Raw genomic sequence first — 70,102 nt, 5'->3', positions numbered from 1 at the left:
GTATAACCTAATTGTTTTAAACCCTATATTGTATAACTTATTGAAATGTTGTTAGCCGCCCTGAGCCTGCCTAGGCGGGGAGGGCGGGATATAAATAAAATTTATTATTATTATTATTATTATTATTATTATTATTATTATTATTATTATTATTATTATTATTATTATTATTATTATTATTATATTTGCTCTCCAGCTTCCTTAGATCTTTATGCTTTTTGTGGCAAAATGCCCAATTATCTATCAGACCTAACCACTCCAAGTCATCGCAGGGCATTTATGTTGGCTAGACTAAACGCGTTTCCCTCCAAAGTTTTACAAGGGAGATATCAGCGAGTCCCTTTAGCCGACAGACTTTGCTCCTGTGGAGCAAATACCCCTGACTCAATCCAGCATATATTGCTTGATTGTTCTTTATACCATAACCTCCGTAAAGATTTATTTGGCAAGCTTTCTTTTTCTCCAGATTTGTCTATTCTGCCACCGTTATTATTTATTGAGTGATACTGAGGGGGTAGTTAGTGAGGCTGTGGCAAAATTTCTGGCTGACATCCTTAAATTTAATTCTGACCATGTTTGAATGCATCTGTAAGCTCGGTTTTATCTTGATTTTATCTCCAATGTTTAAATTTTTATATTCTGTGTATTTTTATCTGAATCTATCATGCCATTAAAGGTTTGGTATGGTAAAGATTATGCATGGGATAGAGAAGTTAGAGAAAGAAGTACTTTTCTCCCTTTCTCACAATACGAGAACTTGTGGACATTCAATGAAATTGTGGAGGAGTCAGTTTAGAACTGATAAAAGGAAGTACTTCTTCACCCAAAGGGTGTCTGTCTGGGGCAAATGATGCTCTGTATTCTTGTTGCTTGAGGGGGGCACAGTGGGAGGGCTTCTAGTGTCCTGGCCCCACTGATGGACCACCTGATGGCACCTGGTTTTTTGACCACAGAGTGTTGGACTGGATGAGCCTTTGGCCTGATCCAACATGACTTCTCTTACGTTCATTTGTTCTTACAGTATGGAAAACCAACAATGTGGTGGAGAGGAAGATGAAAATGAGATCGAGGAAGAGAAGGTGAAAGAGAAAGTTCACTTTTAGGACTTAGCAGTGCTGGAGCAAGTGCTTAATAGTAGTGGACTCTAATCCACTTCTCCTGCTGCCAAGTGAGCTTGGACAGGTTCTTGTTCTCTCAGAGCTCCCTCAGCCCCATCTATCTCACAAGGTGCCTGATGTGAGGAAGAAAAGGGAGGTGATTGTAAGCTACCTTGAAGCTTTTTAAGGGAGAGAAAAGCGGGGTATAAAAACCAACTCTTCTTCTTCTGTACCGCTAGAAAAGAACAAGAGTCTAATAGCACCATGAAGACTAACAGAAATTGTGGTAGGGTAGGAACTTTTGGGACACTGACTGTGTGGGCCTGGCATGGGATGCAAAGGAGAACATGGCTATTTGGCTGCTGTACTGACCAGATAACACACCGGCAGATACCCTTTCGGGCCCGTTGGAGGCTGCCACCAGCTGGCCACTGGAATACTGTAAATTGCTAATCTTGGGGGACTTCGATATCCAGGCTGATGAGACTACCTCTTCTCAGGTGGGAGACTGGCATAGCCAACTTTCCAAAGCCATTGACAATATCTGCCCCACCCCCCACCCCAGCACCCTCTCTGCCCCCACGTCAAACTGGCTCCATGGTACACCCCGGAGCTACAGTGCATGAAACTGGAGCTGAGATTGCTTGAGCAAGAGTGGCAGCATCCTCTCGACAAAACTGCAAGTGCATCTTATAGAGACTTTGTGGAAATTTATAAGTGAAAGCCACTAAGAAGGGATTCTATGAGATCCTACAGCAAAGCTTTGGGCCATGGGCTGGGGAGAGGTGGAAATATCACCTACTATATGATATTTATGGTACACACACATTTTTTATATTCATTCATATGACTATTCATATTCATATGAAGCTGCCTTATACCGAATTAGACCTTTGGTCCATCAAAGTCAGTATTGTCTTCTCAGACGGGCAGCGGCTCTCCAGGGTCTCAAGCTGAGGTTTTTCACACCTATTTGCCTGGACCCTTTTTTGGAGATGCCGGGGATTGAACCTGGGACCTTCTGCTTCCCAAGCAGATGCTCTACCACTGAGCCATTGTCCCTCCCCCTTTCCCACACACCCTTGTAAGCATTCTCTGTCTTAAAATATAGCTCAGAAAATTGGCATAGTTAAAGTTGCTGGAAATATAAAATAACTTAGAGCAGTTACAGTTAGCTGTTTTCTGGCTCCTACAAACATACAAGCATTTATAATACATCTCACAATACAGAATCTATTAAGTTTAAGATTATTAAATTTATACCCCGCCCTCCGCGCCGAGGCAGGCTCATGGCGGCTTACAACATTATTCCTAATAGCAATAAAAGACTAACGCATTGGCGCCTAAAACCGTTACGGTGACGTCAGTATTTCCTGGATTCCTCCTGCTGTTAGAGGACTCAGAGGTCAGCTGAAAGCAAGCCAAGAGAATGGGCTGACAGGCCTTGCGGACGTGGGCGCGGTCCAGCCACCAGTGTTCAATAAGAGATCTATATCCCATATCTGACTGGAGTAGAACTGCTGTTGAAGACTGGGGACTTCTCACATACCTTCCCACCAGCACCCCTAGGGCATTTTGTACCCCTAAGCTCTTGAAAGCTAAGGGAGAAAGAGAAGCAGAGTTAATTATGTAGGGAAACAGGTGCTGGAGCTCATTAGGATAACTCATTTGCGTATGTCATACACCCCCTGATATCACCAGAAGTGCATCAGAAGGCAATCTCTACCCCCAAAATCTCCAGGCATTCCCCAGCTTGCTACTGCTTGCCTCTGCCAAGCAACCATATCCTTCTTTTCATTTATTTATACACACACACACACACACAAAATGAGTGGTGGTGGTGGAAACTGGTGCCATGAAACCTGGTTGGTTACCTGTGGCCAGTCTTACAACTCACCTGCCTCACAGGGTTTGTGGAAGGATAAAATGGAGGCGATAACATTGTGAGCCACTTGGGATCCCCGCTGGGGAGAAAAGTGGGACACACATGAAGTGAATAAATGATACAGAACGCAAAGCTCCAAGTGCCCCGGGCTGGATAGTCCAGGCTAGCCTGGTCTTTAGATCTTGGAAACTGAACAAAGTCAGCAGGAGCTCACAGGAGAGCAGCTCCTGAACCTTTCTGAGGGTTCCCCCTCTTCCTCCCCACCTACCTTTGTGAGTTTCCTGCATTGTGCAGGGGGTTGGCCTAGATATTTGTATGTAGACCTCCAGGACGAGGCGGCAGTCTTGGCATCTGCCCGGAAGCCTCCCGTCAGGAAGAGATGGGAAGCGGACGCCCTAGGCGGCCACCTACCTGGCCTACTCCTACCCACCGGCCATGCCATGGTTGGGTCGTTTTGTAGAAAAATAGGTGGCGGAGCTCATTAGCATAACTCATTAGCATATGCTGCCCCCCCCCAGCCAAAAGGAACCTGATGCAAGAAAGGAGAGCCCTAGAGATCCAGCCAGCCCAAGCAGGCCTCGCTCATCTGGGGCTCCCCTGGACTGTCCACCCCTCCCCCCCTGTCAAAAGGCCTGCAAATCACCCACCACGCAAAATATCATAAGAATTGGAGAAAGGGTGGTGCGGGTTTCCCCAGGGGTTAATGAGGGCTGCTGGGGGTGTGGCAAAGCCGGCTGGCTGGCTGGCTGCCCGCTCTCCTCATCCAGGGATTAGGAGGGGCCTACTATTTAATGGGCTGCTTCCTCCTCCCCTCTCTTGCGTCCTGCATCACAGCTTGCTTTGCCAGGCTTGCTCAACGGCACATTTGCTTGGGAGTTACCCTTCAATTACTTGGCAGTTCTTTGGTAATGTGTCGTTTCCTGCCAGAAGTGAAGGCCAAAGAAAAGCAAGGCCTGCTGCAGTTGGCTGTTGTGGCTGATGGGCAGACTCACCCGGGTGCTTCCAGGCTTGCCACTTTTGGAGGAAAGAGCAGGGAAAGTGGAGGAGCTCTGCCATTTCCCCACATCTGTTGAGATTGGAATGAAAATGGCTTCCAGCCCTGGGTTTTGTTCTACATCCTCTGCCCGCCCCCCGCCTAGGGTTGCCAAGTCAAATTCAAAAAATATCCGGGGACTTTGGGGGTGGAGCCAGGAGACTTTGGGGCTGGAGCCAGGAGACATGGGGTGGAGCCAGGAGAAAGGTTGTGACAAGCATAATTGAACTCCAAAGGGAGTTCTGGCCAAAGGGAACACACACCAAATGCCTTCCTTCCTTCCTTTGGAAATAATGAAGGATAGGGGCACCTTTTTGGGGGCTCATAGAATTGGATCCCTGGGTCCAACCTTTTTGAATCATGGGGTGTGTTTTGAGGATAGACATGGGATGCTATGCTGCAAATATGGTGCCTCTACCTCAAAAACCAGCCCCCCCAGAGCCCCAGATACCCGCAGACCAATTCTCCATTATTCCCTATGGGAATCAGTCTCCTGTGACTGATAGACAATTTAAAACTGATAAGTCACCAGGCCCAGATGGCAGACATCCAAGAGTTCTGAAAGAACACAAAGGTGAACTTGCGGGGAAAGGAAAGGTTCCCTGTGCAAGCACCAGTCGTTTCCGACTCTGGGGTGACGTCGCATCACAACGTTTTCACGGCAGACTTTTTACGGGGTGGTTTGCCATTGCTTTCCCTAGTCATCTAGACTCCGCCCCCCCTCCCCCAGCAAGCTGGGTACTCATTTTACCAACATCGGAAGGCTGGAAGGCTGATCCTGACAAAAATATGTAATCTTTCATTGAAATCTGTTACTTTTCTCAGCTGTCTCTGAGATCCTAAAATATTGTGGTCTTAGGTGGGTTTGTTCCTCACATTCCTCCCTTTCCTTGTGATCTAGTTTCCAGGGAAAGCATAAACTTTGCTCAGTGGTAGAGACCTCATGGGGATTGTTATCGAACGGGGTGTCGCACTCATTTGTTATGGGGGCCGGATCTGACACGAAAGAGAGCTTGTTGGGCCAGGCCATGTCTGGTTGGGCCAAGCTATGTCAGGCCGGGCCACGTGTGGACCTATTTAAGATTAGGTAGCAGAGATATAGATTTTATAAAGAACACAGACAAACACAAATAGATTTTTAAAAAAACTTAAAACACGCTTAAAACATTAGCACTCATTGGTCTTAAAGGTGCTTTCTTTGTATTTCTCCCATGGGATCCAGGGAACTGGGCAAAGGAAGCTCTGGGTATTTCCTTCCTTCCCCAGGGGACTGGGTGGGGAAGTCAATAGGAAGAGACGTTTGGCTCAGTAGCTCTGCTGTGCAGTTGAGAGAGCCTGGCAAAACAAGCCATTCCTCCACAAGGGAGGAGCCTCAGCCAATGGAGAAAATAGAGGCTTCGCGCTGTAGCTCCTGTGCAATTGAGGGAGCCTGGCAAAGCAAGCTGTAATGCAGAAGGAAGCAAGAGAGAGGGAGAAGGAAGTAGATGACAGCCAGTTGCTCGGGGGCCTGATAGGATTTGGCCCTCAAACTGCATGTTTGACACCCCTGTTTTAGAACAACCAGAAGGCTATATTGCTGCTGCTGCTGTACTTTTTTCAGGACTCCTAGCCAATAAGTAGATGGAAACAAAACCTCTCCCACCCCCATCTCCCTGACATTTCAGATAGTGTCACACAGTTTATATTCATAGTATATTATTATTTGCAGGTGCAGAAGAAGCCATGGCATGTCCGGCTGTGGAACACAGTCAAAAAGATCTGCGGCAGAAGAAGATCTAAAGTGGCGCCGCTGCCGTGAAGCGAGGGGGATTTTCCCTACCCATGAAATCCCTATATCCTCCCTCCCTCCCACTCTCCCACCACTTCTTCCATCCCACCCCTTCTTCCATCCCACCCTCCTCCCCAGGCTCCCACTCCCCACTCACTTCCTACCGATGAGGGTGAAAAGGAAGATGGAGGTAGGATAGGATGGAGATTGGGAGGGAGAGAGGCAAATAAGGTAGGAGGAGTGAGTTTGCGTGGATAGGACGGGTTGGAGATGAGGAGGGAGGTGGGAAGGAAGAAGGGAGTACAAGGGGAGGTTGGTTGGGAGGGAAGGTTGGGAGGAGACACAGCGCTGGAGCCTCGGTGAACCCCCCGCTGGCAACGGCATGCCACCCCCTGTCCGCCAAGCCCCACACCGCTGGAGGAGGACCGGCGCAGCGGCGTGAAGGGACAGCTGGGGGGCCTCTGGACCAGGCGGGCCTCTGCAGGTGGAGGCCTCCGCTGAGCCATGCTGATGCCCCTGCTGGCTGCTCTCCCCTTGAAGGAGAGAGCAGTTGACGGGGGGCCCTTCTTGTCCTTGGGTCGGAAGCCGGGATCAGAGAAGCCTCCCCCCAACCCCACACCCAATTGTCCTCGCTTCGAAGGGGAGAGCACCAGAGTGGGGCCTCCTCTTCTTGTCGCGAGGGACGCCCAGCTCGGACTAGGCACCCCAGAGACCCGTGTGGTTGCTCTCGCATGGCGAAAGCTGCTGGGCAGGCTGCCAGGGCACCTCATCCAAGCTCGGCTTTCCTCACGACAAGAAGCGGGGGCCCCGCTCGGGCCTCTCCCCTTTGAAGAGAGAGCAGCCGGGTGGGGCATCGGGGCAGCTTCTCCTAGTTCGGCTTCCCTTGTGTGGAAACCGGGCTCGGAGAAGAGGGCACCCCACCCATCTGCTCGCTCGTCCGAGGCGAGAGCAGCTGGGTGGGGCATCAGGCTGGCTTCTCCAAGCCAAGCTTCCCATATGGGAAGGTGGGCTAGGAGAAGCGACACTGATGCCCCGCCTGGCGCCTCTAGCCTCAAAAAGGAGAGAAGATGGGCAGGGCACTCTCTCCTCCCGCTGGCCCCGTTTGCACGGAGAGCTCCTCTTGAAGAACCCTCTGTGCAAACTCCACTCCCTCATGGAAGTCTCCTTTTGAGGAAACCTCCGTGCAATCTCCACTCAAGCATGGAGGGCTCCTTTTGAGGAAACCTCCGTGCAATCTCCACTCAAGCATGGAGCGCTCCTCTTGAGGAAACCTCTGTGCAAACTCCACTCCCTCATGGAAGTCTCCTTTTGAGGAAACCTCCGTGCAATCTCCACTCCCTCATGGAGGTCTCCTTTTGAGGAAACCTCCGTGCAATCTCCACTCAAGCATGGAGGGCTCCTGTTGAGGAAACCTTCTTGCAATCTCCACTCCCTCATGGAGGTCTCCTTTTGAGGAAACCTTCTTGCAATCTCCACTCCCTCATGGAGGTCTCCTTTTGAGGAAACCTTCTTGCAATCTCCACTCCCTCATGGAGGTCTCCTTTTGAGGAAACCTTCTTGCAATCTCCACTCCCTCATGGAGGTCTCCTTTTGAGGAAACCTTCTTGCAAACTCCACTCCCTCATGGAAGTCTCCTTTTGAGGAAACCTCCATGCAAATTCCACTCAAGGATGGAGGGCTCCTTTTGAGGAAACCTTCTTGCAATCTCCACTCTCTCATGGAGGTCTCCTTTTGAGGAAACCTCCGTGCAATTTCCACTCAAGCATGGAGGGCTCCTTTTGAGGAAACCTCCGTGCAAACTCCACTCAAGGATGGAGGGCTCCTTTTGAGGAAACCTTCTTGCTAACTCCACTCCCTCATGGAGGTCTCCTTTTGAGGAAACCTCCGTGCAATTTCCACTCAAGCATGGAGGGCTCCTTTTGAGGAAACCTCCATGCAAACTCCACTCAAGGATGGAGGGCTCCTTTTGAGGAAACCTTCTTGCAAACTCCACTCCCTCATGGAGTTCTCCTTTTGAGGAAACCTCCGTGCAATCTCCACTCCCTCATGGAGGTCTTCTTTTGAGGAAACCTCCGTGCAATCTCCACTCAAGCTTGGAGGGCTCCTTTTGAGGAAACCTCCGTGCAAACTCCACTCACGCATGGAGGGCTTCTCTTGAGGAAACCTCCATGCAAAGCCACCTCCGCTGAGCAGGAGCAGCTCTGGTCGCCCTCCAATGGCTGGGCCCTACAGAGGGAAGGGGGGGGTTGATAGATTGGCCGTGCCCTCCCCCAGGGCCCCCCCCCCCCGTAGCTACAGGCCTGGATGCCCTGGCTGGCTTCTCTCACCAGAGTGGTGTCCCTTCTTCACCACATGAGGAAGCCCCGCTCGGACAAGGCCCCTGGTCTTGAAGGACCTCGCTCGGGTACTCTGATATTTGAAGCAAGAGTAGGCCTGGCATGTGGGGTTCTGCTGCGCGAGGCAGAATCCCAATGTGCACCCCCCCCCCAGAAGAAAAGATTTTGTGTGCACCCGTCGTGATGCTGTCACTCAGAGGTGACGTCATTGCGCTGGCACTTGGAGCTTCGCTTCCCCAGCGTCCTCAGAGGATGCTGGGGAAGGGAAGCTCCGCTGTTTCTGGGCTCTGAGGGATTGGGGGAGTTCCTGTGAGCCCTCCGAGCCAAGAAAAAATTAACCTGAGGGACAATGCGAGTGGAGAGGGGGCGTTCGAAGCGAGAGCAATCAGGCAGGGCGTTGGGAGGAGGCTTCTCTGATGCAGGCTTCCCACACAAGGAAAAGAAGGCACCCCGTTCGAGTGCTCTCACCTTAACGGCAAGGGCAGCCGAGCAGGGCCTCAGCACTGCTCAGGGAGAACGCCTCTACACTGTGTTGGTGCCGCTCGGCCAGAGCCTGCTCAGCACTCTCTTCCGTCGGCTGCGCGGTTCCTCCTTTCAGCGGTGATGGGGCTGGCAGGACAGGGAATGTGTGGCATGCCGCTGCCAGCGGGGGGCGCCGAGGCCCCAGTGCTGGGTTTTCTCCCAACCTTCCACCGCTTGTACCCCCTTCTTTCTTCCTACCCTCCCTCCTCAGCTCTAACCTTGTTCCATCTGCCCAAGCTCACCCCTCCTGCCTTATTCGTCACCCTCCCTTCCAATCTCCCTCCGTCCTGCCTCCATCTTCCCCTCCCTGCGGTAGGAAATGAATCGGGGGTGGGAACTACCCACCCAATCTCACCTCAATTGCTCACCTCCCTCCCAGTCTCCATCCCCTGCTTCCTCCATTTCCCCCCCGCCCCTGCCCCTCCCCCCCCCTCGCTCACGGAATTTTTAACAACAATGCAACACAACAACTTTGCGCCCAGCTAGGCCCAAAATTATGCGGGGACCAGGCTGACTTTATCAACAGCTGGTGGAAATAAGACACTTCGGAGTGGAGGGCGGGATATAAATCCAATATCATCATCTTCTTCTTCAAATACATTGCAAACTTCTGGCAACAGATAAAGCTCCAGATCAAAAAAATTACATCGTAGAGTTACCGGTAGAACCAGACGTCCGCCTCTGTAGCCGCTGCTCCTTCTGAGTTCTCGGCCTCACCATGTTGTCGTCGTTCCCTGAGCTCTATTTCAACGTCGACAGTGGCTACCTGGAGGGCCTGGTGCGGGGTTTCAAGGCAGGGGTGCTGAGCCAGTCCGATTACGTCAACCTGGTGCAGTGCGAGAGCCTGGAAGATTTGAAGCTCCATCTCCAGAGCACAGACTATGGGAACTTCCTGCCAAACGAAGCCTCCCCTCTCACCGTTTCCGTCGTTGATGACAAGCTGAAGGAGAAGATGGTGGTGGACTTCCGCCATATGAGAAATCATGCCTATGAACCCCTGGCCAGCTTTTTGGACTTCATCACGTACAGCTACATGATTGACAACGTGATCCTGCTCATCACCGGGACTCTGCACCAGCGCTCCATTGCCCAGTTGGTGCCCAAGTGCCACCCAAGACGCTAAGGCTCCCGCCGTTACTAATATCTATCTAACAGCAACAGTATTAACAGCAACAACAGCTATACTACAGCGACTGCACTGATACAACTAAGCGAAATTGCAGCAACGAATAAACAACAACTAAGATTAAACAGCCGAACGGACGCCAAACCCTACCTGTGAACAACGGAGGCGGAGGCTGGGCCTGGTGCTGTGGCAGAGGAGAGATGTGACCACGAGCTGCCGTACGGGGAGACCTGGTGAGACTGCGGGAAGTGTGGAGCCGCAGAGGCAGGAGACGGATGACCCGACCCGACGAAACGCCACAGCCGAGTGGTGGGCGTCGGCCGGGGGGCTGGCCTTCTCGCCCCCCTCCTCCTTGCTCCCTCCATTTTCACTCCCACCCCTTCCATCTACAGACACCACCCAGTGCGGCAGACCCAACGGCCTGGATACTTCCCGACAGAGAAGCCCTGTACGGGGCTCAGGGGAGCCCAGGAGTAGGGCGAGCTGCAAGGGATTGGAGACGATGCCAACAGGGGTTGCGCTCCTTGGTTGGAGCTGAGGGGGTGACTGAACAGCTGGGAGGACGCAGGGGAGAGTCTGCCCTCTCTGGGTTGCCAGCCTGCGGATATCGTCGAGCCGCTGAGTCATCGAACTGTGGCCCGCCTGTCTAATCATCAACTGAATTGGCACCTGCACTTTATCAGCACTCAGAACCAGCTTATAAGTATGATTTTAAGATCTGTAACCTACAGACAATATCTACCGCCACCCCCTCTACGGAATATTTGGACTTAATTGATTGACTGCAGACCTATTATTAATTGACTGCAGACTTGCAACCTATTGATTAATTGACTGCAGACCACTAATGGAACGTTAAAATTGTTATTAATTAATTTATTTGATTTTTAACCAATTAATTAGTGATTGATTGATTTATAATATATTTATATATATCAGACTATATATATCTATATTTATAACTTTTTAGCACATTAATTAGGAAGGGGTGGGAGGGATTATTTATTAATAGTGCTGGAACGGATTAAATTTATAATATTTTTACTAATTGATTGGAAGGGAGGTTGGGATGGGCTATTGAATTAATTAAGTTGAGATATAAGTAGTGTGTTTAGCAGTCAAGAGTAGGAGGGGTTGGTGGGGGGGGGATAAACTGAACGGCAGGCGGAGATAAATTGGGAGGGGGTCACACTGTGAGCTCATTCCAAGCAGGTACAGATGCTTGTCCAGGGGATTCCAGTGCTCCTGGGCAGGGGAAGATATGACGGTGGGAAGAGACAGACACGTAAGGGAAGGAGACAGAGGCAAAATGGAGCTCGGCCACCTTCTAGTCTACTTCCCATCCCAACGGTGGTAGGTAGTGTGGCCAAGAGGAAGTGCTCGTCTCCGTCACTGGTGTTATGCAACGCCCGGTCCATTAACAATAAGACCTCGTCCCTTAGGGAGTTTCTACTCCAACAGGATGTGGACCTGGCTTGCGTGACCGAGACCTGGGTGCGAGATGGAGAGACAGTAGCTCTCTCCCAGATGACCCCCCCAGGTTACTCGGTCTTTCACCAGACACGGAATAACGGGTGGGGGGGAGGGGTGGCGTTGTTCATACGGGAGGGTTACTCCTTTCGGGCTCTCCCGGCCCCAAAGATCGACGGCATCGAATGTGCCGGTCTGACGTGGGATATTGGAGAGGGGTTGGCGATCTGGCTGGTGTACCGTCCGCCTAACGCACCAGCTAGCGCCTTACCATCACTATTGGAGGCAGTGGCGGGCTGGGCGTTGGATACCCGGGGCTTATGGTCCTGGGCGACTTCAATGTCCATGCCGATGACACGGCCTCCACTCAGGCGATGGACCTGGTGTCTCTCCCAGCCTTCAGCGGCACAACAGGTAAAGAGCTTGGGTGTTTTACTAGAGCCTTCACTATCAACGGAGGCCCAGATAACAGCCACTGCCAAGTCAGCATTTTTTCATCTGAGGCGGGCGAGGCAGTTGGCCCCTTTCCTAGAGCGCCGGGACCTAGCAACAGTGATGCATGCGATGGTCACCTCAAGATTGGACTACTGAGACGCCCTCTACATGGGGCTGCCTCTGTGCCAGACCCGGAGATTGCAGCTAGTGCAGAATGCGGCTGCCAGGCTGTTGTTAGGTCTCCCAAGGTGGGAGCATATGTGGGGTGCTGCAGGGAGCTATTCTCTCGGTTACATTATTTAACATTATATGTGCCCCCTTGCCCAGATTGTCCGAGGTTTTGAACTGGTTGTCACCAGTATGCTGATGACACCCAGCTCTATCTGCTAATGGACGGCCGGCCCGCCTCCGTCCCAGGGAATCTGGACCGGGCTTTACAGGCTGTTGCTACGTGGGTTAAGCTGAGTGGGCTGAAGTTGAACCCGGCGAAGACAGAGGTTCTCTGTGTGGGTCGTGGCGCTCTGGGGAAGGAAATATCTCTCCCAGCCTTTGATGGTGCGCCGCTGAAGGCGGCGCAACAGGTAAAGAGCTTGGGTGTTTTACTGGAGCCTTCACTATCAATGGAGGCCCAGATAACAGCCACTGCGAAGTCAGCATTTTTTCATCTGAGGCGGGCGAGGCAGTTGGCCCCTTTCCTAGAGCGCCGGGACCTAGCAACAGTGATGCATGCGATGGTCACCTCAAGATTGGACTACTGTAACGCCCTCTACATGGGGCTGCCTCTGTGCCGGACCCGGAGATTGCAGCTAGTGCAGAATGCGGCGGCCAGGCTGTTGTTAGGTCTCCCAAGGTGGGAGCATATGTGGGGTGCTGCAGGGAGCTATTCTCTCGGTTACATTATTTAACATTAGATGTGCCCCCTTGCCCAGATTGTCCGAGGTTTTGAACTGGTTGTCACCAGTATGCTGATGACACCCAGCTCTATCTGTTGATGGACGGCAGACCGTCTTCCCCCCTGAACAGCTGTCGGAGGCGTTAGACGCTGTGGCTGGGTGGCTACAGCAGAGTCAACTGAAGTTAAATCCAACTAAGATGAAGGTCCTGTACCTGAATCGAGGGGGGGGGGGGGGTTCGTGCATCCAACTCTCAGCACTGGGCGATGCTGCTTTGGTACCAGCCCAGCAGATGGAGAGTCTGGGAGTGATTCCGGATGCCTCCCTCTCCAACAGCTTTAAATTATATCATTCAGTTGCATTGCATAAAATAGTCAAGAGAAATACTGCATAAAATACCATAAACAAAAGAAGTTATATCTAAATACGAGTCATCAATATATTTCACTCAGAAATGAGCCTTTCAGGGCACAGATAATTAAAAATGAAGCCAAGCGTGATAAGCGCAATTCGAAAGAAGAAAGCAACGTTCTGACATAAAATTTAATGCCGTCGGCCAGATGGATCTAAATTTGTTCCAAACTCTTTGAGTCTGTAAAGTTGTGATGCACAAAGTTGAGAATTTATGCATAATCCATTGATCCCATACTTTATCGTGCCAGACTCTTCAGGAGGGAGGCAAGGGAGATTTCCATACTGAAGCAATGGTGATTCTTGCGGCTGCTATAAGTTTGGTGGTCAACTTTGTGCAAAACTGTTTGAGGAGCGTCATGCCACAGATACACAAAGCTTTGAACAGACCTGGACAGAGAAGATGAGGAAAGGGGCAGGACTGCTGTGGCTAGGGGCTTGAGTGAGACATCCTGGGGCTGAAGTGGACTAAAGGGGGGACCATTTCTGAGCAGGAAACAGTATGGCGGGTAAAACCACTTATTCCTCAGAGTCAGGGCCCCAATCATTACCCCCGGGAGCTAATTTAATTTTTTTCTCTAGGTGCAATGAAAGCTTTTTTGGGGCAGGCTTCGTGGCTGCCTCCATCAAGGAATTTGGTACCACAGCTTAAGAACATAAGAGAAGCCATGTTCGATTGGACCAGTGGCCCATCCAGTCCAGCACTCTATCACACAGTGGGCAAAACCCAGGGGCCATCAGGAGGTCCACCAGTGGGGCCAGAACTCCAGGAGTTCTCCCACTATTGCCCTCTCCAGCACCAAGAATACAGAGCACCACTGTCCCAGACATAAGAGAAGCCACGTTGGATCAGGCCAATGGCCCATCCAGTCTAACACTACGTTATACAGTAGCCACAATGCAGGTGCCACCAGGAGGTCCACCAGCAGGGCCAGAACTCCAGGAGTCCTCCCACTGTTGCCCCCCAAACACCAAGAAAACAGAGCATAAGAACAAAGTAGGAGTCGAGTAGCACCTTTAAGAGCAACAAAGTTTTATGAAGAATGTAAGCTTTCGTATGCATGCAGACTTTATCAGACGATGGAATGGGGTACAGTGAGAAGAAGACTGCAGATAGATACCCCGCCCTTCTCTCTGAATTAGAGACTCCCAGTGGCTTACAATCTCCTATCTCTTCCTCCCCCACAACAGACGCCCTGTGAGGTGGGTGGGGCTGCGAGAGCTCTCACAGAAGCTGCCCTTTCAAGGACAACTCTTGCGAAAGCCGTGGCTAACCCAAGGCTAGGGCCGGCCCTTTAACTAGGCCGGTGCGGGGCCCAGGAGGGCGCTGGAATGACCCTCCCACCCTTGCCTCCGTGGCGAGGGAAATACCGGCAAAAGCGGCTCAAGGGAGCGGCGCTCCTGCACTGCAGAGCGCGCACAGGGCTGCCTGTCGCTCTGCTGGCTGCGTCAGATGCAGGGCCGGAGCGGGGGCAACACCACAGAGTGCCCTGCGGTGAAAGCGCGCAGCTGCTCCCCGCTGCTTTTGAAGGGGGCGAAGCACCCTGCCTAAAGCGCTGTTCTGCCTCAAGCCATGGCTGCCAAAGGCCATTCCAGCAGCTGCATGTGGAGGAGTGGGGAATCAAACCTGGTTCTCCCAGATAAGAGAGCTATGGCTGACCCAAGGCCATTCCAGCAGGTGCAAGTGGAGGAGTGGGGAATCAAACCCGGTTCTCCCAGATAAGAGAGCTATGGCTGACCCAAGGCCATTCCAGCAGCTGCAAGTGGAGGAGTGGGGAATCAAACCCAGTTCTCCCAGATAAGAGAGCTCTGGCTGACCCAAGGCCATTCCAGCAGCTGCATGTGGAGGAGTGGGGAATCCAACCCGGTTCTCCCAGATAAGAGAGCTCTGGCTGACCCAAGGCCATTCCAGCAGCTGCATGTGGAGGAGTGGGGAATCCAACCCGGTTCTCCCAGATAAGAGAGCTCTGGCTGACCCAAGGCCATTCCAGCAGCTGCAAGTGGAGGAGTGGGGAATCAAACCTGGGTCTCCCAGATAAGAGAGCTCTGGCTGACCCAAGGCCATTCCAGCAGCTGCAAGTGGAGGAGTGGGGAATCAAACCCGGTTCTCCCAGATAAGAGAGCTCTGGCTGACCCAAGGCCATTCCAGCAGGTGCAAGTGGAGGAGTAGGGAATCAAACCTGGGTCTCCCAGATAAGAGAGCTCTGGCTGACCCAAGGCCATTCCAGCAGGTGCAAGTGGAGGAGTAGGGAATCAAACCCGGTTCTCCCAGATAAGAGAGCTCTGGCTGACCCAAGGCCATTCCAGCAGCTGCAAGTGGAGGAGTGGGGAATCAAACCTGGGTCTCCCAGATAAGAGAGCTCTGGCTGACCCAAGGCCATTCCAGCAGCTGCAAGTGGAGGAGTGGGGAATCAAACCCGGTTCTCCCAGATAAGAGAGCTCTGGCTGACCCAAGGCCATTCCAGCAGCTGCAAGTGGAGGAGTAGGGAATCAAACCTGGGTCTCCCAGATAAGAGAGCTCTGGCTGACCCAAGGCCATTCCAGCAGGTGCAAGTGGAGGAGTAGGGAATCAAACCCGGTTCTCCCAGATAAGAGAGCTATGGCTGACCCAAGGCCATTCCAGCAGCTGCATGTGGAGGAGTGGGGAATCAAACCCGGTTCTCCCAGATAAGAGAGCTCTGGCTGACCCAAGGCCATTCCAGCAGCTGCAAGTGGTGGAGTGGGGAATCAAACCCGGTTCTCCCAGATAAGAGAGCTATGGCTGACCCAAGGCCATTCCAGCAGCTGCATGTGGAGGAGTGGGGAATCAAACCCGGTTCTCCCAGATAAGAGAGCTCTGGCTGACCCAAGGCCATTCCAGCAGCTGCAAGTGGAGGAGTGGGGAATCAAACCCGGTTCTCCCAGATAAGAGAGCTCTGGCTGACCCAAGGCCATTCCAGCAGCTGCAAGTGGAGGAGTAGGGAATCAAACCTGGGTCTCCCAGATAAGAGAGCTCTGGCTGACCCAAGGCCATTCCAGCAGCTGCAAGTGGAGGAGTAGGGAATCAAACCCGGTTCTCCCAGATAAGAGAGCTCTGGCTGACCCAAGGCCATTCCAGCAGGTGCAAGTGGAGGAGTGGGGAATCAAACCCGGTTCTCCCAGATAAGAGAGCTATGGCTGACCCAAGGCCATTCCAGCAGGTGCAAGTGGAGGAGTGGGGAATCAAACCCGGTTCTCCCAGATAAGAGAGCTCTGGCTGACCCAAGGCCATTCCGGCAGCTGCAAGTGGAGGAGTGGGGAATCAAACCCGGGTCTCCCAGATAAGAGAGCTATGGCTGACCCAAGGCCATTCCGGCAGCTGCAAGTGGAGGAGTGGGGAATCAAACCCGGTTCTCCCTGATAAGAGAGCTCTGGCTGACCCAAGGCCATTCCAGCAGCTGCATGTGGAGGAGTGGGGAATCAAACCCGGTTCTCCCAGATAAGAGAGCTGTGGCTGACCCAAGGCCAATCCAGCAGCTGCAAGTGGAGGAGTGGGGAATCCAACCCGGTTCTCCCAGATAAGAGAGCTCTGGCTGACCCAAGGCCATTCCAGCAGCTGCATGTGGAGGAGGGGGGAACCAAACCCGGTTCTCCCAGATAAGAGAGCTCTGGCTGACCCAAGGCCATTCCAGCAGATGCAAGTGGAGGAGTGGGGAATCAAACCCGGTTCTCCCAGATAAGAGAGCTCTGGCTGACCCAAGGCCATTCCAGCAGCTGCATGTGGAGGAGTGGGGAATCAAACCGGGTTCTCCCAGATAAGAGAGCTCTGGTTGACCCAAGGCCATTCCAGCAGCTGCAAGTGGAGGAGTGGGGAATCAAACCGGGTTCTCCCAGATAAGAGAGCTCTGGCTGACCCAAGCCCATCCCAGCAGCTGCAAGTGGAGGAGTGGGGAATCACACCCGGTTCTCCCAGATAAGAGAGCTCTGGCTGACCCAAGGCCATTCCAGCAGGTGCAAGTGGAGGAGTGGGGAATCAAACCCGGTTCTCCCAGATAAGAGAGCTCTGGCTGACCCAAGGCCATTCCAGCAGGTGCAAGTGGAGGAGTGGGGAATCAAACCCGGCTCTCCCAGATAAGAGAGCTCTGGCTGACCCAAGGCCATGCCAGCAGCTGCATGTGGAGGAGTGGGGAATCAAACCCGGTTCTCCCAGATAAGAGTCCGCACGCTTCACCACTACACCAAACTGGCTCTGTGAGCAGAGCTACTTATAGCTGGTAGGCAGTGGTTTAGAATGCAAAGGGGTACAAAGTTAATATCCAAATGGCAAAATAGTGAAACAAATTGAAAGAACATTTGGTCTGGATAGCATTTGCATGGGAAACCAATAAAACAGTAACATGTCAGAATTGGAGAATGAGGTAAAAAATGTCTCTTAATTACGGTATTGCTAGCAAGTCTGGATTAAAATGGACGGAAACCGTGTTGGATCAGGCCAATGGCCCATCCAATCCGACACTCTGTGTCACACAGTGGCCAAAAGCCAGGGGCCATCAGGAGGTCCACCAGTGAGAAGCCCTCCCTATGCTGCCCCCCAAGCACCGAGAATACAGAGCATCACTTGTCCCAGACAGGGAGTTCCATCTATCCCTTGTGGCTAATAACCACTGATGAACTTCTGCTCCAGATGTTGATCCGAAGCCCAAGACTTCTTGTCTTGCGAGAAAAATACCTTCTGAAAGGCATTCCCTTTTCCCTGGATCCAGCCGCTTTCCTGGCTTATTGTAATCATCTAGGAAGGGTTCGGATCAGCACTGAGAGAAGTGGTTCATTCATCCCGAAGCCCTTCTCCTCATCCTTGTGCAAAATCCACAAAACTGCAAGGAGACTATCTTACACTGAAGACCTTTGAAGACCAAACTGCTGGACTGGTAGAATGCCAGTTGGTGCCTGCCAGATGTGATTTCGTCTACCAAAAATGCTCACTACCATCTCACAGCACATTTGAGGTTGCACAGCCCCCCAGGAGGAGGAGGAGTCCCTTCCCTGTCCTCTGCCGGCCCCCCCCCGCCCTCCCCCTCGACGAAGGGGCAGCCCTTCCACCCCAGCCCCTCTCGCCCTCTTGCAGCCGGGGGGGGGGGGAGGGAATGCATGGGGGGCATGTCGGGGTCAGCCTCTCTGGACCACGGAAGAGCCGCCACCCTCCCCCCCCCCCCCCGCCTGCCACCTTCTCTCTCTGGGGGGGGGGGCTGCTGCAAGAGGGAGGGGAGAGCCTCTGGCAGGGAGGGGGCAAGAAGCCTTGGAAGGCGGGGGGGGGGGGGGGCGCAGAGAAAGGGATGCATCTGACCCTCCTCCGTTTCCAAAGGAGGCCCCTTTTTAAGCCAGCCCCCCGGCAGCAGAGTTACTCCCGAGGAGCCCCACTGCGTTGCACAGGGCCCGGTAGCCCGGCTGGAGCTCTTCCTGGAGGGGGGGGGGTCGCCTTTCCCCTTCCTCTGCAGCACTTTTGTTCTTCAGCAGCACAGTCGAGTTCGACTCTCTGCGACCCCCTGAACCGCCGGGCCCTCCTGTCTCCCACCCTCCCCCGAAGTCTGCTCGAATTTGTGTTTGTTGCATCGGTAACGCTGCCCAGCCAGCTCCTCTTGTGCCGCCCCCTTCTTCTTTGGCCCTCCGTCTTTCCCAGCATCAGAATCCTCTCCAGGGAGGGCTCCCTTCTCCTTGGGTGGCCAAAGGATTTGAGCTGCAGCTTCAGCATCTGACCTTCCAGGGAACAGTCTGGGTGGATTTCCCTGAGGACTGACTGACTGGATCTCCTTGCAGTCCAAGGGACTCTCCAGAGTCTTCTCCAGGGAGGGCTCCCTTCTCATTGGGTGGCCAAAGGATTTGAGCTTCAGCTTCAGCCTCTGACCTTCCAGGGAACAGTCTGGGTTGATCTCCCTGAGGACTGACTGACTGGATCTCCTTGCAGTCCAAGGGACTCTCAAGAGTCTTCTCCAGGGAGGGCTCCCTTCTCATTGGGTGGCCAAAGGATTGGAGCTTCAGCTTCAGCATCTGACCTTCCAGGGAACAGTCTGGGTTGATCTCCCTGAGGACTGACTGACTGGATCTCCTTGCAGCCCAAGGGACTCTCAGGAGTCTTCTCCAGCACCACAGCTCAAGAGCATCTCTTCTTCTGCGCTCGGCCTTCCTTCTGGTCCAGCTCTCACAGCCATGCATGACTCCTGGGAAGACCATCGCTTGGACTACGCGGACTTTGGTTGGCAGCCTGATGTCTCTGCTTTTATTCGACTGCCCAGGTTCGCCACAGCTTTCTGCAGCACAGGAAGGGTTAAAGGAGCCGAGCTGCTGGCTAGAGAGGCCGTGCAATGGGGGGGGGGTCGTGGGAGGGGTTTGCATTTGCAGGGCTGCGGAGGGGGCTGCAAAGAAGCAGCTGCAAGAGCTTCCCGGGAGGTCTACTCAGAAGTAAGGCACGGGGGGGGCAGCCTCGAGATCTTGCAAGGGGGGGAGGGAGGGGGGTTATCTTTTTCAGCCGCGGGGGGGGGGAACTCTGGGGAAGTTGCTGGAAATTGGGCGCGGAGGGAGATTCCGGAAAAGGAGATCTGAAGGGGGAAGAAGGCCACAGAGCCCCCCCCCCCCATCCCAAGACAGCCATTCTCTCGGTGCAGCTGGACTCCTCCTTTGAGCGCCACAGCTGTGAGCCTGACTACGCACCTAGCAGTGCTTTGCAAACTCTGTGCAGGGGGAGAGGAGACATACAGCTGTTGCAGCCACGTTGCCCCCCTCCCCTCCTCCCTCCACAGCTCACTTGACAGACTCCATCTCAAATTATAACTCCAGAGATCAGTGTGAGGGCAGGAAGCAGCTGCTTTGGAGGGTGGACTCGATGCCCCCATCCCCTCGCCTCCCCAGGCACCAGCCCCCCCCCAATTGCCAGGAATCTCCTAACCTGGAGTTGGCAACCTTGTGCATTCCGCAGAGTCTCCCACCTCCCCCGGCCCCCCTTCCTCCCAGCAGCCCTGGTGCCCTCACTGGGAGAGGCCTCAGGAAGGGGACTGAGCCCCATTCCCCAAGCAAGCCCCACCCCGGGCACAATCCCAGTCCAGGCCAGCGCCAGAGTAACATTCGCCCTACACCAGCAGGGCACCGGGGTGGCTTTGGGTGGGCAGATCTCCTGGCACACTTGGTAGCCCTCAAGAGCTGGGATTGGCTTGTTCCCAAACAGGCTGGACTCTGGGAAAGGGCCCTTCTGTCAGGGGGAGTTGCCCCCCACCCCCACGGAGTTCTTGCCTGACTCTTCAGGGCTGCTATGGAAGAGATGTGCACCAAGGGAAAGGGGTCACCAGTCTCTCGTGTCCTTTGGGGGCTCTGCTTTCCCTTAGGAATTAGGCCCCAGGACAGACGGAGCCAAAGGGATGAGAAGCTCAGCTTGTAAATTCTCTGAAGAGCCCAACCAAGACACTTCACTTCCCCCCAAAACCAAGCTGGCAATATATATAGCAAAATGATATTAAACCTGTTCTACACACCTCCCAAGATGGTGGCGCAGAGCGGTCAGCTGCAGTATTGCAGTCCAAGCTCTTTGCTCACGACCTGAGTTCGATCCTGCTGGAAGCTGGGTTCAGGTAGCCGGCTCCAGGTTGACTCAACCTTCCATCCTTCTGAGGTTGGTAAAATGAGTCCCCAGCTTGCTGGGGGGGGGAAGTGTAGATGACTGGGGAAGGCAAGGGCAAACCACCTCGTAAAAAGTCTGCCGTGAAAACGACGTGATGTGACGTCACCCCAGAGTCTGAAACGACTGGTGCTTGCACAGGGGACGACCTTTACCTTACAGACCACAAGAAGCCCTTTTTTTATTTCCAAAAAGTTTTATTAGTTTCAGAAAAAGATAGGGAAAATAAAAAGCACAATACATTCCGGTATTATTTTGCATAGGAATGCTTTCAAAAAGCTTAATTCTACAATAATTTCTTTAAATAAATTATTCCCTGTTATTTTGGCTCAACTATACAGAACCCCTTTTTTTCTTATCCACCCGAGTAATTCTAATTTGTCCCCCAAGCATATGAAGGTTTGTGGGTTTTGGTGGTGTATTTCTGTTCTCATTTTTCTTTGTGACACGTTACTGCCTGCCTCTCTCCTTCCCCCAGAGAGAAGCCTCTCCAGAGGCGAGGGAATAGACGGCCATCTAACAGCAGTGCTGATCCTGTGAAGGTAAAGGGAGTCCACTGTGGCGCAGAGTGGTAAAGCTGCAATACTGCAGTCGGAGCCCTCTGCTCACGACCTGAGTTCGATCCCCGGCAGAAGCTGGGTTCAGGTAGCCGACTCCAGGTCGACTCAGCCTTCCATCCTTCCAAGGTCGGTACTCAGCTTGCTGGGGGGAATGTGTAGATCAGGGGTGGGCAGTGGTAGCTCTCCAGATGTTTTTTGCCTACAGCTCCCATCAGCCCCAGCCATCATGGCCAATGGCTGGGGCTGATGGAAACTGTAGGCAAAAAACATCTGGAGAGCTACCGTTGGCCACCCCTGGTGTAGATGACTGAGGAGGGCAATGGCAAACCACCTCATTAAAAGTCTGCCGTGAAAACCTTGTGAAAGCAACGTCACCCCAGAGTCGGAAATGACTGGTGCTTACACAGGAGACTACTTTTACCTTTTCTTAGTCCACTCTGCAAGCACCAGTTGTTTCGACTCTGGGGTGACTTCGCATCATGCTGTTCCCACAGCGGACTTTTTTATGGGGTGGTTTGCCATTGCCTTAGGGGAGGTATTTGTGAATTTCCTGCATTTAGGTGGTTGGACTAGATGACCCTGACGTCTCTTACAACTCTATGATTCTATGGATGAAGGCACCTTTCCACAGACGGAGGTGACTCAGTGGAAGGGGCAGGAGATGGAAGAGCAGGACCCAGAAGGAGCTGGGACTGGCAAGAGAGCAAGCAAAGGGCCCCTTCCCCTCCAAGCTGAGAGTGGTGCTGAATTCTGGGAAACAGAGATTATAGCTAAGGACACCGTGACCTCAGATGTGCATTGCCAGCGCTTCCGGCAATTTGGCTACCATGAGGCCGATGGGCCCCGAGAGGTTTGCAGCCAGCTCCATGGACTTTGCAGCCAGTGGCTGGAGCCGGAGAGGCACACCAAGAAGCAGATCGTGGACCTGGTGATCCTGGAGCAGTTCCTGACTCTCCTGCCCCAGGAAATGCAGGGCTGGGTCAGAGGATGTGGGCCGGAGACCAGTTCCCAGGCGGTGGCCCTGGCCGAAGGTTTCCTCCTGAGCCAGGCAGAGGAGAAGAGGCAGGCAGGACAGGTGAGGGAATTCCCTCCAGGTGTCTCCAATTCAGGCAACGATCTGGCCTTCTCCTACACTGTCCCTGAGAGATATTTCTCCAAGCATTAATCATCCAAATGGGAGATTTAACAGCCTCCTAACTTACCTTTCAGGGTGTCTGTTGTGGGGAGAGAAAGGGAAGGAGATTGTAAACTGGTCTGAGACTGCAAGTGAAGGAATCCTTCCTTCCTCCCTCCCTTCCTCAGCCTCTTCTACTAGAGAATTTCTTCTCCCTCTCCCACCAGGTCAGCTGCTGGAAGGGTGCAGAGTCTGGGAGTGGGGCAGGATCCATTCCTTGGTCTTTTTCCATTCCATCTCTTACCCCCCTCCCTCCCTGCTGTTACAGATGTGGGCCACATCTGTGAAGATAGAAGCTGCGTTCCCTGAGGCTGAAGGAGCTTCCTTGGAGCAAGGGCAGAAGAGGGCGCAGGCCGTGGAGCGTGCCCAAGGTGCCCTCTCCTGTGGTAAGGGCCTTTTGTGCCTGGGTGTGTTTGGGGCAGCCTGTAAATGGATAGACAGTTCAGATCAGGGGAAATAATTAAATTATTTGATGTCATGTTTCATCTGGCAGAAAACCTGATTCTGAAGTTCGCCATGCCAACAGACACTCTGAAACTCATCCGTATTACCCTCGAGGCTCCAGACATGCTCACGTCACATGTGGGCCAAATGGGACAGTGACGTGTCACGTGACATCATTCTCCACCCCCCTCCTTTCCCCCTCAGCCTGACTCAGGTTTCCCAGAAGTCTGATATATCCTGGTAGCTTTTATAATCCCCGAGGCTCAGAATTCAGTGAGAAATATTTTAAAATGGGTTGAGTGTACACAGGGTGAGGGGGCGGGTGAAGCAGGGTCCAAACCAGCAACTGGAAAGTCCTGGAAAACACCCTTCTTTCCTCCTTTGTCTCAGGAACAGGCAGTGGAGAGATGCTGTTGAGCCGTCATCTTTTCAGAGGTGTGGAAACGGCTGCTGCACCTGCAGCCCAGGTAGGGGATCTGAGCAGGGCACAGCCTGGGACCCCCTTCCTTCTTAGAGGGGCTTTTGCTCCTGCAGTTTCTAGCAGGTGAGAGAGGCTGTGAAGGCCACACCCTCTACCCACCCCCAGCCACACATCCTGCACCTTCCCAGACAATCCCTCCCTTGTGCAGTCTCTGCCTGGCGTGCCCTCTGAAGAGGAGGGATCTGCTTTTTCTTCCAGGGCCCCTTTTCCTTGGAGGAGGTGTCCGTGTCTCTCTCTGAGGCTGAGTGGGCCCTGCTGGATCCGGGACAGAGAGCTCTCTACCGGGAAGTCATGCTGGAGAACTATGGGATCGTGGCCTCTCTGGGTAAGGATCTTTCTTGTGTGCCAGAGGTGTGAGTAGCTGTCGTTGTGATGAGGCTTGTGTCAAAACACTGAACAACAAATACACCGTTTTGAGTTCTGTCCTGCTACTTGCCAGTGTTGTGGCCATCACCCGAGCCAGAGAAAGCGTCCTGACTTGAGGCAAAGGTGGGATGAAGGGGCCAGATCCTCATTTCTCTGTGGTCTGCCTTTTCAACACTCCTTTCCCCTGGATGATCTGACAGTTTTTGCACAAAGCTCTTGTGTCAGGAGTTGAGCCCCCAGCCCCATTCAGAGACTCAACAGCCAGAGTTCTAAGAGGGGTGATTCGTAGATCTTTTACTGTGTCTCGATAAGCAGGAGGAAAACACTTGTCTCTCTGTACCAACAAACATCCGTATTCTCTGAATTTTCCTTCACAAAACATAATATTTTATACCTTTCTAATAACAAAGCTGGCACGCTTAACATAAGGTAGAAGGATGATGTTTGGTTCCAAAGTTCTCTCTTCTGAGTATTTTGGGGAGAGGTGGGAGGTTAGTTAAGGTCAGCCTAGCTGGACAAAGCCAAAGGGCCTGCAAAACTGCGCTCTTCCGCCAGGCATTTTTGAATTAAAATCGACAGCAACAGGAAGGTAGAAACTAATCCATCTGGCCCACCTCGAACATCACACAGTGACTGGGGATCTTTTTCTTATAGGACATCCAGCAGAAATACTTGAGCAATAAAATCTAAACACCGATGGAGTTGGAAGTATCCGCCATATTTAATACATTTTAATACATCAATTGGCCTTCACCGATTAAGGGATACTGCTAGTGAAATCTATATTATAGCACCAGTATATTAATTTTTAATGATTTTAGTGATTTTAGAGTTTTAGTAGAATTTTAATTAATGTGTTAATTAGTTATGTTTAAATACCTTGTAAACTAATGTATTGACGATGTTGTTAGCCACCCTGAGCCTGCTTCGGCGGGGAGGGCAGGATACAAATAAAATTGATTGATTGATTGATACATCAATATATCTGATCTATAAGCACTTACTAATTTATCTAATTGTTTTATTTATGATGTACTTGTATTTCTATTTTTAATCTAATAATATTGGTCTTTTGACCTCTTAATGTGAGCCTCCCTGTGCCTGCTTCAGCGGGGAGGGTGGGTCACAAATTGAATGAATGAATGAATGAATGAATGAATGAATGAATGAATGAATGAATGAATGAAGAGCTGTCAGTCCTTTCCTTCTGCAGTCAAATAGATGAATTTGGATGTTACCTTCCCGCCCAGGTGCTAACACTCTCTCTCTCCCATTATTCCAGCAGAGGATGGTCAGAGGAATGAGGAGGGTGAGGAACTTCACCAGCAATTGCCAGACAGAGTTAATAATGAAGACATAAGAGGAAACAACAGGGATAAAAGCACACCTAATAGAAAGAAAGACAGCTGTTTGGTTAAGGAAAGTTATGGAAGAAAACGTAAGATACATTTTCCAAAGCACAATGTAATGAAGACAAGTAAAACCATTCAGTTTGGAAAGTACTTCAAATATAGATCACAGTTTCCTGTAAAGCAAAGAATACACAGAGGAGAGAAACCTTCAGAGTGTGGAAAGAAATTCAATCAGAGTAGAAATCTCCAGCAGCATAGAATATGCAAAGATGATAACCGTTTTGAATGCTCAGAGTGTGGAAAAAGATTCAGTAGCAATGGCCACCTTCAAGAACATCAGAGAACTCACACAGGTGAGAAACCATTTGAATGCTCAGATTGTGGAAAAAGGTTCAGTCGGAGTGGTGGACTTCAACGGCATCAAAGATCTCACACAGGGGAGAAACCTTTTGAGTGCTCAGAGTGTGGAAAGAGATTCAGTCAGAGTGGTGGACTTCAACGGCATCAAAGATCTCACACAGGAGAGAAACCTTTTGAATGCTCAGAATGTGGAAAGAGATTCAGTGAGAGTGGCAGTCTTCACCAACATCAGAGAACCCACAGAGGCGAGAAACTTTTTGAATGTTCAGAGTGTAGGAAGAGATTTGGTACAAGTAGTCATCTTCAAGTGCATCAGAGAATCCACACAGGGGAAAAACCTTTTGAATGCTCAGAGTGTGGGAAGAGATTTAGTCTGAGTGGCACTCTTCAGTATCATCTAAGAACCCACACAGGGGAGAAACCTTTTGAGTGCTCAGAGTGTGGAAAGAGATTCAGTCAGAGTGGCCATCTTCAAAAACATCAGAGAACCCACACAGGAGAGAAACCATTTGACTGCTCAGAGTGTGGAAAGAGATTCAGTCAGAGTTCCAGTCTTCAGCGGCATCAGAGAATCCACACAGGAGAGAAACCTTTTGAATGCTCAGAGTGTGGTAAGAGATTCAGTATGAGTGGCAGTCTTCAAAAGCATCAGAGAATCCACACAGGGGAGAAACCTTTTGAATGCTCAGTGTGTGGAATGAGATTCAAGCAGAGTGGCCATCTTCAATACCATGAAAGAAGCCACACAGGGGAGAAATGTTTTGAATGCTCAGAATGTGGGAAAAGATTGAGTAGACGTACTCATCTTCAAAGTCATCAAAGAATCCACACAGGGGAGAAACCATTTGAATGCTCAGAATGTGGAAAGAGATTCACTGAGAGAGGCCATCTTCAAAAACATCAGAGGACCCACACAGGGGAGAAACCATTTGACTGCTCTGAGTGTGGAAAGAGATTCAGTCATAGTGCCAGTCTTCAGCGGCATCAGAGAACCCACACAGGAGAGAAACCTTTTGAATGCTCAGAGTGTGGAAAGAGATTCAGTCAGAGTGGCAATCTTCAAAAGCATCAGAGAACCCACACAGGAGAGAAACCGTTTGAATGCTCAGAGTGTGGTAAGAGATTCAAGTTCAGTGGCAATCTTCAAAGGCATCAAAGAACCCACACAGGGGAGAAACCTTTTGAATGCTCAGAGTGTGGAAAGAGATTTTGTCAGAGTAGCAATCTTCAAGGGCATCAAAGAACTCACACAGGGGAGAAACCTTTTGAATGCTCAGTGTGTGGAATGAGATTCAAGCAGAGTGGCCATCTTCAATACCATGAAAGAAGCCACACGGGAGAAATGTTTTGAATGCTCAGAATGTGGGAAAAGATTCAGTAGACGTGCTCATCTTCAAAGTCATCAAAGAATCCACACAGAGGAGAAACCATTTGAATGCTCAGAATGTGGAAAGAGATTCAGTGAGAGTGGCACTCTTCAACAGCATCAGAGAACCCACACAGGTGAGAAACCTTGTGAATGCTCAGCGTGTGGAAAGAGATTCAGTAGCAATGGCCATCTTCAAGAGCATGAAAGAAGCCACACAATGGAGAAACCTTTTGAATGCTCAGAATGTGGAAAGAGATTCAGTCAGACTAGCACTCTTCGGCAGCATCAGAGAACCCACACAGGGGAAAAACCATTTGAATGCTTCGAGTGTGGAAAGAGATTCGGTCGGAGTGGCCATCTTCAACGGCATCAAAGAATGCACACAGGGAAGAAACCATTTGAATGCTCAGAGTGTGGAAAGAGTTTCCTTCATACTGGCGATCTTCAAAACCACGAAAGAACCCACACAGGGGAATAACTCTTTGAATGCTGAGTGTGTGGGAAGAGATTCAGTGAGAGGTGGAATTTTCCACTGCATCAATAACCCACATCAGAGAGAAACCATTAGAATGTGAAAAGAGATTCTGTCTAAATTCCAGCTGTTGAAGGATTGTCATTGTTAAGAAGAAGACAATATTGAATTCATATCCCACCCTACACTCTGAATCTCAGAACAGCTTACAATCTCCTTTAACTCCCCCCCCCCTCAACAAATACCTGTGACGTAGGTGCGACTGAGAGAGCTCTCCCAGGAGCTGCCCTTTCAAGGACAGCTCTGCGAGAGCTACGGCTGACCCAAGGCCATTCCAGCAACTGCCAGTGGAGGAGTGGGGAATTAAACCCGGTTCTCCCAGATAAGAGTGCACGCACTTAACCATTACACCTAACTGGCTCCACAGGTTTAATGTTATTAGTCATTCAGAAATCACATTGCTATCTCCTCTACAGCAAGCATTAGTCAACAGGTACAATATAAGTGTTAAATTGTAGTATGTTCTAGTACAGAGTTTAAGTCTCACATGCAAATATAGTGTATTCTTTGGTGTGTTATATACTGTGTAATTGACATGATATATTGCTCTGTTGCAAATGCTAGAGAGGTTATACATAAAGAAGGCTTGAACACAGAGTCAATAATTTTTTGAAGAGCGGTTTATTTGATCCATGGTGTGTTTTGTTAAAACTCGTACCCTGGTTGCTGTTGTGGTTGTACACAAACAGTGACAGGTTCACCCTCAGAACACTGGTGCTGTGTCCACCAGTGAGGTCTATGCCCTGCATGGGACCCTCCCCCAAAGATCAGGGTGTTCTTCTTGGCACCCTCACCCACAGCACATGCTGGTTCATGGGGGTGACCTTGGCAGCCTCACTGTGATCCCAAACCCCACACAAGGCACCCTCCCTCAAACCTCCCCCCCCCCCAGTACTTCCTTCAACACAACGGTCTGGTTAGCCAATGCACAGAAATTTATTTTATTTATTTATTTATTACTTTACATTTATATCCCGCCCTCTCCGCAAGCGGACTCAGGGCGGCTTACAGTATCATAAAAACAGTCAATTCCATAAAACATATAAAACCATAAAACATTTATCAAGTTAAAAACTATTACGCTATCTCAGTCTAGTCTGGCGGTATTGGGGTCTGACTATGACCGCCAGCTTCTGTAGGATGTCCGGTGGCAGCCCATTTTCAGTCAACCAGAAAAGCCTGCCTAAACAGTTCGGTCTTACAGGCCCTGCGGAACGCCGACAAATCCCGCAGGGCCCTTATAGCTTCTGGGAGGGTGTTCCAGAGTTCTGGTGCTGCCACCGAGAAGGCCCTAGATCTTGTTGCGGATAGCCTGGCTTCTTTTGGGCCAGGGGCAGACAGCAGATTTTTTGTCCCTGATCGCAGTGCTCTCTGGGGGATATATGGGGAAAGGCGGTCCCGTAGATAGGCAGGTCCCTGACCATAAAGGGCTTTAAAGGTTAATACCAACACCTTGAAGCGAACTCGGAACACAACAGGCAACCAGTGTAGCTCTCTCAGCACTGGCCGAATGTGCTCCCGTCGTGGTAGCCCCATTAACAGCCGTGCCGCAGCGTTCTGCACTAGTTGTAGTCTCCGGGTTAGCGTCAGGGGTAGCCCCATGTAGAGAGCATTACAGTGATCTATTCTTGAGGTGACCGTAGCATGGATTACTGTCGCTAGGTCGCTGCGGTCCAGGTAAGGGGCCAGCTGCCGTGCTTGCCGAAGATGGAAAAAGGCAGATCTAACAGTGGCTGCCACCTGAGTCTCCATTGTAAGGGAGGACTCGAGGAGCACGCCTAAGCTCTTGACCTTGGGGACCGGTATTAGTGGCACCCCGTCAAGGGCCGGCAGCTGGATCTCTCTCCCCGGACCGCCCCGACCCAGGTAGAGAACATCCGTCTTCGTCGGATTCAATTTCAGCCGACTCAGTCTGAGCCAGGAGGCCACGGCTTGTAATGCCAGGTCTAGATTTTCCGGGGTACAGTCAGACTGGCCACCCATCATTAGGTAGAGCTGGGTGTCATCCGCATATTGATGGCAACCCAGTCCATACCTCCTGACTATCTGGGCAAGGGGGCGCATATAGATATTAAATAACATCGGGGATAGGACCGCTCCCTGCGGCACTCCGCAACTAAGGGGGTGCCTCTGGGATGCTTCCTCCCCTATCACCACCCTTTGTCCCCGATCTTGGAGAAAGGAAGTCAGCCACTGCAAGGCAGATCCCTGTATCCCCACATCGGTGAGGTGGTCAGTCAGTAGCTGGTGGTCAACCGTGTCAAAAGCGGCTGACAGATCTAGTAACAGCAGCACTGCAGAACCGCCCTGATCCAGATGTCGCATAAGATCATCCATGAGGGCGACCAGAACTGTCTCCGTCCCGTGACCTGGCCGAAAGCCGGACTGGAATGGATCCAGTGCGGAAGTGTCCTCCAGGAATCCCTGCAGCTGAGTCGCCACCGCCCGCTCTATGACCTTACCCAGGAAGGGAAGGTTTGACACCGGCCGATGTGCACTGTCAACAACTTCAGATAGAGTTTGTCCAGTGCCCTCATTCATCTCACAAGTCCCCTAGTGTCCAATGCATGGAGACTTCTTCAAAACATTTCTGTTGCCCCTCCCCACTGCAAGAACATTTTATGGGGCTGGAGCTTGGCCGACCGGCTGCACCGTGTATTGACAGTGGCCGAGGGATTTTAGGGCCGCAGAAGCTGTGGGCCTGACTTGGGTGTTCCTGTCCGTGGCATCTTTGAAGGTTTTCCTGTCCATTCTAGTCTGTTCCAGCCTGCACTCCTATCACCTCTCCTCAGCCCCCAGGATCAATTCTGCATGATGCAGTGTGGAACTCTGATTTTCACGCTCGCACTGGCAATCCAAGTGGAGACATTTCATCCAGAAGCGCTATAGACTAACAGGGCAGTGGGAAGCATCCCAGTGCCTAACAATCTTAAACCCTTCCTCCTTACAGCATTGTCTCATCCACACATTGAGACTCCTAATTTGTGCCTTTCTCTCCAGCCGTGTGCATGGAGCAGGTGGTACTTCTGAGAAGGCTACCTTGGAGGTCCTGGCCTTGAGTCTCCTGCCTAGCAGCCTAAATTTTTCCTCCAGGACCTCACGACTGCATTTCCCCACATCGTTGGTGCCAACATGCACCACGACCACAGGCTCCTCCCCAGCACTGTCTATCAGCCTATCTACTACAGCGTAATGTCCGCTACCATATGATCAGTACGCGGTTTCGCCACCCAGCTGTCTACTTGCCTAGGGATCGAATCACCAACTACCAAACCCCCCCTCCCTCCCTGCCCAGGGATGGTTCCTTGGCGCGAAAGGATTCCCGCTCACCAACTGAAGAAGAGGTCCCTTCTGAGGGTGCCTTCCCCTTGTCCTCAGCACGGTGCCCTGTTCCCTCTCGACCCTCACGCTCTCTGGCAGCAACGGGGCTGCCACGTTCAGAGCGGGGCTCATCTAATACGCCCCCGAGAGTCTTCTCCAAGTGCCTAACTGACTGTCTCTGCTTCTTCAAGTCAGTCACCTCGGCCTCAAGGGTACGAACTTGTTCCCTGAGGACCAGGAGCTCCTTGCATCGAGCACACACCCAAGACTTCTGCCCAGTTACAAGCTAATATATTTCCCCACATACAATACATGAGAAGAGGCACTCTTGACAGTGAGAAGAATGAGGTGAGCCCAAAGTGAACCAACCAATACAGAAGAAGTATTCTTTCTGCCTGGCTCCTTTGAGATACTGGACGACGTTTCAGGCATCAGGGTTTTGTCCCTCTGAGAGGGAGACGAGTTGGTAAGAAGAAGACGACGACATTGGATTGATATCCCGCCATCCACTCGGAATCTCAGAGTCTCAGAGCGGCTCACAATCTCCTTTATCTTCCTCCCCCACAACAGACACCCTGTGAGGTGGGTGGGGCGGGAGAGGGCTCTCACAGCAGCTGCCCTTTCAAGGACAACTCCTGCCAAAGCTATGGCTGACCCAATGCCATTCCAGCAGGTGCAAGCGGAGGAGTGGGGAATCAAACCCGGTTCTCCCAGATAAGAGAGCTCTGGCTGACCCAAGGCCATTCCAGCAGGTGCAAGCGGAGGAGTGGGGAATCAAACCCGGTTCTCCCAGATAAGAGAGCTCTGGCTGACCCAAGGCCATTCCAGCAGGTGCAAGCGGAGGAGTGGGGGAATCAAACCCGGTTCTCCCAGATAAGAGAGCTCTGGCTGACCCAAGGCCATTCCAGCAGGTGCAAGTGGAGGAGTGGGGAATCAAACCCGGTTCTCCCAGATAAGAGAGCTCTGGCTGACCCAAGGCCATTCCAGCAGGTGCAAGTGGAGGAGTGGGGAATCAAACCCGGTTCTCCCAGATAAGAGAGCTCTGGCTGACCCAAGGCCATTCCAGCAGGTGCAAGTGGAGGAGTGGGGAATCAAACCCGGGTTCTCCCAGATAAGAGAGCTCTGGCTGACTCAAGGTCATTCTAGCAGCTGCAAGCAGAGGAGTGGGGGATCAAACCAGGTTCTCCCAGATAAGAGAGCTCTGGCTGACCCAAGGCCATTCCAGCAGGTGCAAGTGGAGGAGTGGGGAATCAAACCCGGTTCTCCCAGATAAGAGAGCTCTGGCTGACCCAAGGCCATTCCAGCAGGTGCAAGTGGAGGAGTGGGGAATCAAACCCGGTTCTCCCAGATAAGAGAGCTCTGGCTGACCCAAGGCCATTCTAGCCAGCTGCAAGCAGAGGAGTGGGGGATCAAACCAGGTTCTCCCAGATAAGAGAGCTCTGGCTGACCCAAGGCCATTCAGCAGGTGCAAGTGGAGGAGTGGGAATCAAACCCGGTTCTCCCAGATAAGAGTCCGCACACTTAACCACTGCACCAAATTGGCTCTCCATGGTGTCAGATATCTGTGGGGGTTCAGAGGTCAGGCTCAAACTGTTATCATTGTCATTCCTATTGCTAGCCCGCCTCTCCCAGGGGCTGGAGGTGGGTGCAGGTATGATGAACATGTGGACAAAGGAGACCCGATAGATGTTGTTTACCTTGAATTCCAGAAAGCTTTTGATAAAGTTCCTCATCAAAGGCTCCTTAGAAAGCTTGAGAATCATGGAGTAAAAGGACAGGTCCTCTTGTGGATCAAAAACTGGCTGAGTAATAGGAAGCAGAGAGTGAGTATAAATGCGCAGTCTTCGCAGTGGAGGACGGTAAGCAGTGGGGGTGCCGCAGGGCTTGGTACTGGGTCCCATGCTCTTTAACTTGTTCATAAATGATTTAGAGTTGGGAGTGAGAAGTGAAGTGGCCAAGTTTGCGGATGACACTAAATTGTTCAGGGTGGTGAGAACCAGAGAGGATTGTGAGGAACTCCAAAGGGATCTGTTGAGGCTGGGTGAGTGGGCGTCAACGTGGCAGATGCGGTTCAATGTGGCCAAGTGCAAAGTAATGCAGATTGGGGCTAAGAATCCCAGCTACAAATACAAGTTGATGGGGTGTGAACTGGCAGAGACTGATCAAGAGAGAGATCTTGGGGTCATGATAGATAACTCACTGAAAGTGTCAAGACAGTGTGCGTTTGCAATAAAAAAAGGCCAACGCCATGCTGGGAATTATTAGGGAATTGAAAACAAATCAGCCAGTATCATAATGCCCCTGTATAAATCGATGGTGCGGTCTCATTTGGAGTACTGTGTGCAGTTCTGGTCGCCGCACCTCAAAAAGGATATTATAGCTTTAGAGAAGGTGCAGAGAAGGGCAACTAGAATGATTAAAGGGCTGGAGCACTTTCCCTATGAAGAAAGGTTGAAACGCTTGGGACTCTTTAGCTTGGAGAAACGTCGACTGCGGGGTGACATGATAGAGGTTTACAAGATAATGCATGGAATGGAGAAAGTAGAGAAAGAAGTACTTTTCTCCCTTTCTCACAATACAAGAACTCGTGGGCATTCGATGAAATTGCTGAGCAGACAGGTTAAGACGGATAAAAGGAAGTACTTCTTCACCCAAGGGTGATTAACATGTGGAATTCACTGCCACAGGAGGTGGTGGCGGCCACAAGTATAGCCACCTTCAAGAGGGGTTTAGATAAAAATATGGAGCACAGGTCCATCAGTGGCTTAGAGCCACAGTGTATGTGTGTATATAACATTTTTTGCCACTGTGTGACACAGAGTGTTGGACTTGATGGGCCGTTGGCCTGATCCAACATGGCTTCTCTTATGTTCTTATGTTCTTAAATGCAGGCGGAACCAAACAGGGAGCCGGGGCAACTAAAATGCCTCTCCGAGGCAGCCAGACAATCAGGGTGGGGAAGGCTTCATTCCTCAGGAAAGCCCCCCAACGGCTGGACCCCCCCCCCCCCAGCTTGGCTCTTTCCCCAAAAGTTTCCCCCTTGGCATTTCAGTTTTCCCAAGTGGAAACGAGAAATTCTCTCTCAAAGCCTCCGGCCAGCCTCTCCGTAGTGCTGTGCTGGAGAATGGCATAGAGAGTGGCATAAACCTGCCCGTCTCTCTCCCCGCTTGGCTGCTTCCCTGCCTGCTCCTCGCCAACAATCACTCCTCCCTTACAGTTAAAAAGGTCAAGGTAGTCCCCTTTGCAAGCACCAGTCCTTTCCGACTCTGGGGGTAACGCTGCTTTCACGTTTTCACGGCAGACTTTTTACAGGGTGGTTTGCCCTTGCCTTCCCCAGTCCTCTACACTTTTCCCCCAGCAAGCTGGGTCCTCAATTTACCGACCTCGGATGGATGGAAGGCTGAGTCAACCTTGGGCCAGCTACCTGAATCCAGCTTCTGCTGGGATCGAACTCAGGTCGTAAGCAGAGGGCTCCGACTGCAGTACTGCAGCTTTACCCCTCTGCGCCATGGGGCTCTTTCATTACGGTTAAGGTAGTTTAATAAAGGATCAGACAGTTCTAGCCTACAAGAAGGCGTCTGCTGAAACTGAGGCTTGTGGCCCGTCCGTTATACATTCAAATACAAAGCGCCCAAACCCACCAATTGAATCCCCCTCACTAACATTCCCATCTACCAGCACAGGGGAACGAAACTGAAGAAAGTGGCAGTTTGATAATGCCTCTTGACCTTATTTTATTACATTTATATCCTGCCCTCCCCTAACCGGCCCAGGGCGGCTAAGCAACATAAGAACATAAGAGAAGCCATGTTGGATCAGGCCAATGGCCCATCCAGTCCAACACTTTGTGTCACACAGTGGCAAAAAATTTTATATATACACATACACTGTGGCTAACAGCCACTGATGGACCTCTGCTCCATATTTTTATCTAAACCCCTCTTGAAGGTGGCTATGCTTGTGGCAGCCACCACCTCCTGTGGCAGTGAATTCCACATGTTAATCACCCTTTGGGTGAAGAACTTCCTTTTATCTGTTTTGACCTGTCTGCTCAGCAATTTCATCGAATGCCACGAGTTCTTGTATTGTGAGAAAGGGAGAAAAGTACTCCTTTCTCTACTTTCTCCATCCCATGCATTATCTTGTAAACCTCTATCATGTCACCCCGCAGTCGACGTTTCTCCAAGCTAAAGAGTCCCAAGCGTTTCAACCTTTCTTCATAGGGAAAGTGTTCCAGCCCTTTAATCATTCTAGTTGCCCTTTTCTGGACTTTCTCCAATGCTATAATATCCTTTTTGAGGAGCGGCGACCAGAACTGCACACAGTACTCCAAATGAGACCGCACCATCGATTTATACAGGGGCATTATGATACTGGCTGATTTGTTTTCAATTCCCTTCCTAATAATTCCCAGCATGGTGTTGGCCTTTTTTATTGCAAACGCACACTGTCTTGACATTTTCAGTGAGTTATCTACCACGACCCCAAGATCTCTTTCTTGGTCAGTCTCTGCCAGTTCACACCCCAACAGTTAAAAGAGCATAATATTAAAATCATGGTACAATGAAATCATTAGAATACAGTTTAAAATGTGTAGGACGGTTCCAGGTTCCAGATGGCGGGTTTTAATTCTTCTTGAGTGCTGCATGTAATGATGTTACCAGACGTTATTTGGCACTCTGGATTTGTGCTGTGGGACGGTGCCGTAGTGTTCACCCCCCCCCCCCCCCGACATTTATTAAACACTAATTTAAACAATTCTGTCTTACAGGCCCTTCGGAGTTGTGGCAAGTCCCACAAGGCCCTGATGTTTTCGGGAAGGGCGTTCCACATCGCAGGGGCTGCCACTGAAAAGGCTCTTGCTCTAGCAGAGGCCTTTTGGCCCAGGGATCATGAGGAGATTTTGCGTACTTGATCGAAGTGCCGTCTGAGGCTCATTTGGGGAGAGGTCGGCTGGTCCCAGGCCATCCAGGGCTTTGAAGGGGCAGACAAAAGGGGTTACTGTGAGCAAGAAGGGATGCAGGCCCACAAGGCTGCATTTGAGCGCAGTAAACTGACCTGGGACTTCAGCCACGGCAAGAGGCCCTCCTGACAGCTGCGTCTGATCTGCCGGGATCCACTTGGACGGACCACCCGGCCCGGCCCCTGTTGCCCTCCCCTCTTTCCTCAGTCGCTGCACCTTCGAGGGTCCCTCCCGTGGGTGGAGAAGAAGCCCAGGCTCAGGGGGGCAGCCGGTGGGTCTGAAGCCGCAGGACAAAGGTTGAGTCCAGCCGGGCTCCCTGGAGACCAAGGAAACTGAATTCTGGGCACCCACCGGCCTTCCCATACAAAGTGGACCTGGACACAGAAGCTGCCACCTTCTGCTCAGCTTCACTGGTGTTCAAGGTGCCTGAGAGGACTCAAGTCTATTGAAACACACTTGGAGGGAGCAGATCCTCCTATCTGGAGCAAGCAGGGGGGCAGACCCTTGGAGAGAATCTCTTCTTCTCCTTCTTAAGAACATAAGAACATAAGAGAAGCCATGTTGGATCAGGCCAACGGCCCATCAAGTCCAACACTCTGTGTCACACAGTGGCAAAAAATTTTATATACACACATACACTGTGGCTTCTTCCCCTACCCTTCTGAGGCATGTCCCTGTTCTTGCTGGGGGGGGGAGCAGGAGGAGAAGGGGGTGGGGACTATGGGGGGAAAGGGGGGCTCCTCCCCTGCAAAGGAACAGCCCCCCTCCTTGCCCCCAAGACCCAGGCAGCAGTGCTGGATTAAAAGTGTTGGATTAAAAGAGCTCAACATTAGGAAGAACTTCCTGACAGTGAGAACGGTTCCTCAATGGAACAGGCTTCCTCCTTGGGAGGTGGTGGGCTCTCCTTCCTGGGAGGTTTTTCAGCAGAGGCTAGATGGCCACCTGACAGCAATGAAGATCCTGTGAATTTAGGGGGAGGTGTTTGTGAGATTCCTGCATTGTGCAGGGGGTTGGACTAGATGACCCTGGGGGGTCCCTTCCCACTCTAGGATTCTATGACCGTTAGAGCAGTTCCTCAGTGGAACTGGCTTCCTCCTTGGGAGGTGGTGGGCTCTCCTTCCGTGGAGGTTTTTCAACAGAGGCTAGATGGCTGTCTGACAGCAATGAAGATCCTGTGAATTTAGGGGGAGGTGTTTGTGAGATTCCTGCATTGTGCAGGGGGTTGGACTAGATGACCCTAAACAGGCTTCCTCGGGAGGTGGTGGGCTCTCCTTCCTTGGAGGTTTCTAAACAGAGGCTAGATGGCCAACTGACAGCAAGGAAGATCCTGTGAATTGAGGGGGAGGTGCTTGTGAGTTTCCTGCATTGTGCAGGGGGTTGGACTAGATGACCCTGGAGGTCCCTTCCCACTCTAGGATTCTATGACTGTTAGAGCAGTTCCTCAGTGGAACAGGCTTCCTTGGGAGGTGATGGGCTCTCCCTCCTTGGAGGTTTTTCAACAGAGGCTAGATGGCCACCTGACAGCAATGAAGATCCTGTGAATTTAGGGGGAGGTGTTTGTGAGATTCCTGCATTGTGCAGGGGGTTGGACTAGATGACCCTGGGGGGTCCCTTCCCACTCTAGGATTCTGACCGTTAGAGCAGTTCCTCAGTGGAACTGGCTTCCTCCTTGGGAGGTGGTGGGCTCTCCTTCCTTGGAGGTTTTTCAACAGAGGCTAGATGGCTGTCTGACAGCAATGAAGATCCTGTGAATTTAGGGGGAGGTGTTTGTGAGATTCCTGCATTGTGCAGGGGGTTGGACTAGATGACCCTAAACAGGCTTCCTCGGGAGGTGGTGGGCTCTCCTTCCTTGGAGGTTTCTAAACAGAGGGTAGATGGCCAACTGACAGCATGGAAGATCCTGTGAATTGAGGGGGAGATGCTTGTGAGTTTCCTGCATTGTGCAGGGGGTTGGACTAGATGACCCTGGAGGTCCCTTCCAACTCTATGATTCTAGAGCAGTTCCTCAGTGGAACAGGCTTCCTTGGGAGGTGATGGGCTCTCCTTCCTTGGCGGTTTTTCAATAGAGGCTGGCTGGCCATCGGACAGCAATGAGGATCCTGTGAATTTAGGGGGAGGCGTTTGTGAGTTTCCCGCATTGTGCAGGGGGTTGGACTAGATGGCCCTGGAGGTCCCTTCCACCTCTAGGATTCTAAACCCTGTGGAGGCCTCTAGGCAGTCAACGTCTTGGGGGGACCCTTGCAAATTCTCTCCGAGTCAGAGCACCTGCCCCCCCCCCCCTGCTGCTGCCGCCTTCTCCAAAGCCGCTTTGACAGAGCTGCGGGGGAGAGGCAGAGAGAGGCAAACTCGGCGACTGCACCAGGCAAGGCAGGCAAAGAGCGACTCGGTTGCTGACTCCACGTGCAGGCTGGGAGGGCTGCAAGCAGGGGGGGAGCCAGCTTGGGGGCCCACAGGCCGCTGCCTCCTTGGCCTCATTGCTCATCCAGCCCGGCCAGGCAGAGAGGGGGGCCAGAGGAAGCCGCTGCTCTGCTGGGGGGATGCTCTGCCCCCCCCCCCAGGAGGAGGAGTCCCTTCCCTTCCCCCAGCCCGGAGGGGCCACTTTCTGGCTGCATGGGGGGGGGGGGGGGCGGCGGCCTTTTCTCTCTCCAGGGGAGACAGGGATGGATGGATCTGACCCGCGTCGGTTTCCACAGCAGCGCCCTGCAGCAGAGTTGCTCCCGAGGAGCCCCACTGAGTTGCACAGGGCCCGGAGGGGGGGGGGGGCGCCATCGCCCTTCCTCTGCAGCACCCAAGGGGTTAAGCCCGCCGAGCTGCTCGCGAGAGAGGCCGTGCAATGGGGGGGGGGGGGTCGAGGGAGGGGTTTGCATTTGCAGGGCTGCAGAGAGGCAGCTGCCTGGGAGGTCTACTCGGAAGTAAGGCGCGGGGGGGGCAGCGAGGGAGGGAAGGAGGGGGGCAACTCTGGGGATGTGGCTGGGCTTTTGGGGGGGGGCATTCCGGAAAAGGCCCAGTTTGGGCGGGGGGGGGTCCTGAGAGGGGAAGAAGGCCGCACAGTCCCCACCCCCCTCCCAGGACAGCCATTTTCTTCCGGGGGGTGGGGGGGAGACTGATCTCTTGCAAACTGGCAGGAAAGCTGCAACCAGCCCAGGGAGCGCCTCTTGGTGCAGCTTGGCTCCTCTTTTGAGCGCCACACCTGTGAGCCTGAGAACCCACCTAGCAGTGCTTTGCAAACTCTGTGCGGGGGGAGAGGAGACACGGCTGTTGCAGCCACGTTGCCCCCCTCCCTCCCTCCCCCCACAGCTCACTGGGCAGGAAAGGGAAGGAAAGGTCCCCTGTGCAAGCACCAGTCGTTTCCCACTCTGGGGTGACGTTGCTTTCACAACGTTTTCACGGCAGACTTTTTACAGGGTGGTTTGCCATTGCCTTCCCCAGTCCTCTGCACTTTCCCCCCAGCAAGCTGGGGACTCCTTTGACCGACCTCGGAGGGATGGAAGGCTGAGTCAACCTGGAGCCGGCTACCTGAATCCAGCTTCCGCTGGGATCGAGTTCAGGTCGTGAGCAGAGAATTCAGACCACAGTGCGGCAGTACTGCGGCTTTGCCACTCTACGCCACGGGACCGCTGCACTTGGCAGACATCATCTCAAATTACAACTCCAGAGATCAGTGTGAGGGCAGGAAGCGGCTGCTTTGGAGGGTGGGCTCGAGGCGCCCCTCCCCTGGCACCCCCCCCCCAATTGCCAGGAATCTCCTAACCTGGAGTTGGCAACCGTGTGCATTCCGCAGAGTCTCTCAGCTCCCCCGGCCCTCCTTCCTCCCAGCAACCCTGGTGCCCTCACTGGGAGAGGCCTCAGGAGGGGGACTGAGCCCCGTTCCCCAAGCAAACCCCACCTCGGGCACAATCCCAGATTAACATTTGCCCTACATCAGCAGGGCACCGGGGTGGCTTGGGGGGGGCAGATCTCCTGGCACACTTGGTAGCCCTCAAGAGCTGGACTTTGGCTTGTTCCTGAAACAGGCTGGACTCTGGGAAAGGGCCCTTCTGTCACGGGGAGTTGCCCCCCCCCCCCAGTTCTTGCCTGACACTTCCGGGCTGCGGAAAAGAGGTGTACAAAGGGAAAGGGGTCACCAGTCTCTCACGTGTTTTGGGGGTTCTGGTTTCCCTTAGGAATTAGGCCCCAGGACAGACGGAGCCAAAGGGATGAGAAGCTCAGCTTGTAAATTCTCTGAAAAGCCCAACAAAGACACTTGACTTCCCCCAAAAACCAAGCCGGCAATATATAGCAAAATGATATTAAACCTGATCTACACACCTCCCACGATGGTGGCGCAGAGCGGTCAGCTGCAGTCCAAGCTCTTTTCTCACGAACTGAGTTCAATCCCGGCAGAAGCTGGTTCAGGTAGCCAGCTCAAGGTTGACTCAGCCTTCCACCCTTCCGAGGTCAGTCAAATGAGTCCCCAGCTTGCAGCGGGGGGGGGGGGGGAGTGTAGAGGACTGGGGAAGGCAATGGCAAACCACCTCGTAAAAAGTCTTCGATGAAAACGTCATGATGCGACGTCACCCCAGAGTCTGAAGCGACTGGTGCTTGCACAGGGGACGACCTTTACCTTACAGACTACAAGAAACCCTTTCTTTCTTATCCACCTTAGCAATTCTAATGTGTCCCTCAAGAATATGAAAGTTTGTGGGTTTTGGTGGTGTATCTCCTGTGTCATTTTTCTTTCTGACATGTCACTGCCTGTCTCTCTCCTTCCCCCCAGAGAGAAGCCTCTCTTCAGAGACAAGGGAATGAAGGCATCTTTCCACAGACGGAGGTGACTCAGTGGAAGGGGCAGGAGATGGAAGAGCAGGACCCAGAAGGAGCTGGGACTGGCAAGAGAGCAAGCAAAGCCCCCCTTCCCCTCCAAGCTGGGAGTGGGGTTGAATTCTGGGACAGGGCTGGGCCAGAGACCCTGGCTGAGGACACCATGACCTCAGATGTATGCAGACGACGCTTCCGGCAGTTCCGCTACGATGAGGCCGATGGGCTCCGAGAGGTTTGCAGCCAGCTCCATGGACTTTGCAGGCAGTGGCTGGAGCCGGAGAGGCACACCAAGAAGCAGATCGTGGACCTGGTGATCCTGGAGCAGTTCCTGACTCTCCTGCCCCAGGAAATGCAGGGCTGGGTCAGAGGATGTGGGCCGGAGACCAGTTCCCAGGCGGTGGCCCTGGCCGAAGGTTTCCTCCTGAGCCAGGCAGAGGAGAAGAGGCAGGCAGGACAGGTGAGGGGATTCCCTCCAGGTGTGTCCAATTCAAGCAATGATATCTGCTCTTATCCTAAATGCCCAAGACTTGGTGAGAGATGTAAAAGTGCAGTGACCATAATGTTATTGATTTCACCTTTTGTATAAATAGGGAGCTGCCCAAAAAGAACGCCACAACCACATTTAACTTTAACAGGGGTAAATACACTGAGATCAGGAGGCATGTGAGGAGGAAACTGAAAGGAAAGATAAATACGGTCAAAACCCTTGGGGAAGCTTGGACACTATTTAAAACTATAATCCTAGAAGGTCAGATAAAATACATACCACAAGTTAGGAAAGGCACAAACAGGCATAAGAAAAGGCCTGCATGGTTAACAAACAAAGTAATGGAAGCTGTAAAAGGTAAGAAGGACTCCTTTAAGCGGTGGAAAACCAGTCCAAGTGAGATTAATAAAAGGGAACACAGGCTGTGGCAAATCAAATGCAAGACTGTGATCAGGCAGGACTATGAGGAGCATATTGCAAAAAACATAAAGACCAGCAATAAAAATTTCTTCAAATATATTAGAAGCAGGAAACCAGCCAGGGAGGCAGTGGGGCCCTTGGATGACCAAGGGGTAAAAGGATTACTGAAGGAGGATAGGGAAATGGCTGAGAAGCTGAATGCATTTTTTGCCTCCGTCTTCACTCTGGAAGATGAGAAGTGTTTGCCCACTCCAGAACCACTGGTTTTGGGAAGGATGTTGAAAGACCTGAGTCAGATTGAGTTGACGAGAGAGAAGGTTCTACAACTGATAGACAAATTAAAAACTAAGAAGTCACCAGGTCCAGATGGAACTCAAAGTTGAACTTGTGGATCTCCTGACAACAATCTGTAATCTTTCACTGAAATCTGCCTCCGTTCCTGAGGACTGGAAGGTAGCAAATGTCACCCCCATCTTTAAAAAGGGTTCCAGAGGAGATCCGGAAAATTACAGGCCAGTCAGTCTGATATCGATACCGGGAAAGCTGGTAGAAACCATTATTAAGGACAGAATGAGTAGGCACATTGATGAACACGGGTTATTGAGGAAGACTCAGCATGGGTTCTGCAAGGGAAGATCTTGCCTCACTAACCTGTTACATTTCTTTGAAGGGGTGAACAAACATGTGAACAAAGGAGACCCAATAGATGTTGTTTACCTTGACTTCCAGAAAGCTTTTGATAAAGTTCCTCATCAAAGGCTCCTTAGAAAGCTTGAGAGTCATGGAGTAAAAGGACAGGTCCTCTTGTGGATCAAAAACTGGCTAATTAATAGGAAACAGAGAGTGAGTATAAATGGGCAATATTTGCAGTGGAGGATGGTAAGCAGTGGGGTGCAGCAGGGCTCAGTTCTGGGTCCCATGCTCTTTAACTTGTTCATTAATTATTTGGAGTTGGGAGTAAGTGGTCAACATGGCAGATGAAGTTCAGTGTGGCCAAGTGCAAAGTAATGCGCATTGGGGCCAAAAATCCCAGCTTCAAATACAAGTTGATGGGGTGTGAACTGGCAGAGACTGACCAAGAGAGAGATCTTGGGGTCGTGGTAAATAACTCACTGAAAACGTCAAGACAGTGTGCGTCTGCAATAAAAAAGGCCAACGCCATGCTGGGAATTATTAGGAAGGGGATTGAAAACAAATCAGCCAGTATCATAATGCCCCTGTATAAATCGATGGTGCGGTCTCATTTGGAGTACTGTGTGCAGTTCTGGTCGCCGCACCTCAAAAAGGATATTATAGCATTGGAGAAAGTCCAGAAAAGGGCAACTAGAATGATTAAAGGGCTGAAACACTTTCCCTATGAAGAAAGGTTGAAACGCTTGGGACTCTTTACCTTGGAGAAACGTCGACTGCGGGGTGACATGATAGAGGTTTACAAGATAATGCATGGGATGGAGAAAGTAGAGAAAGAAGTACTTTTCTCCCTTTCTCACAATACAAGAACTCGTGGGCATTCAATGGAATTGTTGAGCAGTCAAGTTGGAACGGATAAAAAGAAGTACTTCTTCACCCAAAGGGTGATCAACAAATGGAATTCACTGCCACAGGAGGTGGTGTCTACAAGCATAGCCAGCTTCAAGAGGGGATGTGATAAGCATATGGAGCACAGGTCCATCAGTGGCTATTAGCCACAGTGTATTGCTGGCTGCCCTGTATACTGCCCTGAAGGCAGAATATGGCCCATCATATCAGGCTCAGAGTCCCTTGCGTAGTGCAGACGGCCAAGTGCTCCTCACAGACAAGGCATCCATACTGAACCGGTGGTCGGAGTATTTTCAGGTTCTCTTCAGTGCCAACCGCGTAGTTCAAGATTCAGCAATCCACCTCACCCCACTTCAACCAGTGAAAACAGAGTTGGATGAGATCCCCACCCTAGAAGAGACTGTTAAAGCCATCAAGCAACTGAAAAGTGGCAAGGCAGCAGGAGTTGATGGAATTCCACCAGAGATCTGGAAGCATGGGGGCAGAGTACTACATAGCTCACTTCACAAAGTACTTGTCACCTGCTGGGAACAAGGCAAATTACCACAGGACTTTTGCGATGCAATCATCATCACCCTATACAAGAACAAAGGGGAAATGTCAGACTGCTCCAACTACCGGGGGATAACCCTGCTCTCCATCGCAGGCGGAATCCTTGCCAGAATACTCCTGAACAGACTGGTGCCCACCATTGCAGAAGAACTCCTCCCAGAGAGCCAGTGTGGCTTCAGAGCTAACAGGAGCACCACCGACATGGTATTTGTTCTCAGGCAGCTCCAAGAGAAATGCAGGGAACAGAACAAGGCTCTGTATGTGACTTTTGTCAACCTTACCAAAGCTTTCGATACCGTTAGCAGGAAAGGCCTGTGGCAAATATTGGAACGTTTAGGATGTCCCCCAAGGTTCCTCAGCATGATCATCCAGCTACACGAAGACCAGCGAGGCCAAGTCAGACACTGCAACGACCTCTCGGAGCCCTTCCCAATAGGCACAGGTGTAAAGCAAGGCTGCGTTCTCGCGCCAACTCTCTTTACGATCTTCTTTAGCATGATGCTTCAAAGAGCCGCAGTAGATCTAGATGATGACGATGGTGTCTACATCCGCTATCGCACCGATGGCAGCCTGTTCAACCTGAGGCGACTAAAGGCCCACTCCAAGACAATGGAAAAACTCATCCGAGAGCTACTGTTTGCTGATGATGCTGCACTCGTCTCCCACTCGGTATCAGCTCTGCAGCATATGACGTCCTGCTTTGCAGAGGCTGCCAAGCTATTCGGCCTAGAAGTTAGTCTGAAGAAGACAGAAGTTCTCCACCAGCCTGCACCCCAGAAAGATTATCACCCTCTCTGCATCACTGTGGCTGAATCAGTTCTGAAGACAGTCCAGCAGTTCAGCTACCTGGGGTGCATCATCTCCTCAGATGCCAAGATCGACAAGGAGATTGATAACAGGCTGGCAAAGGCAAACCGTGCATTTGGCCGACTGCACAAAAGAGTGTGGAGCAACAAGCATCTGAAAAAAGGCACAAAGATCAATGTTTACAAAGCGGTTGTGATGACAACCCTCATCTACGGCTCCGAATCGTGGGTTTTATACCGTCATCACCTGCGACTCCTCGAGCGCTTTCATCAGCGCTGCCTTCGCACCATCCTCAACATCCACTGGAGTGACTTTGTGACCAACACTGAAGTCCTCAAGCGGGCGGAGGTTACCAGCATCGAGGCACTGCTGTTGAAGACGCAGCTGCGCTGGGCAGGGCATATTTCTAGGATGGAAAACCACCGCCTTCCCAAGATTGCCCTGTATAGCGAACTCTCCACCGGACATCGAAATAGAGGGGCACCAAAGAAGAGGTACAAGGACTCCTTGAAGAAATCCTTTGGCACCTGTCGCATCAACCATCACCAGTGGTCTGACCTAGCCTCAGATCGCAAAGCATGGAGGCACACCATCCACCAGGCTGTCTCTTCCTTTGAGAACGCATGCATAGCTGGTCTTGAGGACAAAAGGAGATCGAGGAAGAATCGCACTGCTACAGCACCAACCCTAAATCAGACTTTTCCCTGCAGCCGCTGTGCCCGGATCTGCCTGTCCCGCATTGGGCTTGTCAGCCACCAGCGAGCCTGCAGCAGACGTGGACTATTGCACCCTTCTTAAATCTTTGTTCGCGAAGCCAAGCCGAGAGAGAGAGAGAGAGAGAGAGAGAGAGAGAGAGATTGTTGGAACTCTCTGGCTGGGGCAGTGATGCTCTGTATTCTGGGTTCTTGGGGGGGCACAGTGGGGGGGGCTTCTAGCCCCACTTGTGGACCTCCTGATGGCACCTGGGTTGTTGTTGTTTTTTTGTGGCCCCTGTGTGACACAGAGTGTTGGACTGAATGGACCATTGGCCTGATCCAACAGGGCTTCTCTTATGTTCTTAAGCGTTAATCATCCAGTTGGAGATTCAACAGCCTCCTAACATACCTCAAAGGTGTCTGTTGTGGGGAGAGGAAGGGAAGGAGATTACAAACTGCTCTGACACTAAAAGCGAAGAGAAGGGGAAAAATTCCTTCCTTCCTTCCTTCCTTCCTTCCTTCCTTCCTTCCTTCCTTCCTTCCTTCCTTCCTTCCTTCCTTCCTTCCTTCCTTCCTTCCTTCCTTCCTTTTCTTATCCCTCCAAATAACTCACCTGGTCTGCTGCTGGAAGGGTGCAGAGTCTGGGAGTGGGGCAGGATCCATTCCTCGGTCTCTTTTCCATCCCATCTTTTACCCCCCTCCCTCCCTGCTGTTACAGATGTGGGCCACATCTGTGAAGATAGAAGCTGCATTCCCTGAGGCGGAAGGAGCTTCCTTGGAGCAAGGGCAGAAGAGGGCGCAGGCCGTGGAGCGTGCCCAAGACGCCCTCTCCTGTGGTAAGGGCCTTTTGTGCCTGGGTGTGTTTGGGGCAGCCTGTAAGTGTGATTGGTCGAGAGTTCAGGTCAGGGGGAATAATTAAACTCCTTGATGTCATGTTGCTTCATCTTGCTGAAAACCTGATTCTGAAGTTCCCCATGCCAAGAGACACTCTGGAACTCATCCAGACGTGCTCATGTCACATGTGGGCCAAATAGGACAGTGATGTGTCATGTGACATCATTTTACCACCTCCCCCCGCCGCCTTACACGGGACTCCCAGAAGTCTGATATATGCTGGTAGCTTTTGTAATCCCCGAGGCTCAGAGGTCCCTGGTGCTTCTCTTCTGCCTCTCTAAGAATTCAGTGATAAATATTTTAAAATGTGTTGAGTGCACACAGGGCAAGGGGGTGTGTGAAGCAGGGTACAAACCAGCCAATGGAACAGAGAATCCTGAAAAACACTCCTCTTTCCTCCTTTGTCTCACAGGCAGTGGACAGATGCTGTTGAATGGTCGTCTTTTCAGAGGTGTGGAAACAGCTGCTGCATCTCCGGTCCAGGTAGGGGATCTGAGCAGGGCACAGCCTGGGTCCCTCCTCCTTTCTCAGGAGGGGTTTTGCTTCTTCAGTTTCTAGAAGGTTCCCAGGCAAGAGAGGCTCTGAAGGCCACTCCATTTACCCATCCCCAGCCTTACATCCTGTACCTTCCCAGACGGCTCCCTTCCTATGATGAGGGAATCTACTTTTTCTTCCAGGGTCCCTTTACCTTTGGGGAGGTGTCCGTCTCTTTCTCCGAGGCAGAGTGGGCCCTGCTGGATCCAGGACAAAGAACTCTCTACTGGGAAATCATGCTGGAGAACTATAGGAACGTGGCCTCTCTGGGTAAGGATCTTTCCTAGGTGACAAAGGTGCGAATTTTGCCATTGTGATGAGGCTTGTGTCAAAACATTGAACAACAAATACTCCATTTTGAGTCCTTTCCTGCTACTTGCCCAGGGGCAGCTGAGGCCAGTGTTATGGCCATCACCCAAGCTGGAGAAAGTGTCCTGGCCTGAGGCAAAGGTGGGATGAAAGGGATGAAGGGGCCAGATCCTCATCTCTCTGTGGTCTGCCTTTTCAACACTCCTTTCCCCTGGATGGTCTGACTGCTGTTGCACAAAGCTCTTGTGTCAGGAGTTGAGCCCCCAGCCCCATTCAGAGACTCAACAGCCACAGTTCTAAGAGGGGTGATCCGTAGATCTTTTATTGCGTATCGATAAGCAGGAGGAAAACACTTGTCTCTCTGTACCAACAAACATCCGTAGTCCCTGAGTTTTCTTCAAGGTTTCCTTCACAAAACATTTTATACCTTCTAATAACAAAGCTGCCACGGTTAACGTAGGGTCCAAGGGTGATGATGGGTTCCAGAGTTCTTGCTTGTGTCAGTCAGTCAGTCAGTCAGTTTATTGCGGCTCTAGGCCAATCGACAGCAACAACACAACTCATCAATAACAGTACAACACAACACCAAGTTGAAATATAACGTAACAATATAAAACTTGTACATCCATCAAAGTGGTAATAAAATTAGCTGACGTAGGCAACACTTAACTAAAAGCATCTTCTTTCAAAAACAGACAGCATTAAATTTCTTCCTGTCGAGGTCGGTAACATATAGAAACTTAGCAAGATCCAAAGAAAGTTGATCACTCCCATCCCCTAAGAGGAAGTAAATGGTTTGGGCCTGGTTTAAAGATTCAGCTAGCATTAGATGGTTCCGCAAAAGTCTGTACCTTGCCTCTGTATGGAAAAGACAGTTCAGAATAAGGTGGGAAACCGTATCGACCTCCTCCAGGCCGCACGGACAGATCCTGTCTTCTAACGGGATCTTGTGGAAACGGCCCCTCAGTACTGCTGTGTCCAGAATGTTCAGGCGTGCCAAGGACAGCATCCGCCTGATCTTAATTGGCTGTATCTTTTCTAGATACCTGGCACATTTAAGGTCACTTGTAAAAAAGGTTGGGATATACATCCCCCCAACTTTGGCCAGAGATTGTTTTAACTCCAATTCCAGTAATCGGTCTCTGATAATTTCTTTTGCCCCGTTCTTGAACATGAGGGCTAGGGAATCAATATTCAGATCACATTCCTCTAATTTGGAATTTAATTTCCTCAACCAATTGCTGACAAATGAGTCGTAGAAGATTTGGTGTACAATGTCATCCGGATTGGCCAGCACTCTTAAAAGGAGACTCAAACCTCTATTCCACATTACTGTGGAGAGGCTTGGAAGCCCCGTTTCCAGCCTGTTTGCAATAGATGAGGCATATTTTGGCACCTGAAGGATACATCGTACAAACTTCGATTGAACCATCTCCAATTTGGTTATTTTGTTATACAGGAAAATCTCAGCTCCGTACATTAATTGGGGTATAACCTTAGCGTTATAAACCTTAATCGCCGCTAAGGCGTTATAAGCGCCCTTGGAGGTGTAAAACTCCTGCAGAGCGAGCGCCGTACGTTGGGCGTTACAGTGTACGTATCAATGTGCCCTTGGTAAGATCCTGTGTGATGAAAAACAACCCCCAGATATTTGTATGTTTTAACTTGTTTCAGTTTTTCATCATTAAAACGCCAATTCATTTCTCTAAATCTTTTGGTGAAGACTATAATTTTAGACTTGTCCCTGTTAACGACTAGATCTGTGTCCAGACAAAAGAGGGAAAGCATCTTAAGCGACCTGCGTAAACCGACTTGGGTTCTTGACAGTAGTAACACGTCGTCTGCATACATCAAGATGGGCACAGCAATCTTCCCAATCTTAGGGGGATGCAGACCGGGGTCAGTAAAATACCCTACAATGCTATTAATATATAAATTAAAAAGTTGCGGGGCTAGTATACAACCTTGTTTGACACCTTTACTTGTTTGAATTGGATGTGTCAGATGACCTTGAGGTGTGCATTTTACCTGCATACTAGAATTTTCGTACAGTTTCATCATGAGGAATAAAAGTCTACGGTCAATTGATGTACTGTACAGTTGGCGCCACAGCTTGTCCCTTGGAACAGAATCAAAGGCTGCTTTAAAATCTATAAACGCTGCATATAAACGAGAACCCTTTACTGCAGCCTGCTTATCGACTAGGAATTTCAGTATTAGCACGTTGTTCAAGTGAGAACGATTACTTCTAAAGGCTGCTTGTACATTTGCCAGGATGTGATTTTCTTCCATCCAAGTTGCTTGTGGGATTCCGTTACATTTCATCGGTCCACTCCGATGTTCCCTCTAAGCTGCAGAGTCCTGTGAGAATAAATTCTACTTTGTGAGCTACTGGAATGCAAGTTGTGAGCCGCTGCATCAATCACTGTGCTCCGGGGTCCTCCTTCCTGAGCTAAGACAAAAAGGTGTGAGCTGGAGGCTCAAATTCTGTGAGCTAGCTCACGCTGACTCAGTTTAGAGGGAACACTGGTCCAGAGGGTCCTCCCCTCTATTCTTGGATAGAGGAATCCCCCCCAGGATGGGATAATTCCTTTGGAACCCCTTGCTCTGCACCCCAATGTCTGCTCCCTGGCATTAGGGTGGAACCTTCTGGTTCTCCAGAATGTGTATATTGCAAAGGGTATCTTTCAGGCCCTTCATCTTAGATGTTCGGCTCTGTTCCAGAAAATGTGTAAAAAGCACAACTTCCACTCTGCAGTGTCATCCTGACCTTTTAGGCTAGGAAGCTGGAGGTGTGAAAATTGTTTATAGTTCATAGAACCCTAGAGTTGGAGGTTTTTCAACAGAGGCTAGATGGCCATTTACAGTAATGAAGATCCTGTGAATTTAGGGGGAGGTGTTTTTGAGTTTCCTGCCTTGTGCAGGAGGTTGGGCTAGATGACCATGGAGGTCCCTTCCAACTCTGTGATTCTATGTCAAGGAAACAAGCAAGGAATACCCAGGGGACTTTTCTGCTTCACTTCTAAGGAGCTCTTAGATTGGTAGAATGATAAAGCCCGCTGGGTTAGGTGGGAGGAAGTCCTTCTGGGGCCTGGAATCCAGAGGTTGGGCAGCTCCTCTTGGGCAAGAGCTCAGCTGTGGCTCTTGAAAGGCCGTGGTGTCCTTAAATCCTGGGCATTCTGGAAAAAGGTGGGGTGGTTATTTAAGGTCAGCCAAGCTGGACGAGGTCAGAGGGCTGTTAGTCCATTCCTACAGCAGTTATATAGATGCCTTTGGACCTTACCTGCCCCCCCAGGTGATAATAAATCTCTTTCTCTAATTATTCCAGCAGAGGATGGTCAGAGGAATGAGGAGGGACTGCATCCACAACTGCCAGACAGAGTTAATAATAAAGGCATGAAAGGAAACATCAGGGATAAAAGCATACCTAAGAGAAAGAAAGACAGCTGTTTGGTTGAGAAGAGAAGTGGAAGAAAGCGTAACATACATTTTCCAAAGCACAATGTAATGAAGACAAGTAAAACCATTCAGTGTGGAAAGTACTTCAAATATAGATCACAGCTTCCTGTGAAGCAAAGAATACACAGAGGAGAGAAACTTTCAGAGTATGGAAGGAAATTCAATCAGAGTAGAAATCTCCAACAGCATAGAATATGCAAAGATGATAACCGTTTTGAATGCTCAGAGTGTGGAAAGAGATTCAATAGGAATGGCCATCTTCAACTGCATCAAAGAACCCACACAGGAGAGAAACCTTTTGAATGTTCAGAGTGTGGAAAGAGATTCAGTCAGAGTGGCAGTCTTCACTCACACCAAAGAACCCACACAGGAGAGAAACCTTTTGAATGCTTAGAGTGTGGAAAGAGATTCAGTTGCAGTGGCAATCTTCAAGAGCATCAGAGAATCCACACAGGGGAAAAACCTTTTGAATGCTCAGAGTGTGGGAAGAGATTCAGTCAGAGTGGCCATCTTCAAAAGCATCAGAGAACCCACACAGGGGAGAAACCTTTTGAATGTTCAGAGTGTGGAAAGAGATTCAGTCGGAGTGGCCATCTTCAAAAGCATCAGAGAACCCACACAGGGGAGAAACCTTTTGAATGTTCAGAGTGTGGAAAGAGATTCAATCGGAGTGGCCATCTTCAAGAGCATCAGAGAATCCACACAGGGGAAAAACCTTTTGAATGCTCAGAGTGTGGGAAGAGATTCAGTCAGAGTGGCCATCTTCAAAAGCATCAGAGAACCCACACAGGGGAGAAACCTTTTGAATGTTCAGAGTGTGGAAAGAGATTCAGTTGGAGTGGCCATCTTCAAAAGCATCAGAGAACCCACACAGGAGAGAAACCTTTTGAATGTTCAGAATGTGGGAAAAGATTTAGTAGACGTGCTCATCTTCAAAGTCATCAAAGAATACACACAGGGGAAAAACCATTTGAATGCTCAGAATGTGGAAAGAGATTCAGTGAAAGTGGCACTCTTCAAAACCATCAGAGAATCCACACAGGGGAGAAACCTTTTGAATGCTCAGAGTGTGGAAAGAGATTCAGTCAGAGTGGCGGACTTCAATCACACCAAAGAACCCACACAGGAGAGAAACCTTTTGAATGCTCAAGAGTGTGGAAAGAGATTCAGTGAGAGTGGCAGTCTTCAAAGACATCATAGAACCCACACAGGGGAGAAACCTTTTAAGTATTCAGAGTGTGGAAAGAGATTCAGTTCAAATGGCAATCTTCAAGAGCATCAGAGAATCCACACAGGGGAGAAAACTTTTGAATGCTCAGAGTGTGGAAAGAGATTCAGTTGGAGTTCCAGCATTCAAAAGCATCAAAGAATCCATGCAGCAGAGAAACCTTTTGAATGTTCAGGTTGTGGAAAGAGATTCTGTCAGAGTTACAATCTTCGACGGCATCAAAGAACCCACACAGGAGAGAAACCTTTCAATGCTTAGAGTGTGGAAAGAGATTCAGTGAGAGGGGGACTTTTCCACTGCATTAAAGAACCCAGACAGGGGAGAAACCATTTGAATGCTAAGAATGTGGAAAGAGATGCAGTGTGAATTTCAGCCTTGAATGGATTGGCATAGAGGAAGAGGAGGAGGAGGAGGAGAAGATCATATTGGATTTATCAGAAATAGTTTTATTAGGCAAGCAAGCAAACAAGCAAATAATGAAAAAGAAACAAATACATCCAAAACAACAATACGCGAAAAGATGATAAAACACAATAGAACGCAATAGAACGCAATAAAACACAATAGAACACAATAGGAAATACACAACAATACAATTGAAAAGAAAAACCACTACAACTGCAAACTCATTCACACTAAGGAATGGAGAGGATCAATAAACTTCTGTTACTCCAAATCAACACCTTTACTTTTTACCCACTTGTATATGGGATCCCATTCCTCCTGACATTTTTGCACATTACCATCTCTTAATCTTATGGACAATAAATCAGATTCTGCGCCATCTAACAGTTTGGTAATGAATTCCTCTCTGTTGGGGATTTTATTGGTCTTCCAATACTTGGCATAAAGTATTCTGGCAACAGTAACTATGTATAGTAATAGTTTTAGTTTTGTCGTAGGAAAGTTTTGTCTACAGATATTCAAGAGGTATAGTTCTGGTACATGACTAATTTTTATTTTCAAGATTTTTTGTGCCCAAATATTGACTTGGGCCCAGTATTTTCTGGCATCTTCACATTGCCACCAAATATGAAACAAGGATCCTTTAATTTCTCGACACTTCCAACATCTGTTTGAATATGTGGGATATATTCTAGCCAGTCTATCTGGAGTGAGGTACCATCTGTATACCATTTTGTACAGGTTTTCTTTAAAATCTGCTGGTTTTATTAATTTCAAGTTCTGTTTCCATAGTTTTTCCCACTCAACCAAGTCCATGTTAAATCCAAAGTCTTTCAACCAGCGGATCCATGATTCTTTTACAGTCTCATCTTGCATTTTAATTTGGAGCAGCCAATCATAAACCTTGGAGATAATCTTCTGCTTGGCCTCTAAAATAAGGTCCAATTCAATTGGTTTATTCGAAAATCCTTTTTCTTTATCCTTTTGAAATCTTGATTTAAGCTGACATTGTACCCACCAACTCAGCTTGGAAAGTTCTTCCTCGATCAGGGCGTTCTGATCGTCCAACAAGTAGCCATAGTTTTGTTGATTGTCCCAATTATACAAATTAGGGTGGGACAAAGCTTCTATTGGAGATATCCACTTTGGAGTATAAGAATAATGCACTTTGATTTCCAGCCAGGTCCTGTATAGAGATCTTCTTATTTCATGTCTAAGAAAACGGCTGGATCTGTTAGGAGTATGATACCACATATAATTATGCCAGCCTTCCCCCAGACCAGCACCTTCCATGGCCAATAGTCTCTTGTTACTCAACATACACCAATCTCTTAACCACGCAATACAGCAGGCCTTATAGTATAGGTTCCATTCAGGAAGAGCCAGACCACCTCTTAATTTACTGTCCTGTAAAACTTTCAATTTTATTCTGGCTTTCTTACCCTGCCAGATAAACGTCTTGGTCATGCAGTTAAGTTGCTGGAAAAATAACTTGGGTAAAATAATTGGAATTGTTTGGAAAAAGAATAAGATTCTGGGAAGAATGTTCATTTTAATTGTAGCAATTCTGCCTAAGAGTGATATTTGGAGGTCTTTCCATCTGATTAAATCATTGCGAATCTCTTTCAGTATTTTTTCATAATTGTCTCTGTACAGACTCTTTAAATCGTTTGTTAAATAAATTCCAAGGTATTTTATTTTTCTTTCATACTTAAATCCTGAAAGTTGTTCAAGAAGTTCAATTTGGGCTTTATCCATGTTTTTCGCTAAGATTTTCGTCCTAGAGACGTTCAATTTAAAGCCGGAAACTTCTCCATATTCTCTTAATCTTTGTTTTAGAAGAGCTATCGAAGAAATCGGTTGTTCCAAAATAAATACTAAGTCGTCTGCAAACGCCAAGGTCTTGAATTCTTCATTATTTATTCTAGCTCCTTGAATTTTGGGATCTTCTCTAATTTTCTTGATTAAAGGTTCCAACGTCAAAATAAAGAGCAGGGGCGATAGAGGGCACCCCTGTCTGGTGCCTTGTTCTATTTCTATTGGGTCAGACATCACTCCATTGAAATTAACTTTCGCTGCTTGCTTCGAGTAGATTGCTGCAACCATTTTACGAAACTTTTCACCACAACCAACCGCGGCCAATGTCGCTCCCATAAAGTTCCAGTTCACATTATCAAATGCTTTTTCGGCATCCACCATGATACCCGCAAATTGTTTGTCAGGATGGTCTCTGTAATATTCAATCGTATTTAATAGCAGCCTCACATTCTGGCTCATAAGGTGACCCGGAACAAAGCCCGTTTGATCTTCATGGATTAAGCCACCAATTACTTTCTTTAACCTATTTGCTAAAATTGCTGCGAAAATCTTGTAATCGCTATTAAGGAGAGAGATTGGCCTGTAGTTTCTGATTTCTGATGGATCAGTACCTTCTTTATGAATCAGGGTAATTAGAGCTTCTTTCCAGGAGTCTGGGATCTCCCCTGTATTTTGGATACTCTCAATCACTTTTTTGAAAGGCATCAATAATATATCTTCAAAAGCTCTAAAAAACTCAATCGGAAGCCCATCTGGGCCTGGAGTCTTATTACTTTTTTGAATTTTAATCACATCAACAATTTCCTGAATTGAGATAGGATTCTCCAAGGTTGCTTGTTGTTCCCGTGTTAATTGCTTCATTTTAACTTCCTCCAGATAGTCTTGTTTTTGGTCTATTATCGTTTGCTCTTTGTAAAGATTCCGATAAAATTTTTGAATAATATCTTTCATTTGAGAATTCTGAAAAACCTCCTCCTTAGCATCATTTTTCAGGATTTTTATAATCTTTTTCTCCTTTTCCTTCTTCAATTGAATGATATTGGATTTATATCCCACCCTTCACTCTGAATCTCAGAGTGGCTTATGATCTCCTTTACCTTCGTTCACCTGAGCAGATGCCCTGTGAAGAAGGTGGGGCTGAGAGCTCTGTCAGAAGGTGCCCTTTCAAGGACAGCTCTGCTAAAGCAGTGGCTGACCCAAGGCCATTCCAAAAGCTGCAAGTGGAGGAGTGGAAAATCAAACCCTGTTCTCCCAGATAAGAGTGCTCTGGCTGACCCAAGGCCATTCCAGCAGCTGCAAGTGGAGGAGTGGGGAATCCAACCCTGTTCTCCCAGATAAGAGAGCTATGGCTGACCCAAGGCCATACCAGCAGGTGCAAGTGGAGGAGTGCGGAATCCAACCCTGTTCTCCCAGACAAGAGAGCTATGGCTGACCCAAGGCCATTCCAGCAGGTGCAAGTGGAGGAGTGGGGAAATCAAACCCTGTTCTCCCAGATAAGAGAGCTATGGCTGACTCAAGGCCATACCAGCAGGTGCAAGTGGAGGAGTGGGGAATCCAACCCTGTTCTCCCAGATAAGAGAGCTATGGCTGACTCAAGGCCATACCAGCAGGTGCAAGTGGAGGAGTGGGGAATCAAACCCTGTTGTCGCAGATAAGAGAGCTCTGGCTGACCCAAGGCCATTCTAGCAGGTGCAAGTGGAGGAGTGGGGAATCAAACCCGGTTCTCCAAGATAAGAGAGCTATGGCTGACCCAAGGCCATTCCAGCAGGTGCAAGTGGAGGAGTGGGGAATCAAACCCGGTTCTCCCAGACAAGAGAGCTCTGGCTGACCCAAGCCCATTCCAGCAGGTGCAAGTGGATGAGTGGGGAATCAAACCTGGTTCTCCCAGATAAGAGAGCTCTGGCTGACCCAAGGCCATACCAGCAGGTGCAAGTGGAGGAGTGGGGAATCCAACCCTGTTCTCCCAGATAAGAGAGCTATGGCTGACCCAAGGCCATTCCAGCAGCTGCAAGTGGAGGAGTGGGGAATCAAACCCAGTTCTCCCAGATAAGAGAGCTCTGGCTGACCCAAGGCCATTCCAGCAGGTGCAAGTGGAGGAGTGGGGAATCCAACCCTGTTCTCCCAGATAAGAGAGCTATGGCCGACCCAAGGCCATTCCAGCAGGTGCAAGTGGAGGAGTGGGGAATCCAACCCTGTTCTCCCAGATAAGAGAGCTCTGGCTGACCCAAGGCCATTCCAGCAGGTGCAAGTGGAGGAGTGGGGAATCCAACCCTGTTCTCCCAGATAAGAGAGCTCTGGCTGACCCAAGGCCATTCCAGCAGGTGCAAGTGGAGGAGTGGGGAATCCAACCCTGTTCTCCCAGATAAGAGAGCTCTGGCTGACCCAAGGCCATTCCAGCAGCTGCAAGTGGAGGAGTGGGGAATCAAGCCCGGTTCTCCCAGATAAGAGAGCTATGGCTGACCCAAGGCCATTCCAGCAGGTGCAAGTGGAGGAGTGGGGAATCCAACCCTGTTCTCCCAGATAAGAGAGCTCTGGCTGACCCAAGGCCATTTCAGCAGCTGCAAGTGGAGGAGTGGGGAATCAAGCCCGGTTCTCCCAGATAAGAGAGCTCTGCTGACCCAAGGCCATTCCAGCAGCTGCAAGTGGAGGAGTGGGGAATCAAGCCCGGTTCTCCCAGATAAGAGAGCTCTGCTGACCCAAGGCCATTCCAGCAGCTGCAAGTGGAGGAGTGGGGAATCAAACCCGCTTCTCCCAGATAAGAGAGCTCTGCTGACCCAAGGCCATTCCAGCAGGTGCAAGTGGAGGAGTGGGGAATCAAACCCGGTTCTCCCAGATAAGAGAGCTCTGGCTGACCCAAGGCCATTCCAGCAGGTGCAAGTGGAGGAGTGGGGAATCAAACCCGCTTCTCCCAGATAAGAGAGCTCTGCTGACCCAAGGCCATTCCAGCAGGTGCAAGTGGAGGAGTGGGGAATCAAACCCGGTTCTCCCAGATAAGAGAGCTCTGGCTGACCCAAGGCCATTCCAGCAGGTGCAAGTGGAGGAGTGGGGAATCAAACCCGCTTCTCCCAGATAAGAGAGCTCTGCTGACCCAAGGCCATTCCAGCAGGTGCAAGTGGAGGAGTGGGGAATCAAACCCGGTTCTCCCAGATAAGAGAGCTCTGGCTGACCCAAGGCCATTCCAGCAGGTGCAAGTGGAGGAGTGGGGAATCAAACCCGGTTCTCCCAGATAAGAGAGCTCTGGCTGACCCAAGGCCATTCCAGCAGGTGCAAGTGGAGGAGTGGGGAATCAAACCCGGTTCTCCCAGATAAGAGTCTGGACACATAACCACTACACCAAACTGGCTCTCCAGTTGACCCCCCCCCAGGTTCCCCCCCCCCGCCTTCTCTGTGGGGGGGGCTGCTGCAAGAGGGAGGGGAGAGGCTCTGGCAGGGAAGGGCAAGAAGCCTTTGGAAGCCGGGGGGGGGGTGCGGATCCCTTTCCCAGAAGCTCCCGGGCTCTGCCTCTCCCCGCCCCCCCAGGAATATTGGCCCAAACTCCCCCAGCCCGGAGGGGCCACTTTCTGGCTGGCTGAGGGGGGGGGGGGGGGGCTCTGGCGGCCTTTTCTCTCCAAGGCGGGGGGGGGGGGCGCAGAGAAAGGGATGCATCTGACCCTCCTCCGTTTCTAAAGGAGCCCCCTTTTAAAACCAGCCCCCCTGCAGCAGAGTTACTCCCGAGGAGCCCCACTGCGTTGCACAGGGCCGGGCTGAAGCTCTTCCTGGATGGGGGGGGAGGGGGGTGTCGAGTCCGACTCTCTGCGACCCCCTGGACCAACTCCCGCCGGCCCTCCTGCCTCCCACCCTCCTCCCAAGTCTGCTCAAATGCCCGTTTGTTGCATCAGTCACGCTGTCCAGCCATCTCCTCTTGTGCCGCCCCCTTCTTCTTTGGCCTTCTGTCTTTCCCAGGAGCAGGGTCTTCTCCAGGGAGGGCTCCCTCCTCATTGGGTGGCCAAAGGATCTGAGCTTCAGCCTCTGACCTTCCAGGGACCAGTCTGGGTGGATTTCCCTGAGGACTGGCTGACTGGATCTCCTTGCAGCCCAAGGGACTCTCAGGAGTCTTCTCCAGCACCACAGCTCAAGAGCATCTCTTCTTCTGCGCTCGGCCTTCCTTCTGGTCCAGCTCTCACAGCCATGCATGACTCCTGGGAAGACCATCGCTTGGACTACGCGGACTTTTGTTTGCAGGCAGATCTCTCTGCTTTTATTCGACTGCCCAGGTTCGCCACAGCTTTCTGCAGCACAGGAAGGGTTAAAGGAGCCGAGCTGCTGGCTAGAGAGGCCGTGCAATGGGGGGGGGGAGGAAGGCGCATTTCCGGGGGGGGGGGTCGTGGGAGGGGTTTGCATTTGCAGGGCTGCGGAGGGGGCTGCAAAGAAGCAGCTGCAAGAGCTTCCCGGGAGGTCTACTCAGAAGTAAGGCACGGGGGGGGGCAGCCTCGAGATCTTGCAAGGGGGGGGAGGGAGGGGGGTTATCTTTTTCAGCCGCGGGGGGGGGGGGGTGGCAACTCTGGGGAAGTTGCTGGAAATTTGGGCGTGGAGGGAGATTCCGGAAAAGGAGATCTGAGAGGGGAAGAAGGCCACAGAGCCCCCGCCCCCCATCCCAAGACAGCCATTCTCTCGGTGCAGCTGGACTCCTCCTTTGAGCGCCACAGCTGTGAGCCTGACTACGCACCTAGCAGTGCTCTGCAAACTCTGTGCAGGGGGAGAGGAGACATACAGCTGTTGCAGCCACGTTGCCCCCCTCCCCTCCCTCCCTCCACAGCTCACTTGGCAGACTCCATCTCAAATTATAACTCCAGAGATCAGTGTGAGGGCAGGAAGCAGCTGCTTTGGAGGGTGGACTCGATGCCCCCATCCCCTCGCCTCCCCAGGCACCAGCCCCCCCCCCCCCATTGCCAGGAATCTCCTAACCTGGAGTTGGCAACCGTGTGCATTCCGCAGAGTCTCCCACCTCCCCCGGCCCCCCTTCCTCCCAGCAGCCCTGGTGCCCTCACTGGGAGAGGCCTCAGGAAGGGGACTGAGCCCCATTCTCCAAGCAAACCCCACCCCGGGCACAATCCCAGTCTAGGCCAGCGCCAGAGTAACATTCGCCCTACACCAGCAGGGCACCGGGGTGGCTTTGGGTGGGCAGATCTCCTGGCACACTTGGTAGCCCTCAAGAGCTGGGATTGGCTTGTTCCCAAACAGGCTGGAGTCTGGGAAAGGGCCCTTCTGTCAGGGGGAGTTGCCCCCCACCCCCACGGAGTTCTTGCCTGACTCTTCAGGGCTGCTATGGAAGAGATGTGCACCAAGGGAAAGGGGTCACCAGTCTCTCGTGTCCTTTGGGGGCTCTGCTTTCCCTTAGGAATTAGGCCCCAGGACAGACGGAGCCAAAGGGATGAGAAGCTCAGCTTGTAAATTCTCTGAAGAGCCCAACCAAGACACTTCACTTCCCCCCAAAACCAAGCTGGCAATATATATAGCAAAATGATATTAAACCTGTTCTACACACCTCCCAAGATGGTGGCGCAGAGCGGTCAGCTGCAGTATTGCAGTCCAAGCTCTTTGCTCACGACCTGAGTTCGATCCTGCTGGAAGCTGGGTTCAGGTAGCCGGCTCCAGGTTGACTCAACCTTCCATCCTTCTGAGGTTGGTAAAATGAGTCCCCAGCTTGCTGGGGGGGGAAGTGTAGATGACTGGGGAAGGCAAGGGCAAACCACCTCGTAAAAAGTCTGCCGTGAAAACGACGTGATGTGACATCACCCCAGAGTCTGAAACGACTGGTGCTTGCACAGGGGACGACCTTTACCTTACAGACCACAAGAAGCCCTTTTTTTATTTCCAAAAAGTTTTATTAGTTTCAGAAAAAGATAGGGATGGGGAATGGGAAAATAAAAAGCACAATACATTCCGGTATTATTTTGCATAGGAATGCTTTCAAAAAGCTTAATTCTACAATAATTTCTTTACATAAATTATCCCCTATTATTTTGGCTCAACTACACAGAACCCCTTTTTTTCTTATCCACCCGAGTAATTCTAATTTGTCCCCCAAGCATATGAAGGTTTGTGGGTTTTGGTGGTGTATTTCTATTCTCATTTTTCTTTGTGACACGTTACTGCCTGTCTCTCTCCTTCCCCCAGAGAGAAGCCTCTCCAGACACGAGGGAATAGACGGCCATCTAACAGCAGTGCTGATCCTGTGAACTTAAAGGGAGTCCACTGTGGCGCAGAGTGGTAACGCTGCAGTACTGCAGTCGGAGCCCTCTGCTCATGACCTGAGTTCGATCCCAGAGGAAGCTGGGTTCAGGTAGCCGACTCCAGGTCGACTCAGCCTTCCGTCCTTCCGAGGTCGGTACTCAGCTTGCTGGGGGGAATGGGTAGATCAGGGGTGGGCAACGGTAGCTCTCCAGATGTTTTTTGCCTACAACTCCCATCAGCCCCAGCCATCATGGCCAATGGCTGGGGCTGATGGAAACTGTAGGCAAAACACATCTGGAGAGCTACCGTTGGCCACCCCTGGTGTAGATGACTGAGGAAGGCAATGCACCACCTCATAAAAAGTCTGCTGTGAAAACCTTGGGAAAGCAACGTCACCCCAGAGTCGGAAATGAGTGGTGCTTACACAGGAGACTACTTTTACCTTTTCTTAGTCCACTCTGCAAGCACCAGTTGTTTCGACTCTGGGGTGACTTCGCATCACGATGTTCCCACGGCAGACTTTTTAATGGGGTGGTTTGCCATTGCCTTAGGGGAGGTATTTGTGAATTTCCTGCATTGTGTAGGCGGTTGGACTAGATGACCCTGACGTCTCTTACAACTCTATGATTCTATGGATGAAGGCACCTTTCCACAGACGGAGGTGACTCAGTGGAAGGGGCAGGAGATGGAAGAGCAGGACCCAGAAGGACCTGGGACTGGCAAGAGAGCAAGCAAAGGGCTCCTTCCCCTCCAAGCTGAGAGTGGTGCTGAATTCTGGGAAAGGGCTGTGCCAGAGATTATGTCTAAGGACACTGTGACCTCAGAAGTGCATTGCAAACTCTTCCGGCAGTTCTGCTATGATGAGTCTGATGGGCCCCGAGAGGTTTGCAGCCAGCTCCATGGACTTTGCAGCCAGTGGCTGGAGCCGGAGAGGCACACCAAGAAGCAGATCGTGGACCTGGTGATCCTGGAGCAGTTCCTTACTCTCCTGCCCCAGGAAATGCAGGGCTGGGTCAGAGGATGTGGGCCGGAGACCAGTTCCCAGGCGGTGGCCCTGGCCGAAGGTTTCCTCCTGAGCCAGGCAGAGGAGAAGAGGCAGGCAGAACAGGTGAGGAGGGGATTCCCTCCAGGTATGTCCAGTTCAAACAATAATACCCGGCCTTTTTCTAAAGGTTCCCTGCCAGACGTTTGTTCAAGCGTTAATCATCCAAATGGGAGATTGAACAGCCTCCTAACTTACCTTTCAGGGTGTCTGTTGTGGGGAGAGGAAGGGAAGGAGATTGTAAACTGGTCTGAGACTGCAAGTGAAGGAATCCTTCCTTCCTCAGCCTCTTCTACTAGAGAATTTCTTCTCCCTCTCCCACCAGGTCAGCTGCTGGAAGGCTGCAGAGTCTGGGAGTGGGGCAGGATTCATTCCTTGGTCTCTTTCCATTCCATCTCTTACCCCCTCCCTCCCTGCTGTTACAGATGTGGGCCTCATCCATGAAGAAAGAAGTTGCAATCCCTGAGGCGGAAGGAGCTTCCTTGGAGCAAGGGCAGAGGGCACAGACCGTGGAGCGTGCCCAAGATGCCCTCTCTTGTGGTAAGGGCCTTTTGTGCCTGGGTGTGTTTGGGGCAGCCTGTAAGTGTGATGGGTCGAGAGTTCAGGTCAGGGGGAATAATTAAACTCTTTGATGTCATGTTGCTTCATCTTGCTGAAAACCTGATTCTGAAGTTCGCCATGCCAATAGACACTCTGGAACTCATCCGTATTACCCTCGAGTCTCCAGATGTGCTCAAGTCACATGTGGGCCAAATGGGACAGTGATGTGTCACATGACATCATTTTACCCACCTCCCCGCTTCCCGGCAGACTTACACCGGTCTCCCAGAAGTCTGATATATGCTGGTAGCTTTTGTGTTTCCTGAAGCTCAGAGTTCCCTGGTGCTTCTCTTCTGCCTCTCTAAGAATTCAGTGAGAAATATTTTAAGATGTGTTGAGTGCACACAGGGCAAGGGGGTGTGTGAAGCAGGGTACAAACCAGCCAATGGAACAGAGAATCCTGAAAAACACTCCTCTTTCCTCCTTTGTCTCACAGGCAGTGGACAGATGCTGTTGAATGGTCGTCTTTTCAGAGGTGTGGAAACAGCTGCTGCATCTCCGGTCCAGGTAGGGGATCTGAGCAGGGCACAGCCTGGGTCCCTCCTCCTTTCTCAGGAGGGGTTTTGCTTCTTCAGTTTCTAGAAGGTTCCCAGGCAAGAGAGGCTCTGAAGGCCACTCCATTTACCCATCCCCAGCCTTACATCCTGTACCTTCCCAGACGGCTCCCTTCCTATGATGAGGGAGTTTTCTTTTTCTTCCAGGGTCCCTTTACCTTTGGGGAGGTGTCCATCTCTTTCTCCGAGGCTGAGTGGGCCCTGCTGGATCCGGGACAAAGAGCTCTCTACTGGGAAGTCATGCTCGAGAACTATGGGAATGTGGCTTCTCTGGGTAAGGATCTTTCCTAGGTGACAAAGGTGCGAGTTGCTGTCATTGTGATGAGGCTTGTGTCAAAACACTGAACAAAAAATACTCCATTTTGAGTCCTTTCCTGCTACTTGCCCAGGGGCAGCTGAGGCCAGTGTTGTGGCCATCACCCAAGCCGGAGAAAGTGTCCTGGCCTGAGGCAAAGGTGGGATGAAAGGGATGAAGGGGCCAGATCCTCATTTCTCTGTGGTCTGCCTTTTCAACACTCCTTTCCCCTGGATGGTCTGACTGCTGTTGCACAAAGCTCTTGTGTCAGGAGTTGAGCCCCCTGCCCCATTCAGAGACTCAACAGCCAGAGTTCTAAGAGGGGTGATCCGTATATCTTTTATTGCATATCGATAAGCAGGAGGAAAACACTTGTCTCTCTGTACCAACAAACATCCATATTTCCTGAGTTTTCCTCAAGGTTTCCTTCACAAAACATTTTATACGTTCTAATAACAAAGCTGGCACGGTTAACGTAGTGCCCAAGGGTGATGATTGGTTCCAGAGTTCTTGCTTGTGGCATTCCGTTACGTCCTGTGAATATAGGGGGAGGTGTTTTTGAGTTTCCTGCCTTGTGCAGGAGGTTGGGCTAGATGACCATGGAGGTCCCTTCCAACTCTGTGATTCTATGTCAAGGAAACAAGCAAGGAATACCCAGGGGACTTTTCTGCTTCACTTCTAAGGAGCTCTTAGATTGGTAGAATGATAAAGCCCGCTGGGTTAGGTGGGAGGGAGGCCTTCTGGGGCCTGGAATCTAGAGGTTGGGCAGCTCCTCTTGGGCAAGAGCTCAGCTGTGGCTCTTGAAAGGCTGTGGTGTCCTTAAATCCTGGGCATTCTGGAAAAAGGTGGGGTGGTTATTTAAGGTCAGCCAAGCTGGACGAGGTCAGAGGGCTGTTAGTCCATTCCTACAGCAGTTATATAGATGCCTTTGGACCTTACCTGCCCCCCCAGGTGATAATAAATCTCTTTCTCTAATTATTCCAGCAGAGGATGGTCAGAGGAATGAGGAGGGACTGCATCCACAACTGCCAGACAGAGTTAATAATAAAGGCATGAAAGGAAACATCAGGGATAAAAGCATACCTAAGAGAAAGAAAGACAGCTGTTTGGTTGAGAAGAGAAGTGGAAGAAAGCGTAACATACATTTTCCAAAGCACAATGTAATGAAGACAAGTAAAACCATTCAGTGTGGAAAGTACTTCAAATATAGATCACAGCTTCCTGTGAAGCAAAGAATACACAGAGGAGAGAAACTTTCAGAGTATGGAAGGAAATTCAATCAGAGTAGAAATCTCCAACAGCATAGAATATGCAAAGATGATAACCGTTTTGAATGCTCAGAGTGTGGAAAGAGATTCAATAGGAATGGCCATCTTCAACTGCATCAAAGAACCCACACAGGAGAGAAACCTTTTGAATGTTCAGAGTGTGGAAAGAGATTCAGTCAGAGTGGCAGTCTTCACTCACACCAAAGAACCCACACAGGAGAGAAACCTTTTGAATGCTTAGAGTGTGGAAAGAGATTCAGTTGCAGTGGCAATCTTCAAGAGCATCAGAGAATCCACACAGGGGAAAAACCTTTTGAATGCTCAGAGTGTGGGAAGAGATTCAGTCAGAGTGGCCATCTTCAAAAGCATCAGAGAACCCACACAGGGGAGAAACCTTTTGAATGTTCAGAGTATGGAAAGAGATTCAGTCGGAGTGGCCATCTTCAAAAGCATCAGAGAACCCACACAGGGGAGAAACCTTTTGAATGTTCAGAGTGTGGAAAGAGATTCAATCGGAGTGGCCATCTTCAAGAGCATCAGAGAATCCACACAGGGGAAAAACCTTTTGAATGCTCAGAGTGTGGGAAGAGATTCAATAGGAATGGCCATCTTCAACTGCATCAAAGAACCCACACAGGAGAGAAACCTTTTGAATGTTCAGAGTGTGGGAAGAGATTCAGTCAGGGTGGCCATCTTCAAAAGCATCAGAGAACCCACACAGGGGAGAAACCTTTTGAATGTTCAGAGTGTGGAAAGAGATTCAATAGGAATGGCCATCTTCAACTGCATCAAAGAACCCACACAGGAGAGAAACCTTTTGAATGTTCAGAGTGTGGAAAGAGATTCAGTCAGAGTGGTAGTCTTCAATCACACCAAAGAACCCACACAGGAGAGAAACCTTTTAAGTGTTCAGAGTGTGGGAAGAGATTCAGTTGGGGTGGCAATCTTCAAGAGCATCAGAGAATCCACACGGGGGAGAAACCTTTTGAATGCTCAGAGTGTGGAAAGAGATTCAGTCACAGTTCCACCCTTCAGAAGCATCAAAGAATCCATGCAGCAGAGAAACCTTTTGAATGTTCAGGTTGTGGAAAGAGATTCAGTCAGAGTAGCAATCTTCGACAGCATCAAAGAACCCACACAGGAGAGAAACCTTTGAATGCTTAGAGTGTGGAAAGAGATGCAGTGTGAATTTCAGCCTTGAATGGATTGGCATAGAGGAGGAGGAGGAGGAGGAGAAGATGATATCCCACCCTTCACTCTGAATTTACCTTTGGATTTGGATTAATTCTCCTTCCTCCTCCCTCTTTCCTGGCAGTGCTCATCAGGTAATTCTACCCGCCCCAGAATCCTGCGTGGAAGCTTGAAAAATTTCTCCTGTAGCAAAATCCCCTTTCCTTTCCTTTGAGGTAGCAAAATGCAGGGGGTGAAGGTGGATGGTGGGTGGGCTTCTTGGCCTGGCACTCTTCTTCCCCCTCCCAGTGTCCCAAAACTAGCCTGCTCCATGTTTCTTGTTTGTTATATGTGGGGAGGAAAATGAAACTCTAGACCTGGGAACGTGGTCAGAATCTGAGCTGTTCTCAGGGGCCGTGGGAGACCATTTGAAGGTTGGGCTCGAATGGGTGATGCATATTTGGGGGGCACCGAGAGGAAAAGAGCCCTCAAAGGAGAGCCAGGATCCAGATTCCTTCTCAGTGCCACATTCCAGCGTCCAGTTCTTCAAAGTCAGACGCACACGCCCTTCTCTGAGGAGCCAAGAATCTTGCTCCCCTCAGCCCTTGCACGTGGTCATCCCAGGCCTGTTTCAGCCTGTGTGGAAAACTTCCTGAGGCTGATCTTTGGGGGAGTGCGGGTGTCTGCCTCTTGCACCCCCCGTGGACATTGTGATGGAAGGAGGCTGCTCAGACTCGCAGGCCCTGTCCACCATGCCCCCCAAGGTTTTCCCAGCACCTCGAGAGGCTGTTCTTTCCTTCTCGGGTAACCACTGCCACCCCCTGACCTCTGTAATGTGAGGTTTTCCCAAGTAGCACTCAGATTTCTATTTATGAAAGCCCTGGTGGAGCTTTATTGATACGCTACTAGTTCAGACTGTAGAATGCAGATTCAGATTTGCACTGGAAGAAGATGAAGAAGAAGATATTGGATTTATATCCCGCCCTCCACTCCGAAGAGTCTCAGAGCGGCTGTCAATCTCCTTTACCTTCCTCCCCCACAACAGACACCCTATGAGGTAGATGAAGATACTGGATTTATATCCCGCCCTCCACTCCGAAGAGTCTCAGAGCGGCTCTCAATCTCCTTTCCCTTCCTCCCCCACAACAGACACCCTGTGAGGTAGATGAAGATACTGGATTTATATCCCGCCCTCCACTCCGAAGAGTCTCAGAGCAGCTCACAATCTCCTTTCCCTTCCTCCCCCACAACAGACACCCTGTGAGGTAGATGAAGATATTGGATTTATATTCCACCCTCCACTCCAAAGAGTCTCAGAGCAGCTCACAATCTCCTTTCCCTTCCTCCCCCACAACAGACACCCTGTGAGGTAGATGAAGATATTGGATTTATATCCCGCCCCCCTCTCCGGAGAGTCTCAGAGCGGCTCACAATCTCCTTTCCCTTCCTCCCCCACAACAGACACCCTGTGAGGTAGATGAAGATACTGGATTTATATCCCGCCCTCCACTCTGAAGAGTCTCAGAGCGGCTCACAATCTCCTTTACCTTCCTCCCCCACAACAGACACCGTATGAGGTAGATGAAGATATTGGATTTATATCCTGCCCTCCAGTCCGCAGAGTCTCAGAGTGGCTCACAATCTCCTTTCCCTTCCTCCCCCACAACCAACACCCTGTGAGGTAGATGACGATATTGGATTTATATCCCGCCCTCCAGTCCGCAGAGTCTCAGAGCGGCTCACAATCTCCTTTCCCTTCCTCCCCCACAGCCAACACCCTGTGAGGTAGATGATGATATTGGATTTATATCCCACCCTCCACTCAGAAGAGTCTCAGAGCGGCTCACAATCTCCTTTACCTTCCTCCCCCACAACAGACACCCTGTGAGGTGGGTGGGGCTGGAGACGGCTCTCACAGCAGCTGCCCTTTCAAGGACAGAGGCTCAGAGCGGCCTACAATCTCTTTTCTCTTCCTCCCCCACAACAGACACTCTGTGAGGTGGGTGGGGCTGGAGAGGGCTCTCTCAGCAGCTGCCCTTTCAAGGACAACCTCTGCCAGATCTCTGGCTGACCCAAGGCCATGCTAGCAGGTGCAAGTGGAGGAGTGGGAAATCAAACCCGGTTCTCCCAGATAAGAGAGCTCTGGCTGACCCAAGGCCATTCTAGCAGGTGCAGGTGGAGGAGTGGGGAATCAAACCCGGTTCTCCCAGATCAGAGAGCTATGGCTGACCCAAGGCCATTCCACCAGCTGCAAGTGGAGAAGTGGTGTATCAAACCCGGTTCTCCCAGATAAGAGAGCTAAGGCCATTCTAGCAGGTGCAAGTGGAGGAGTGGGGAATCAAACCCGGTTCTCCCAGATAAGAGTCCGCACACTTAACCACTACACCAAACGTGCACAGAGTGCCAAACATATTGCGCTAACTCTAATCATAGAACCTGCCTTAACATACATTAATCGGTATTATTCTGTCCTCTTTGAATGGGTCACAGGCCCCTGTGATCTTAGCCTTAAGCCTTCCAGAACAAAGAAAGATGTGATTTCTTATTGAGCATATTACAAAGCCTTTTTAGAAAAGAGAACTGGGTTTTTCCACTGGCTGAAGCTAGACGGAGTAGGGAAGGCCGTCCTGCTCTGCAAACATCCTCTATAAAGGAAAACAATCGCCAAACCTCGAAGAGACCCCCTAACTCAAAAGGTCAAAATGACCCTGCAGGTATAGAAGGTCTGTTTTTTACACATTTTCTGGAGCAAGGCCCAATATCCAAGCGGGGAACATCCCTGACTTAGGAAAACACAAAGTTCCGTCCTAATGCCAGTGAGCTAACATTGGGGTACAGATCAAAGGGTATTATCTCATCCTGGATGAATTCTTGTACCCAAGAATAGAGACGGGGGATCTCGGAAACCAATGAGATGTAACAAAAAGCCAGAAGCGAGGGCTCGAGCCAATTATCACACTGTACCCTAGCCGTGCCAACTGTTATCAGAAAGGTATAAAAATACTATGGTTTGTGAGGATAGTTTTGAGGAAAACTGGGGGAAAGTTTGCCAGTACAGATAGTTTTCCTTCAATATTGATATGTAACCAATAAAAGACATGCAGATTTTATCTCTTAACACTCTGGCTGTTGAGTCCCTTGACTGGATCTGAGGGGCTCTTTTGTCCTGTACATCAAGACCTTTCCACACAGATGTCTTGCCGGAAGTGAAACTAAGACCTACCAAGAGCATTAAGTAATTCAGAAAAGCATGGACTTCCCCCCTCCCCCGACCAGGCTGTGGCAAATCAAATGCAAGACTGTGATCAGGCAGGCAAAAGGGGACTATGAGGAGCATATTGCAAAAAACATAAAGACCAACAATAAACATTTCTTCAAATATATTAGAAGCAGAAAACCAGCCAGGGAGGCAGTGGGGCCCTTGGATAACCAAGGGGTAAAAGTATTACTGAAGGAGGATAGGGAAATGGCTGAGAAGCTGAATGTTTTTTTTGCCTCCGTCTTCACTGTGCAAGATGAGAAGTGTTTGCCCGCTCCAGAACTACTTATTTTGGAAGTGGTGTTGAAAGACCTGAGTCAGATTGAGGTGATGACAGAGGAGGTCCTACGATAGATAGACAAATTAATAACTGATAAATCACCAGGTCTGGATGGCATACATCCAAGAGTTGAACTAAAAGTTGAACTTGTGGATCTCCTGACAAAAATATGTAATCTTTCATTGAAATCTGCCTCTGTTTCTGAGGACTGGAAGGTAGCAAATGTCACCCCCATCTTTAAAAAGGGTTCCAGAGGAGATCCGGGAAATTACAGGCCACTCAGTCTGACTTCAATACCGGGAAAGAAGAAGAAGATATTGGATTTGTATCCCGCCCTCCACTCTGAAGAATCTCAGAGTGGCTCACAATCTCCTTTCCCTTCCTCTCCCACAACAGACACCCTGTGAGGTGGGTGGGGCTGAGAGGGCTCTCCCACAACAGACACCCTGTGAGGTGGGTGGGGCTGAGAGGGCTCTCACAGCAGCTGCCCTTTCAAGGACAACTCCTGCCAGAGCTATGGCTGACCCAAGGCCATGCTAGCAGCTGCAAGTGGAGGAGTGGGGAATCAAACCCGGTTCTCCCAGATAAGAGTCCGCACACTTAACCACTACACCAAACTGGCTCTCTCCTGTTGAGGCTGGGTGAATGGGCGTCAATGTGGCAGATGAGGTTCAATGTGGCCAGGTGCAAAGTAATGCACATTGGGGCCAAGAATCCCAGCTACAAATACAAGTTGATGGGATGTGAACTGGCAGAGACTGACCAAGAGAGAGATCTTGGGGTCGTGGTAGATAACTCACTGAAAATGTCAAGACAGTGTGCGATTGCAATAAAAAAGGCCAACGCCATGCTGGGAATTATTAGGAAGGGAATTGAAAACAAATCAGCCAGAATCATAATGCCCCTGTATAAATCGATGGTGCGGTCTCATTTGGAGTACTGTGTACAATTCTGGTCACTGCACATCAAAAAAGATATAGCATTGGGAAAAATGAAGAAAAGGGGCAACTAGAATGATTCAAGGGTTGGAACACTTTCCCTATGAAGAAAGGTTAAAATGCTTGAGGCTCTTTAGCTTGGAGAAACGTCGACTGCGGGGTGACATCATAGAGGTTTACAAGATTATGCATGGGATAGAGAAGGTAGAGAAAGAAGTCCTTTTCTCCCTTTCTCACAATGCAAGAACTTGTGGGCATTCGATGAAATTGCTGAAAAGTCGGGTTAGAACGGATAAAAGGAAGTACTTCTTCGCCCAAAACACATGCAATTCACTGCCACAGGTGGTGGCTACAAGCATAACCAGCTTCAAGAGGGGATTGGATAAACATATGAAGCAGAGGTCCATCAGTGGCTATTAGCCGCAGCTTATTGTTGAAATTCTCTTTTTGTTCTTATATTGGATAAGCATATGGAACAGAGTTCCACAGCATATTGTTGGAACTCTCTGTCTGGGGCAGTGATGTTCTTGGTGCTTGGGAGGGGCAACAGCATGAGGACTTCTAGTGTCCTGGCCCCACTGGTGGACCTCCTGATTGCACTTGGGTTTTTTTGGCCACTGTGTGACACAGAGTGTTGGACTGGATGGGCCACTGGCCTGAGCCAACATGGCTTCTCTTATGTCTGGGGCATGGATGCTCTGTATTTTTGGTGCTTGGGAGGGACAACAGTGTGAGGACTTCTAGTGTTCTGGCCCCACTGATGGACCTTCTGATGGCACCTGGGTTTTTTTGGCCACTGTCTGACATAAGAGAAGCCATGTTGGATCAGGCCAATGGCCCATCCAGTCCACTCTGTGTCACACAGTGGCCAAAAATTTTATTTATACACACACACACATACACACATGCATACATACATACATACACACACACACACACACATATATATATACACACACACACATACACACACACATACATAGATATACACACACACTGTGGCTAATAGAGTCTTGG

The 70,102-nt window shown here is 50.5% G+C and overlaps 4 protein-coding genes and 1 long non-coding RNA gene across 5 annotated transcripts; all 5 read left to right on the top strand.

Annotated features, from left to right (window-relative positions):
- The first annotated feature begins 21,764 nt into the window (after positions 1-21,764).
- On the top strand, positions 21,765-22,322 carry LOC132571039 (zinc finger and SCAN domain-containing protein 21-like). Its single transcript, XM_060237670.1, has one exon. The coding sequence runs from the start codon at positions 21,765-21,767 to the stop codon at positions 22,320-22,322; it is 558 nt and encodes a 185-aa protein (XP_060093653.1).
- A 352-nt stretch (positions 22,323-22,674) lies between these two features.
- On the top strand, positions 22,675-23,490 carry LOC132572153 (uncharacterized). Its single transcript, XR_009555406.1, has 3 exons — positions 22,675-22,717; positions 23,166-23,242; positions 23,455-23,490. It is a non-coding gene; the product is annotated as an uncharacterized LOC132572153 (long non-coding RNA).
- A 1,599-nt stretch (positions 23,491-25,089) lies between these two features.
- On the top strand, positions 25,090-26,685 carry LOC132571038 (gastrula zinc finger protein XlCGF17.1-like). The gene is made up of 2 exons (XM_060237668.1): positions 25,090-25,210; positions 25,670-26,685. The coding sequence occupies exons 1-2, from the start codon at positions 25,090-25,092 to the stop codon at positions 26,683-26,685; spliced, it is 1,137 nt and encodes a 378-aa protein (XP_060093651.1).
- Positions 26,686-50,063: 23,378 nt separating this feature from the next.
- LOC132571037 (zinc finger protein OZF-like) lies at positions 50,064-51,480 on the top strand (the record flags this gene model as incomplete). The annotated part of the gene is made up of 2 exons (XM_060237667.1): positions 50,064-51,167; positions 51,253-51,480. Coding segments are annotated over exons 1-2 (1,332 nt in total), but the record flags the coding sequence as incomplete, so codon positions are not given.
- Positions 51,481-60,310: 8,830 nt separating this feature from the next.
- LOC132571036 (gastrula zinc finger protein XlCGF57.1-like) lies at positions 60,311-64,590 on the top strand (the record flags this gene model as incomplete). Its single annotated transcript, XM_060237666.1, has 5 exons — positions 60,311-60,562; positions 61,147-61,261; positions 61,758-61,828; positions 62,023-62,149; positions 63,155-64,590. Coding segments are annotated over exons 1-5 (2,001 nt in total), but the record flags the coding sequence as incomplete, so codon positions are not given.
- Positions 64,591-70,102: the final 5,512 nt, after the last annotated feature.

Source organism: Heteronotia binoei, chromosome 5 (genome assembly GCF_032191835.1).
Source record: "Heteronotia binoei isolate CCM8104 ecotype False Entrance Well chromosome 5, APGP_CSIRO_Hbin_v1, whole genome shotgun sequence".
NCBI classification, from domain to species: Eukaryota; Metazoa; Chordata; class Lepidosauria; order Squamata; family Gekkonidae; genus Heteronotia; species Heteronotia binoei.
The sequence above is the reverse complement of the archived record's forward strand: the minus strand, read 5'-3'. Positions and strand labels throughout refer to the sequence as shown.

Excerpts from the sequence above, each read along its gene's own strand:
- LOC132571039 (XM_060237670.1), top strand. The coding sequence starts at position 21,765 with ATGGATGAAGGCACCTTTCCACAGACGGAGGTGACTCAGTGGAAGGGG.
- LOC132571038 (XM_060237668.1), top strand. The coding sequence starts at position 25,090 with ATGAAGACAAGTAAAACCATTCAGTTTGGAAAGTACTTCAAATATAGA. Across the intron at positions 25,211-25,669 it reads TGGAAAGAAATTCAATCAGA|AACCTTTTGAATGCTCAGAG; the intron begins GTAGAAATCTCC and ends ACACAGGGGAAA.